This window comes from Ovis aries, chromosome X (assembly GCF_016772045.2).
Source record: "Ovis aries strain OAR_USU_Benz2616 breed Rambouillet chromosome X, ARS-UI_Ramb_v3.0, whole genome shotgun sequence".
Lineage (NCBI taxonomy): Eukaryota > Metazoa > Chordata > Mammalia > Artiodactyla > Bovidae > Ovis > Ovis aries.
In genome coordinates, this window is record NC_056080.1 from 81,760,199 (window position 1) to 81,832,287 (window position 72,089).

At 40.2% G+C, this 72,089-nt stretch overlaps 4 protein-coding genes and 1 pseudogene across 5 annotated transcripts; all 5 read right to left on the reverse strand.

Annotated features, from left to right (window-relative positions):
• Positions 1-8,561: 8,561 nt before the first annotated feature.
• On the reverse strand, positions 8,562-10,267 carry LOC105613872 (40-kDa huntingtin-associated protein-like). Its single transcript, XM_015104957.3, has one exon. It carries the CDS (start codon positions 10,235-10,237, stop codon positions 9,128-9,130), a length of 1,110 nt encoding a protein of 369 aa, XP_014960443.2. The 5' UTR covers positions 10,238-10,267; the 3' UTR covers positions 8,562-9,127.
• Positions 10,268-11,295: 1,028 nt separating this feature from the next.
• Positions 11,296-11,625, reverse strand: LOC114111770 (histone H2A-Bbd type 2/3-like). The gene has a single exon (XM_027963659.1). It carries the CDS (start codon positions 11,623-11,625, stop codon positions 11,296-11,298), a length of 330 nt encoding a protein of 109 aa, XP_027819460.1.
• Positions 11,626-17,645: 6,020 nt separating this feature from the next.
• On the reverse strand, positions 17,646-18,291 carry LOC114111781 (2-iminobutanoate/2-iminopropanoate deaminase). The gene has a single exon (XM_027963689.3). It carries the CDS (start codon positions 18,214-18,216, stop codon positions 17,803-17,805), a length of 414 nt encoding a protein of 137 aa, XP_027819490.1. The 5' UTR covers positions 18,217-18,291; the 3' UTR covers positions 17,646-17,802.
• A 10,315-nt stretch (positions 18,292-28,606) lies between these two features.
• On the reverse strand, positions 28,607-29,976 carry LOC101105802 (large ribosomal subunit protein uL4-like; annotated as a pseudogene).
• A 10,027-nt stretch (positions 29,977-40,003) lies between these two features.
• CLIC2 (chloride intracellular channel 2) lies at positions 40,004-64,885 on the reverse strand. 2 transcript variants are annotated; one of them, XM_004022247.5, is made up of 6 exons: positions 64,607-64,885; positions 51,101-51,210; positions 50,850-50,975; positions 42,026-42,132; positions 41,159-41,340; positions 40,004-40,556 (listed from the first exon to the last, which is right to left on the reverse strand). In XM_004022247.5, the coding sequence occupies exons 1-6, from the start codon at positions 64,661-64,663 to the stop codon at positions 40,395-40,397; spliced, it is 744 nt and encodes a 247-aa protein (XP_004022296.1). In that variant the 5' UTR covers positions 64,664-64,885; the 3' UTR covers positions 40,004-40,394. The 2 variants fall into 2 exon arrangements, with proteins under 2 accessions (XP_004022296.1, XP_011962436.1); XM_012107046.4 differs by lacking the exon at positions 50,850-50,975.
• Between the last annotated feature and the right edge of the window lie 7,204 nt (positions 64,886-72,089).

Genomic DNA, 72,089 nt, shown 5'->3' on the forward strand with positions numbered 1-72,089 from the left:
CTTACACTGTTCCTGGAGACCCCAATCCTCAGGAAAGGTTGAAAAAGCTAATGACATTATCAAAAGACATCTGTGCAAATTAACTCAAGAGACACAGGACAATTAAAGTCCTACCCATAGCTTTAATGAGGGCTCGAACTGCCCCCCAACAGGAGGGACTGTCCCCCTTTGAATGTATTTATGGAAGGTCTTTCTTATGCACAGACATTGTTATAGACCCAGAAGCCTTGGAATTAACTAGTTATGTAACTTAGCTCTCAGCTTTTCAACATGTATTAAGTGAACTCTGGGAGACAACTCTTGACCCAGCCTCTGAGTCAAGCAAGCCTCTATTTGAGCCAGAAACTGAGGTCCTCATAAAAACACTGGGGTCTGGGGACCCATCCCTTGAACCCCTCTGGGAAGGCCCTTACCAGGTTATTCTTTCTTCTCCCACAGCTGTCAAAGTGCCAGAAATTGATTCGTGGGTACATCACACTCGAGTTAAGAGGTGGCACCCTGACCAGAACTAAGTGACTTGATTTTATGTCTTTACTTTCTATGCTCTGACTTTGTACTTTTCAGATGGGCCTGATAATCTATGTGAGCCTACTTCTGCTGACCCCAGAAGTCCTGAGTCTGCCGTTTGATCCTCAAGACAATGCCTTCTTGTCCTGGGCTCATTCCTATGCTGAATTCCACATTCAAGCTAATTGCTGTGTCTGTGGAGTGCTCCCTTCTTCATCAGTGAAAGGCTTCCCATAGTGGACATCTCCACAAGGAAAAGACTTTCTCAGAATCTGCAAATACCTTCAACAACAATCGCATGTGATGCCTCTTAAACTGATGACATTTAACCACCTTAAGATAGACTGATGTAACTATGGACATAATATGACTTTTAATTTTAACTTGTTTTAATGACTATTTTGCCTTGCATTTGTAACTGTGTAATTGGATTTGTTTCTAGTTGCATGAAGGCTTTTAAGGTACAAATGGTTGTCCAAGCTCCTACGAGTGCCACAGCCCCTTCCAAATATTACTTGGGGCCCCTGGATCAGAGACCCTCAATATGAGGGTTAGGAGAATATGTTGCCTCACCAGTTTAGGGACAATGCCCCTTATCAGCTCAGAAGCAGTTATGGAATGAAAACAATGCCCCTTTCCCCTGGCAACATAATTCTCCTAAAAGAAAAGGGGGGAATGAGAGTCATTTCCTAAGCAGGTTGATAATAAGTCTAGGGGTCCCCAAGGAGAGAGGGGTCTGGAATTCTCAAGGAGGAAGAAAGGACAAACTTTTTTTGTCCCTCTACATTCCTTAGGATTATATAACAATAATGTATCCTGCTTGAAGACAGTCTCTGGAAAAAACCTTCTGGCTAGTCCTGTTATCTTAAGCTGTAAATTATGGGAGTAGGTCTAGTGAGGTCTTTACAACCTCCAGACATTCTTTTGATTCACTGTAATAACTAATTAGAGAGTATATAACTCCATGGCTAACACTAGCAAGGGGGTACTCTTTCGGCCCCCTTCTGATGCCTATGTCAGAAGCTTTCTCTATCTCCTTTATACTTTAATAAAACTTAATTACACAAAAGCTCTGAGTGATCAAGCCTCGTCTCTGGCCCCAGATTGAATTCTTCTCCTCCGGAGGCCAAGAATCCCGGCGTCTTTGCGTGGTTCAGCAACAACCTTTCATCATGGTATCAAGTTACATCACTTCATGGCAAATAGATGGGGAAAAAGTGGAAACAGTGGTATATTTTATTTTTGTGGGCTCCAAAATCACTGCAGATGGCGACTGCAGCCACAAAATTAAGAGACACTTGCTCCTTGGAAGAAAAGCTATGACAAACCTAGACAGCTTATTAAAAAACAGAGACATCACTTTGCAAACAAAGGTCCCTAAGTAATCATGCATGGATGTGAAAGTTGGACAATAAAGAAGGTGGAGTGCTGAAAAATGGATGCTTTTGAACTGTGGTATTGGAGAAGACTCTTGAGAGTCCCTTGGACAGCAAGATCAAACCAATCAATCCTAAAGGAAATAAACCCTGGATATTCATTGGAAGGACTGATGCTGAAGCTGAAGCTCCAGTATTTTGGCCACCTTCTGTGAAGAGCTGACTCATTGGAAAAGACACTGATGCTGGGATAGATTGAGGGCAGGAAGAGAAGGGGATGACAGAGGATGAAATGGTTGGATGGCATCACTGACTCAGTAGACATGAGTTTGAGCAAGCTCCAGGAGTTGGTGATGGACAGGGAAACCTGGAGTGCTGCAGTCCATGGGATCACAAAGAGTCAGACTCGACTGAGCGAGTGAACAACAACATGTCTCCTATTTTCTTGTTCATTTCCTGTATAGTTGTCCTATCTATTAATGAAAGTTTAGTATCAGTTCAGTTGCTAAGTCTTGTCCAACTGTTTGTGACCCTGTGGACTGCAGTGCACTTGGCCTCCCTGTCCATCACCAACTCCCGGAGTTTACCCAAACTCATGTCCATTGAGTCAGTGATGTAATCCAACAATCTCATCCTCTGTAATCCCCTTCTCCTCCTGCCCCCAATCCCTCCCAGCATCAGGGTCTTTTCAAATGAGTCAGTTCTTCACATCAGGTGGCCAAAGTATTGGAGTTTCAGCTTCAACATCAGTCCTTCCAATAGTCTTCAAATATTATTGTACAACTATTTCTCACATCGATTCTATCAGTTTTTGCCTCATATATTTTGTATTTTTGTTTTCTGTTGCATATAGATTTATAATAAGAATGACTGACTTTTTTGTCATTATGAAATGTTTCTCTTTATCTCTAGGAACTTTTGCTTTGAAGTCTGTTGTATCTGATATTAGTATAGCCACTTCAGCTTTCTTGTGGTTGCTGTTATCATGATATATCTATTTTCATATTTTTACTTTCAATCAATTTGTATTGTGGAACATTAAGTACATCTCCTGTAGATAGCATATAGCTGTATCATGTTATTTAGCCAATCTCACAATCTTTGCTTTTTTTTTTTTACTAGATTGCTATTATTCTAACCACTGCTATAGTTGATTTATATTTGCTCTTTTCTTCTTTTTTATATATCTTATGGGATTTTTTGCTCCTTTATTACCTTTTTGGCATTAAGTGAATATTTTATAATGTAGCATTATAAGTTTGAAAAATGATTTTTTAAAATAAATAAATAAATATATTTTAGTGGTTGCTCTAGGGTTTGCCAAATACATCTTGGTTTACCAGAATCACCTTCAGATCTATACTACCTTATTCCACATATATACATATATATTCTATGTAATATATAGAAACATTATTCCTATATAGCTCTATCCCATTTCTCCTCTTTAATGATACTGTTATTATACCTATTATGTCTATTAATATTACAAATCCAACAATACATTGTAATAATTATTGCCTTGCCAACTGTAGTCATTTCTGTAACTCAGTATAGCTTGACTCCTACCCACTTCTTTTACATTGCTTTTGGAAAATATATTACCTTTTATGTTACAAACCCAACAGTACACCATATACATGCTACTGTATGTATTCTACATATTATTATATGTATTATTTTATACATTTAAAAAATCAGTTCACAGAAAAGAACAAAAGTTTACAATTATGCTGTCTTTTATAATTATATAAACACCTTTCCTGGTGCTGTTTTGTGTGTGTATGTGTGTTTGAATTGTCATCTGCAGGCACTTGCTTTCAGCTTGAAGAACTTCCATCAGTATTTCTTGTAAGGCAGGTCTGCTAGCATCAAATTCACTCAGTGCTTGTTTGTTTACTTTGTAAATGTCTTTATTTGCTTTCCTTTTTTGAAAGATAGATTTGCTGAATATGGGGTTGCTGGTTTACATTTTTTACTTTATCACATTGAATATGTTATCCCAATGCATTGTTTCCTCCAGAAGCTGACTGTTAATCTTATTGGAGTTCCCTTTTAAGAGAGAAATCATTTTTTTTTCTTGTTACATTCAAGATTTTCTCTATGACTTTAATTATTTCTTTGACTTTCAGAACTTTTACTATGATGCATCTGTTTGGGAGTCTCATTATCTTTATCCTACTAGAAGTTCATTGAGTTTCTTGAATGTGTAGGTTATTGGTTTTCAATAAATTTAGGGAGTGTTCTGATATTTCTTTTGATATTTTTTCTACTATTTTCTCTCTCTCTTCTCATTACTCCTATGTTGGTACACTTTATGGTGTCCTACATTTCTCAGAGACTGTTCAACTGTCTTCATTCTTTATCTGTCCTATTTTTCACTTGCATAATCTCTATCAACCTGTCTTCAAGTCTGCTAGTTCTTTCTTCTTCTAGTTGAAATTTGCTGAGCCCTTCTAGTGAATTACTTATTTCAGTTATTGTACTTTTCAACTCCAGAATTTCCTTTTGGTTCTTCTTCCTATCTTGTATGGATATTCTATATTTGATATAACATTGCCACCATATCTTTTATTTTTTAAACAATGCTTTCCTTTAGTTTTGTGAACATATTTGTAAGGATGACTTTGAAGTCTTTTTCTATTAAATCTGACATCTACTTGCTATTTCAGGCAGTTTGCATTGCCTACTTTTTCCTTCCAGTGTATGAACCATATTTTCTTCTTTGTATGTCTCATATTTTTTTTTGTTGGAGGCTAGCCATTTTAGATAATATATTGTAGTAACTCTTGAGTATTGGTCCATTACCCACCCCAGGGTTGGTTATTGTTTTAATGACTAGGTGGATTATACCAGTAAAGTCTATACCTATGCTCCCCCACCCTTGCCCCACACATTGTTAAGACTCTGACCTATTACCCTGGAATGACAGTGATATTAACAGGATTCTCTTTGCTTGACCACATCCAGCTGTTAAAAGTCCATGAATTGCCAGCTGATTACTTGTTGTTTTCATCAAAGCCTTGGGAGCATAAATTGTTCTTCAAAGGAATTCAACCAAATTGTGGCTTCTTTGAAGAAGAGTTTCTGAGTTCATGCTTGATATTTGTTCTGATCCCAGGAAGGCTCATAACTGGCTAAGTCTGCAGTTTCATTAAATCCACAAGTTTCACTGTCTTTTCACTGCGACCTCCATTGTTCTTGAGACTGTCCTTAGGTTTGAATTTCTCCATGGTCTGTTGTAATAAAATCAGTTCCTCTGGGAAGAGATTAGGAGCTATCTTTTTTTTTTTTTTGGTCTGTGCCTCCTTTTGGGTAAAATCTGTGAGCCATGGCTCTGGAACTGGGATTGGGGACAATGGAAAACTTCTGAGTGACACTCGTGCTCTAGGACTTGAACATCTGGAAGGGAGCATCTGCCTGAAGTGGAACCACTGACTCATGAGCCAGAGAAAGAACAAGATGATCAGGACCGCAGTGTTCTCAAACCATCACACCCAAGGTGCACCCTCTGTCTGGTAAGTGGGAACCGAGTGGAAGAAGGGAACTTTAACTTCTCCACCACACTTGCCTGGGACTCAGCCTCATCGGCACACAGCTGGGGGTCAGGATGAGACATAATGACATACTGCTCCTCCCAGGAAGAAAGCCCTCTGACAACAAGTCAAAGGAAGAGAAAGTGATTGCAATCTGAATCAGAGCACTGAGTCTGGGTAGGGGGCAGGTGGGAAGGGAGGGAGTGTCCTTGGTTCAAATATGACAGATTTTTGCTTTTTAAATAAAATTTTTATAGATTTTGATATATGTTTCTCCATTTGCTGTTTGCAGGAGACATTCATTTCACATATTCTAAAAGCTTAAAATCTCACTAAGAAACTGTAACATATTACTCTTTTGAAAAATATACTGTGACTTGTTTACAGACTTTCACTTCTTTCCATTGGCAACTACTGGGACCAGTCTCAAGTATGCTCATCAGTAGAGTCTTTTTTCTTCAGAGTTAAAAAACACCCCACAAAACGCAAGTCTGCTAAGAATAGTTCAAGATATTATTGATATATTCTGAATTCTTTCTAGGTTGAGAATATTTAGCCAAAGAACTGCATTAAAAAATATTGGCATTGTCTTTTCTTTTTCCTTGAATACATTTGTTGATTATTTGAAGTATAGTAGAACTCAACTGTTCATTTTCATTTAGTTTTAGAATTATTGTTCTATCATTGTTGGTTTTATTTTATATTTTAATATGAAACCATTAACATGATTACAAAAGTCAATATTATTAAAAATAAACAAAAACTTTGCCCTTTCACCCCTTGTAGCCAACCAATTTTGTTTCTGGCTTACCTTTCTGTTTCTTCAATAGAAACAAGCATATATATATATATATATATATATATATATATATATATATATATATAAATATAATTGAGGGACAAAGGATCAAAATCCCAATAAAAAATGTGTAAAATAATAAAGTGAATCTATTTTAGAAATATTAGCTATTATTCTGCATTATATGTAGTAAATATTTTCTCCCAGTTTGCTGTCTTTTTACTTTGTTTATAGTGTTTTTTTAACCATGTAAAAGTTTTTTATTTTAAAAAGTTTAATTAAGTCAAATTTACCAATTTTTAATTACATCTGGTTTTAAATTGTAGTTAGAAAGTATTTCTCTTCACTAAAGCAACAGAAGAATTTACTAATGTTTTCTCCTGATGCTTGTATGGTTTTATTTTTTAATATTTAGACCCCTATACATTTGGAGTTTTATTTTTGTGTATGGAGTGAGATATGAATCTACTTAATTTTTTAATAAATAGCTTTTCAGCTGTCTTAGAACCATTTATTAAAATGTCCATCATTTCTGTAGAGATTTGAGATGCTATCTTTGTCTTAAACTAAACTTTATGTATATCTGGGTCTACTTTTTGACATGCTATTCACTTCACAGGTGTGTTTGTCTATTGCTACACCACTACCCCACTGTTTTACCTAAAGATGCCTTATTGTATATTTTATTTTTTATAATTGAAGTTGGATTTGTGAAGCACTAAGAAAAAATTAGTCTTGGGTCTTAGTTGCAGCATGTTGAATCTTTCATTGTGGCAGGAGGGCTTAGTTTCCCCTTGGCATGTGAGATCTTAGTTTCCCAAGCAGGGTTTTTACCCACGTCCCCTGCATTTTGGGGCAGATTCTAAACCAATGGGCTACCAGGGAAGTCCTGATTGTATATTTTAATATCTTATCAGACTACTTTTCCCTTATAGTTTTTCCTCTTTAGTGATTTCCTGGCTATTCTTTTAGAAAATACTTATGTTTATTTGCTTGGCTATACCAAGTGTTAGTTGTAGCACATGGGATCTTAGATCTTCACTGAGGCATGGTGTGGTATGTGGGACTAATTCTCTGACCAAGGATCACATCTGGGTCCCCTAAACTGGGAGCTCAGAGTCTTAGCCACTGGACCACCAGGGAAGTCCCTGGGTATGCTTTCTTGTTTTTTAACAGATTGATTCTGTTGTCTTCCTTTCTCTGGAGAAGTCGAACACCGCTTGTATATCCAATACCAGCATCTTTGGGAATCCCTTCCGCCACCTACTCTAAGCAAGCCTCTAAGGAGGTTTTCCCTTCTGCCCAAACTCAAATGCTCTCATCAGGCACACTCCATAATCCATTCGTAAGCATTCTTGTCCCAAGGATGGTAAGGGAGGCAGCCAGGGCTGAGTGTCGCCAAAAAAGCAAACGCACAAGGGAGCATGCACCCTCACTACCTTGGCAATAAGTGGGACTGGGCTTTTAGGGCTTGGAAGGACCCTGCCTGGCAGTCACGTGAGAGCACAGGAGGGGTGCCTGCATCTGTCTCCAAGGGTTCCCCTATACTTGCCTAGCCACTGCTTCCACACTGCTGAAATAGAGGTACAAAAAATACCCTAAAAAGTCTGACCCATTTGGGGGCACTTATCTCATACATTCCACATATTCCCCCTCCCCACCAAATCTGCAAAAGCAAGATCGATTCCCAAACTGAGTGCTTAAATCTCACCCCAAAAGATTACTGCTGTCTACAACCTCAGCCTCAAGGATGCATTTTCCCAAACTGAATGGCTGAGAATGAGAATATATTCTAAAGAGTTCTTGTCATCACACTTAACACTCAAGAAAATTTGAGAAAACAGCTAAGTCAGTTTGCATGTATCATTTGGACCAGAAATATAGTGTTTAAAAATGGAACACCATCCTGCTTTTGGGGACCAAGGGCACAGTCTGGCACATATGTGGTCACGCTAGACCAAAGAAGCATGTTGATTTTATATATTTGAGTTAAAGGAAGATTTGTAGAAGGATCCATACTACAAGTAAAACCTGCCAGTGTCGATTACCCAGATCTCTTGGAACAACTGCAACTGAAAACTCCAATGAACATCTGACACCTTTGCGCTGGAGCTCACCCCACCCTCACCCCTACTCCCAAGCCCACCCCTTTGGCACCGAGAACACACACACTGCCCCTAAGGACCACATCGCAAATGATCTCTGTAGATTCATAGGCACAGTGTCCATTTTGAGTAAACGAATCCACCTTGGATCTAAAAGGGAACTATCTGTTTGTGCTCCTATCTTCTGACAGCTAGATAAAATTCCCATTTTACAGAGGAGCTCAATCTAAACCACAAGTCAGGAATGTCAGAAAGGCTTTATCATAGATTGAGGGCTGTAGTGACAACCGCGGAGGACTGAATACAACGATTCCAACAAATACTACGTATGAGGCATATGAAATAAAGGAGGAAATGGGCGATCACACAAGCAGACATCGGAATATGCTAAGAAATCAGTGTCACCATGAAAAGATCATGCAGCTAGAGTTCTGAGCCAGAGCTATTCAAATAAATCCTGTGTGAAACAAGGATGTGGGGAAAGGGAAGCCTTGGCGGGGTGGGGGGGAGAGTTGGGTGAAAGGGACCCAAGGGATTCTCAAGTTTATATTGAAATTTCTGGTGAGGTGAGCTGTGTCCTCCGATTTGATTATATGTTGTTGGTTTTTTTTTTTTTTTTCCTGTCACTGTCATGGAAACAAGGTGACTTTAGTCAACTACATTCCTCCGGTGGCAAGACAAGTAAGATGCACTGCAGAGGCAGAAGCGCCAGGATCAAGATCTTTCATGCTCCCGCAAACGCGCAGGCCGGTGCGTGAGTTTCAGGAACAGGCACAGCGTGGCTGGGTTCCTCTCAGGGATTCATCAGATCCCCTGGCCCGATGGGGAGACAGTTTCCTGAAGAACGAGGTGCAGGAGGTGGTTTTGCTCGGCGCTCAGCAGGGGCCACATCTCTACCTGCAGCAACTTGACGGCCTCCGTGTCCTTCTCGTGTGTGGCCATGACCAAGGACTGAAGCAGCAGGAAAAGCTCCTCGGGCAGCGGGCCGCTGCTGTCCTGCCCGTGGCCGTCGAAAGCCTCCCAGGCGTACTTCTCCAGGGTGTGCGCATGCTCCGGCAGGAGCTTGGCGGGCGGCGGCTGCAGGAGCAGAAGCAGCAGCACGCGGGACACCTCGCAGCGGACCAGCACGTCGGCGAAGGCACCCAGCGTGGCCGGGGCGGCGGTGGCTGGCGGCCCAGCGCCGGACGGGAGCGGCGGGGCGAGGGCCGCGGGGGCGGCGGACTGCGGCCCGGGCGGTGGGGGCGGCGGCGGCAGGGGCTGTGGCGGGGGGCCGCCAAACTCCCGCGCCAGGCGCTGCATGTGCGTGAAGAGTGCCAGCGCGCTGCTGTAATCCCGCGCCAGCAGCTGGCAGGACGCGGCGTGGCCGAGCGCCTGCAAGGCGGCCAGGGGCAGCTGGGGCAGCTGCAGCTGCGCGGCGCGCTGGAAGTGGCCGGCGGCGGCGGCCGGCTGGCCCAGGTCGCGCAGGGCAGCCGCCAGCTCGAGGCAGAGCGCGGCGGCCGCGGCCGGCTGCCCGAGCTCCAGGTGCAGGCGCACGGCAGCGCCCAGCGCGGCTGCGGCGGCCTGTAGGGCCTCCCCGGCGGTGGCGGGGCAGGCCAGGCGCTGGCGCGCGTCGCGCTCCTGCCGCAGAAAGAGGCGCGCGGCCTCGGTCAGCGCCAGCGCCTCGCCGGGCCCGTGGAAGAGCGCCTGTTGGCAGCGCGCCACCGCCAGCTGGCACCAGGCCGCGTACGGCAGGCATTCCTGGGCGCGCAACTCACGGCCGAGTTGTGCGAACTGCTCGCCGGCCTCCGCCACGTTCGGCTTCCGCAGGAACCGCTTCTTGAGCTTGTTGGACACCTGGCGGTAGCGCGCCAGGAAATCTCCCGGTTCGGGGCCTGGGCCCGCGCCACCGCCCAGGCCGGCCGCGGAAGCCGCCATCTTCGCCTCCCCGGCCCTTCCAGGCGTGCTGACGCAACCGGGCGGCGACAAGGCGACGTGCCCTGCGTCCGGCTCGGGCCCACAGCGCGACCGCCCCGGCGCGGCCGCCCAGACGCTCCCGTCGCCGGGGTGATACGCAAAAGAGCGGGCGCGGAGGCAGAGCCATGATTGGCTGCCGGCGCCATATGCAAATCGGGGGTCCTGCGCCGGCCCTAGCTGGGAGCCCGCTGTTGCTAGGTGACAGCTTGCTTCCGCAGGTTGCCAAGCAGGGCATCTCCTGGCATCTCTAAAGGCACACGACCAAAAAGTCAACTGGTGACCCCGCGTGACCCTGATTCCGATTTTGCATAATTGCGGGTTGTGTCCCGCCCACCCCAGTCCCCATTCCGCCGCAGTCTTGCGGTGTAGGCCCCTGCCCCCATGGGTATCTAGGCCCCTGCCCCCATACCCCTGTCAAGCACGCTGTCCACCATCCCTGCATTGCACGCTGTCCACCATCCCTGCATCGCGCGCCGTGAGGCGGTTGGTCACTTTGGCACCTTCAGTCTGCCACGATACCATCCTCTCGGTCTTGAACGTCACCACCAGGACCCCGGTCCCTCTGGGGACTTGGCCTGGCTCCTACTTGCTCAGAGCCAACGGGGGAGCCTTCTTTTCCCCGGCCTCCCCCCCCCCCAGACCCCTCTCCATCGCACCCTCGCCACAGCCAGCCTCTCACCGGGGTCACCACATGCGCTGTCACCATGGGCCACCGCTCCTCTCTGCCTGCCATCCCCGACTCCACCCCTACCCACAACACTCCCCCTCCACTCTAGCCAGACGCCCGACCCCTACTTCTCCAAGGAGGGGTGTTCCACCACCACCTCCCAGGCCAAGTGACTGAAGCACACACAGGGATGTCTTGAGACACTTTGATTGATTCGACAAGACTGGGCCTGAGGCACCGGGCTGTGGTCGGTCAGTGAGCAGACCTGCCGCCTGACAGCTGGGGGGAGGCCGGTCTGGGGGCTGGGCACATAGGACCTGGGACCCAGGACCCACGACCCAGGGTTGAGCAGCTAGTGCCGGGCTGGGGCCACCAAAGAGATGGGTGTCATCCCAAAAGAGCCGTTGAGCAGAGCTTTGTGGTGGACTGCCAAGCCCACCAGCTCTGGGGTGATGTGCCTCTGACCGCTGTTCTGGGCCTCGTTGCCTGCCAGCTCCAGGACCTTGGCAGTCAGATGCTGCATAATGGCTGCTAGGAAGATGGGTGCGGACGAGCTCAGGCGCTGGGTGTAGTGGCCTTCCCGCAGGAGGCGCTCCATGTGGCTCATGGAGAAGGACAGCTCGGCACGGGCGGTCCGGGAGCGGCGACCAGACGACCTTCGATGGCCCCTTTCCCTGGGCATGCTGACCGTTGAGCCCGCTTTCTCCGAGGCCTTGCTTTGCGGTACAATGGGATGAGGTGTGATGGGATGAGATGCAGTGAGATGAGATGCGTTGAGATGAGATGCAGTGGGATGAGTCAGATGGTCCCAACCTCTCAAGACAACTGGTACTCTCAGACCTCTACTCCGTATCCTAGCAACCACGAGCCGGCCCCTCATTGGTCGGGGCACATGCTCTGTGACGGGCAGACCCCCCTGAGATCACTGCTTTCCCATGCCTCCCCACCCCACCCCCACCTCCGCAGGCCTGAACCTGGAAAGAAATGGCGCTGGCAGGATCCTGCTCACCCTGCCTATTGGACCCTCTCTTTGTCAGAACTCTCCCTTTCCACGGGAGGAGACCTTTATACAGAGAAGGCAGCAGACCACCCAGTGGCACCAAGTATACACTGGCGGTGCTGGGCCACCATCACCATTGTGTCTAGTTCCAAAACATTGGCGCCACCACAAAGAGAAACCCCTGTACCAACCAGGCAGTCAATCCCCACTGCCCCCTCCTGCAGTTTTCCCCACCCCACCCTACCCTGCATAGTCCTCAGGCAACCAACCACTCATCAGCTTCCTATCAACAGCCCTTTGTCTGTTCTGGAGACTTCCTAGAGATGGAGGCATACAATAAATAGGTGGCCTTCTGTGTCTGGCTGCTGTCACTGAGCATAGGGCCCATGCACGTGGTAGCACGAATCAGCACTTCTTTCCTTTTCCTGGCTGAATAGTATTCCACTGTATGGCTAGATCACACATGTTTTCTATCTGCTCAGCAGTAGATGGACATTTGAGTGACTTCGCCCTTGTGCATACTGTGGTGGACATTCCTCCATGGGGTTCTGTGTGAATACCTGTTTTCAACCCTTTGGGATGTATGTCCATGAATAGATTTATGGTTTTTTTTTTTTCCAGACTCTTAATTCTATTCCATTGATCTATGTGTCCATCCTTATGCTAGTACCACACAGTTTTGATAGCTGCAGCTTTGGGGTAAGTTTTGAAATCTGGAAGTAGGTGTCCATCATGCCTCGGTGCACTGTCCCAAAATATATATTGTTAGTCTGTTTACTGGCCTTCCTGAAGGGGACCTAGAGGTTTTTAGTCAATGTGATTTTGAATTAGGATAATACCTTTTGGGGCCTCTTGGACACTGGTTCTGATCTCATACTAATCCCAAGATACCCTAAGTGTCACTATGGTCCATCAGTCATAGTAGGAGCTTATGGAGGTCAAGGGATCAATGAAATTTTAACTTAGGACCACCTCCATTGGGTTCAGTGTGAACCCAAACCAATCCTGTGCTTGTCTACACAGTTCTGGAATGCAAAATTAGGATAGATATATTCAGCAGCTGGCAGAGTCCACAACTCATCCTTTCCCTGACCTGCAGAGTGAGGGCTATTTTGGCATGGATGGCGAAATGGAAGCAATTAGAATTGCCTCTATCTAGAAATATAGTAAACCAAATCATTGCACATATCTGAATGGATTTCAGCGATTTGCAGTACCATCAAGGGCTACAAACATGCAGGAGTGTTTGTATCCCCATTAAAGTAGCCTATTTGGCCCGTGTAGAAAACAGATGGAGAAGGCAATGGCAACCCACTAGTACTCTTGCCTGGGAAATCCCATGGATGGAGGAGCCTGGTAGGCTGCAGTCCATGGGGTCGCGAACAGTTGGACAGGACTGAGCAACTTCACTTTCACTTTTCACTTTCATGCACTGGAGAAGGAAATGGCAACCCACTCCAGTATGCTTGCCTGGAGAATCCCAGGGGCAGGAGCCTGGTGGGCCGCCATCTATAGGGTCGCACAGAGTCGGACATGACTGACGTGACTTAGCAGCAGAAAACAGATGGTCTTGGAGAATGAGAGTGGGTTTTCATTAGATTGACCAGGTGGTGATTTCAATTTCAGGTACTATACCAATGTAGTTTCATTGCTTGAGTAAATTGACATCTCCAGTGCCATGCTACCTGCCCCCTTCATGGATCACACTCAATGAAGCTATGAGCCGTGCCATGCAGGCCCACTGAAGACAGATAAGTCATATTGGAGAGTTCTGACATATTGTGGTCCACTGGAAGAGGAAATGACAACCCGCTCCAGTATTCTTTCCTCGAGAACTCCATGGACTATAGGAAAAGGTAAAAAGATATGACACTAGAAGATGAGCTCCCAAGGTTGGAAGGTGTCCAATATGCTACTGATGAAGAGTGGAGGGCAATTACTAATAGTTCCAGAAAGAATGAAGTGGCTGGGCCAAAGCGGAAACAACACTCAGTTGTGGATATGTCTGGTGCTGAAAGTTAAGTCTGGTGCTGTAAAGAACAATATGACTAGGAACAATATTGCATAGGAAGGTTAGGTCCATGAATCAAATTACATTGCATGTGATCAAGCAGGAGATGGCAAGAGAAAACATTGACATCTTAGGAATCAGTGAACAAAATGAACAATGGGAATGGGTGAATTTAATTCAGATGACCATTATATTTACTACTGTGGGCAAGAATCCCTTAGAAGAAATGGAGTAGCCCTCATAGTCAACAAAAGAGTCAAATGCAGTACTTGGATGCAACCTTAAAAATGACAGAATGACCTCAGTTCGTTTCCAAGTAAACCATTCAACATCACAGTAATCCAAGTCTATACCCCAACCACTGATGCCAAATAAGTTGAAGTTGACTAGTTCTATGAAGACCTACAACACCTTCTAGAACTAACACCAAAAAAAAAAAAATGTTCTTTTCATCACAGGGGATTGGAAAGCAAAAGTAGAAATTCAAAAGAAACCTGGAATAACAGGCAAATTTGGCCTTAGTGTACAAGATGAAGCAGGGCAAAAGCAAAGAGAGTTTTGTCAAAGGAACACACTGGTCATAGCAAACACCCTCTTCCAACAACACATGAGATGACTCTACACATTGACATCATCAGATGGTCAATACTGAAATTAAATTGATTATACTTTTTGCAGCTAACAATGCAGAAACTCTGTATAGTCAGCAAAAACAAGACATGGAGGTGACTGTGGTTCAGATCATGAGCTCCTTATTGCAAAGTTAGGCATGAATTGAACAATGTAGGGAAAACCAATAGGCCATTCAGATATGAAAAAAGTGAAAGTGAAGTCGCTAAGTCGTGTTCGACTCTTTGCGACTCTGTGGATTGTAGCCCAAGGAATTTTCCAGGCAAGAGTACTGCGGTGGGTTGCCATTTCCTTCTCCAGGGGATCTTCCTGACCTAGGGATCAAACCTGGATCTCCTGCATTGCAGGCAGAGGCTTTACCTCTGAACCACCAGGGAAGCCCCTAACCTAAATCAAATCCCTTATGATTGTACAGTGGAGGTGATGAATAAATTCAAGGGATTAGATTTGGTAGACAGAGTGCCTGAAGGACTATGGATGGAGGATCATAACATTGTACAGTAGGCAGTGACCAAAACTATCCCCCCAAAAGAGGAATGCAAAAAAGGTGAAGCAGTTGTCTGAGGAGGTTTTACAAACATCTGAGAAAAGAAGACAAACAAAAGGCAAAGGAAAAAGGGAAAGATATACCCAACTGAATGCACAGTTCCAGAGAATAGCAAGAAGAAATAAGGAAGACTTATTAAATGAACAGTGCAAATAGAGGAAAACCACAGACTGTGTGGATCACAGCAAACTGTGGAAAATTCTTAAAGTGATGGGAACACCAGACCACCTTACCTGTCTCCTGAGAAACCTGTATATAGGTCAAGAAGCAAGAGTTAGAACCAGACATGGAACAACAGACTGACTCAGAATTGGGAAAGGAGTGTGACAAGGATATGTATTGTCATTCTGCTTATTTAACTTATATGCAGAGTACATCATGTGAAATGCCGGGCTTGATGAATCACAAGCTGGTATCAAGATTGCTGAGAGACATGTCAACAACCTCAAATATGCAACTGATACCACTCTAATGGCAGAAAGCAAAGAGGAACTAAAGAGCCTCTTGATGACGGTGAAAGAAGAGAGTGAAAAAGCTGGCTTAAAAACTGAGTTCGTAGCATCTGCTCCTATAATTTCATGGCAAATAGAAGGTGAAAAATGTGTATGTAGTGACAGTTTCTCCTCTTGGGCTCCAAAATCATGTGGATGGTGAGTGCAGCCATGAAATTAAGAGATGCTTGCTCCTTGAAAGAAGAGCCATGGTAAACTTAGTTCAGTTCAGTTTAGTTCAGTCGTTTAGTCATGTCCGACTCTTTGTAACCCCATGAACCTCAGCACTCCAGGCCTCCCTATCTATCACCAACTGACGAAGTCTACCCAAACCCATGTCCATTGAGTCAGTGATGCCATCCAACCATCTCATCCTCTGTCATCCTCTTCTCCTCCTGCCCTCAATCTTTCCCAGCATCAGGATCTTTTCCAATGAGTCAGCTCTTCACATCAGGTGGCCAAAGTATTGGTGTTTCAGCGTCAACATCAGTCCTTCCAATGGACACCCAGGACTGATTTCTTTTAGGATGGACTGGTTGGATCTCCTTGCAGTTCAAGGGACTCTCAAGAGTCTTCTCCAATACCACACTTCAAAAGCATCAATTCTTCAGTGCTCAGCTTTCTTTATAGTCCAACTCTCACATCCATACACGACTACTGGAAATACCATAGGCTTTGACTAGACCGACCTTTGTTATGTAATGTCTCTGCTTTTTAATATGCTGTCTAGGTTGATCATAACTTTCCTTCCAAGGAGTAAGCATCTTTTAATTTCATGGCTGCAATCACCATCTGCAGTGATTTTGGAGCCCAGAAAAATAAAGCTTCCACTGTTCCCCATCTATTTGCCGTGAAGTGATGGGGCTGCTTGCTGAACGTTGAGCTTTACACCAACTTTTTCACTCTCCTCTTTCACTTTAATCAAGAGGCTCTTTAATTCTTCTTCACTTTCTTCCATAACAGTGGTGTCATCTGCATATCTGAGGTTATTGATATTTCTCCAAGAAATCTTGATTCCACCGTGTTCTTCCTCCACCCAGTGTTTCTCATGATGTACTCTTCATGTAAGTTAAATAAGCAGGGTGATGATATACAGCCTCGCCATACTCCTTTTCCTATATGGAACCAGTCTGTTGTTCCATGTCCAGTTCTAACTGTTGCTTCTTGTCCTGCATACAGGTTTCTCAAGAGGCAGGTCAGGTGTCTGGTATTCCCATCTCCTTCAGAATTTTCCACAGTTTATTGTGATCCACACAGTCAAAGGCTTTGGCACAGTCAATAAAGCAGAAATAGATGTTTTTCTAAAACTCTCTTGCTTTTTTGATGATCCAGAGGATGTTGGCAATTTGATCTTTGGTTCCTCTGCCTTTTCTAAAACCAGTTTGAACATCTGAAAGTTCATGGTTCACGTATTGCTGAGACAGTGTGTTAAAAAGCAGAGACATCGCTTTGCTGACTCAGGTGGGTATAGTCAAAGCTATGGTTTTTCCAGTGGTCATGTACAGATGTGAGAGTTGGACCCTAAAGAAGGCTGAGTGCTGAAGAATTGATGCTTTCAAAATTTTGTTGATGGAGAAGACTCTTTTTTTTTTTTTTCAGTTTCCTCACTTTTATTTAGGTAATGTAATTTAATGCATACATTAAACTGTTAAAAAAAAATCAGTGAATGGAATCACACCAAGGAAAATCTGCATGCTATTTTATTTCCACTAGAGAAATATTATCTATATAAAATTTGGTCCAGTTTCTTCTCCTTTATCTCTGCCATTCAAATTTAAATGCTTGAGTTTTATTCAAGCAAAAATCACATATCTGACATAATGAAATACTTCCCATCATTAAATTAATAGGATTTAGTTGAATTAGGTGTTCTTTTTCTTACTTTTCAGGCACAGAAGCTCATCTTTCCTACATGTTATTTCCTTCAACTTTTATTCTTCTGCGTTAACTCAGTAAGGCATGTCTGTTTTCCCACATCCAGCAATACAAGTGTTACAGAAGTATAATCTGTAATATTAGTAACTAGATTCATCATTAATCTTCAATTCATATCATTTCCCTTATTATATGGTATTTCCATAATATTTTCAGATATTTCAACCTTAATACTTTCCAACAAGGATTAAGCCATTAGTTTAAAAATACTATTAAATTTCCAGACTAAATAACACTTGGCCCACTTAGAGTGATGCTGTCGTGAGAGGTCCTCGCACAGCTATTGCTTCGATCTCAACACGGCCTCCTTTGGGCAAAGCAGCAACCTGGTAAGCAGCTCTCGCCGGAAAACTACTCTGGAAATATTGTTTGTAGACATCATTGACAGCACTGAAGTCATTTATGTCAGCCAGCAAAACCGTTGCTTTTACCACATTCGTGAAGTCACAGCCTGCTGCTTTCAGAATTTCACCTATGTTTGTCAGAGCCTGTTTAGCCTCTTCTACCACCCCTCCTGGCACAAGCTGTCCACTTGCAGGGTCCATGCCTAGCTGTCCCGAAATGTAAATGGTCCTGTCGACTAACACAGCCTGACTGTAAGGACCAATGGCCGCAGGGGCTTTCGCGGTGCTGATTATCCTTCTGACCAAAGACGACATGGCTAACCCTTTTCCTTTGCTGCCCTTCGGAAACAACTACGCAGCACACGGTTCTCGCTCGCGTTTCGCCTGACCAGCTGAGGCCAGCATCTCTGATGGAGAAGACTCTTGAGAATGTTTTGGACTGCACGGAGATCAAACAATTGAATTCTACAGGAAATAAACCATGAATATTTATTAGACTGCAGCCATGAAATTAAAAAAAAAAAAAAAACAACAACAAACGCTTGCTCCTTGGAAGAAAGGCTACGACCAACCTGGACAGCATATTAAAAAGCAGAGACATTACTTTGCCAACAAAAGTCCTTCTAGGCAAAGCTATGATTTTTCCAGTAGTCATATATGGACATGAGAGTTGGACTATAAAGAAAGCTGAGCTCCAAAGAATTGGTGCTTTTGAACTGTGGTGTTGGAGAAGACTCTTGAGAGTCCCTTGGACTGCAAGGAGATCCAACCAGTCCATCCTAAAAGAGATCAGTCCTGGGTGTTCATTGGAAGGACTGATGTTGAAGCTGAATTGATGTTGAAGCCCAATACTTTAGCCACCTGATGTGAAGAACTGACTCATTGGAAAAGACCCTGATGCTGGGAAAGATTGAAGGCAGGAGGAGAAGGGGTCAACAGAGGATGAGATGGTTGGATGGCATCACTGACTCAATGGATATGAGCTTGCATAAACTCTGGTAGTTGGTGATGGACAGGGAGGCTTGGTGTACTGCAGTCCATGGGGGTCACAAAAGTCAGACATGATTGAGTGACTGAACTGAACTGAACTGAACTGATTCATTAGAACGACTGATGCTGAAGCTGAAACTCCAATGTTTTGGCCACCTGATGGGAAGAGCAAACTCACTAGAAATGACCCTGGTGCTGGGAAAGGCTGAGGGCAGGAGAAGAAGGTGGCAGAGGATGAGATGGTTAGGTAGTATCACTGACTCAATGCCCATGAGTTTGAACAAACTCCTGGAGATAGTGGAGGACAGGGAAGTTTGGCATGCTGCAGCCCATGGGGTCACAAACAGTCAGACTCAACTTAGTGACTAAACAACAGCAACAACTACAGTGCTACCTGTATGGAGCTACTTAGCTAACAAATGCCTTTTTCTCCATATCTGTCCCTAAGTCCCACCACATGCAGTTTGTCTCCAGCTTGCAAGAGCTGCAGTATACCTTCCTTAGGGATATATTATCTCTCCATCCCTACATCATCATTTAGTTAACAACAATGTTGATCACCTTGTCCTTCCATGGGATATCACACTGGTCCGTTATAATACACTGATGACATTATGCTAATTGGACCTAGTGAGCAAGAAGTAGCATCTTCTCTGAAAGTGAAAGTGTTAGTCACTCAGTTGTGCCTAACTCTTTTCAACCCCATGGACTGCAGCCCACCAGCCTCCTCTGTCCATGGGATTTTCCAGGCAAGGAAACTGGAGTGGGTTGCCATTTCCTTCTCCAACTTTTCTTGACTTATTGATATGGGAATAAATCCAACTAAAATTCAGGGCTCTTCTATCTTGGTGGTATAGCTAGGTGTCTAGTGTGGGCCATGTGGAGATATCCCTTTTAAGATGAGGGATAAGTTGTTGCTTCTGGCCACTACTACAACCACAAGAGAGGCACGACACCTAGCGGGCCACTTTGGAGTTTGGAGGTAATGTTCCTCATTTGGTTGGTTATTCTAGACATTTCTGAGTGACTCAGAAACTGCTAATTTTGAGTAGCAGTCAGAACCAGAGAAGGCTTGACAAGAGGTCCTTGCACATATGATTCAGCAGACCTAGTACTCCTTGAAAGTGTCAGTGGCACATGGGGCTGGTGTTTGGAGCCTTTGATAGGACAATACTGGGTTTTGGAATAAGGCCTTGCCATTTATTCTAGATGACTACTCTTCTTTTGAGAAACAGCTTTTGGCCAGATACCAGACCTTAGTAGAGGCTTAATGCTTAGCAATGGGCCACCAAGTTACCATGTAACTTGAGCTGCCCATCATAAAATGGGTGACGTCTGACCCACCACACCAAGCCAAAAATTTGCAGGTACACAGCAGCACTCCATCATCCAAAGGAAGTGGTCCAAATTCTCATGGTCCCTACTTTTGTTACACTACCTTCTCTACCCCCGGCTTGCACCTGTGGCCTTGTGCAGTGTTCTCTATGATCAGTTGTCAGAGCAAGAAAAGACTTGGGCCTGGTTTATATATGGTTCTGCATGATATACAGGTACCACCTACATGTGGACAGCTACAGCACAAGAGCCTCTCTCTGGAGCATCTCTGAAGGAGATGGTGAAAGAAAATCCTCCCAGAACTTAAATGAATGTGCCTGGCTGTTTGCTTGGGAGGAGAACTGGCTAGATGTGTGGTTAAATACCAGTCCATGGGCCCTGGCCAATGGTTTAGCTGGACGATCAGTGACTTGGGAGGAATATGATTGGAAAATTGGCAACAAAGTAATTTGGGGAAGAGGTATGTGGATAGACCTCTCTGAATGGGCAAAAAATGTGCAGGTTTTTGTGTTCCATGTGACCATTCACCAAAGAGTAACTTCAGAGGAGGAGGACATTAATAATCAAGTAGATAGGATGACCTGTTCTGTGGATTCCAGTTGGCCTCTTTCCCCAGGCACAAAGTGTCTTGTTTGCTGCAGGAAGTGTTCATGGTAGCAGGTTTGGAGGTGATATGTGCTTGGGTGCCCACTCATCAAGTCCAGCCCAGCTATGGTCACTGCTGAGTGCCCAGTCTGCCAGCAACAGAGACCAGTACTGACTCCCAACATGATACCAATCCCCTGACTGATCAGCCAGCTCCCTGGTGGCAGGTTGGTGTTAGGACCCCTTCCCTTGTGGAAAAAGCAGTGAAGAGTTTTGTCCTTACTGCAATGGACACTCAGTGTGACCACAGATTTTCCTCCTCTGCACACAAGGCTTCTGCCCAAACTGCCCTCTGTAGCCTCACAGAGCACCTCGTCTGGTTTCACGGCCTTCCAGGCAGCACTGTTCTGATGAAGGAAGTCGCTTCACAGCACAGGAAGTGCAGCAGTGGGTCCCTGCCCATGGAATTGACTGGTGTTACCCTCTAGTGTGAAGGAGATGGCTTGGTGGGTAGAAGGGTGGCAGGCCCTCTTTCAGGCTCAGTTGTTGTGTCAGCTGGGTGGTGGCACCTCTGAGGTAAGGCCAGGGTCTCTAGAAGGCTATGTACACAAGGCTGTGCACACAAGGCTATATACGCTCTGACTCAGCGTTCAGTGTACAGAGCTGTTTCTCTAGCAGCCATGATTCTCGGGTGTGGGCATCACGGGCTGGAAATGGGGGCGGGCACCAGTCTCCATTACTGCCAGTGGTCCACGAGAAAAAGCTCTGCTTCCTGTCTCTGCAGCATTCTGCTCCACTGGCCTCGAGGTCTTAGTTCCGAGGGGAGGGTGCTTCCATGAGGAAACACCACAATAATTCCATTGAACTGGAAGTAAAAATTGTCACTCAACCTCTTTGGGCTTCTTATGCCTCTGAACCAACAGGCAAGGAACAGAATTCCTGCACTGGCTGGGGTGATAGCTCCTGACCACCAATGGGAAATTGAACTGCTGCTCCACACTGAAGGTAAGGAAGATGATGTCTGGATTATGGGACATCCCCTAGGGTGTCTCTCAGTATCAGTTACCATGCCCTATGATTAAAGTCAAAGGAAAGCTATAATAACCCAATTCAGGGAGGACTACCAATGGCCCATATCCTAGAGGAATGAAGTCATCCTACTAGCTAAAGAACCACAATCAGTTGAGGTGCTTGATGAGGGCAAATGGAATATGGAAGAGATAATGAAAGAAAGTAAACATGAAAACCAGCAATGAACATATGACCAGTTACAGAAACAAGGATTATAATTGTCACAAGTATTTCCTCCTCATTTTGTTATGAATATGTTTGTGTATGTATATATGCATATATTCAGAAAATATCTTTATTTTTATTACTCTTCTATTGCTTTATTATGTAACCTGTATCATATAGAGGTTATTGAGTTTATATCGTAGTATTTTAGTATCATTAACTTTCCATCATATTATTCAAGTTAAGGATACCAGGGGAAGAGTTAACATTACTTGAAGGCTTTACATCCTCTTCTAGGGAAAAGTGTGTTTTAGTTTGCATTGCAGAATACTTATATCATGTTATTAATAGATGGAATTAAGATCTGTTGTTGTCTTTACTTGGAGATTAAGTATGATCTAAGGTAATTGTGTATAAGTGGGAGGGGGGTTCAGGATGGGGAACACGTGTACACCCGTGGCGGATTCATGTTGATGTATGGCAAAACCAATACAATATTGTAAAGTAATTAACCTCCAATTAAAATAAATAAATTTATATTAAAAAAAAGAAAATGTTTTGGTTATATTTGAATGGCAAACTGAGTAAAGATTCGCCCTCACCAACATGGTGGGTGCCCAAATAGAATAAAAAGTCAAAAGAAGGGCCAATTTCCTTTCTTCTTGAGCAGGGACACCTATATTTGCCTGTGTTTGTATGTTGGAGGTCATGGTTCTAGGGCCTTCAGCCTCTGATGGTTTTACCAGTCAGGACCTCCTACTTCAGTGAAGTGAAGTGAAAGTCACTCAGTTATGTCCAACTCTTTGAGACCCAATGGACTGTACAGTCCATGGAATTCCCCAGGCCAGACCACTGGAGTGGGTAGCCTTTCCCGTCTCCAGGGGATCTTCCCAACCCAGGGATCGAACCCAGGTCTCTCACATTGCAGGAGGATTCTTTACCAGCTGAGCCACAGGAGAATTGTACCACCAGCTTTGCTGGTTCTGCAGCTTGCAGATGGTAGTTTGTGGAATTTCTCAGCCTCAATAAACTGTGTGAGCGTATATCTGTATTTATCTAATTGTGTCTGTTTTTTCTGGAGAACCCTGAAAAATACACTTGTTTTGAGGTACTGTTTGTTAAGCTTCTCCACTGTAAAGTTACTACCCACCCAACCCGCAATTTCATACTCTTTGAAAGCAAGTCACTCTAGGCCTGGGGAGTTAAGCTCCACTTCTTTGAGAGGGGACTAGCTCATAAATTATTTGGAATTCTTCTGTATGGGAGATCTGCTTCTTCTCTATGTATTTATTTGTATCCATATGGAATCATGTATATTTATTTTATACTTTGGGTTATAATCCAATACAATAGTGTTTGTTTGTGTTGCTCAGATTGTTCCAACTTTGGGAGTTCTTTCACATTGACTCCTCTGTCCATTTGCCATGCACTCATATATATATATATATATATATATATATATATATATATATATATATTTAGCACTTCCTCGCTTTCTGATTTGTCCCTGCCCCAACACTTCTCCAATGAATCCTGGTTCTTTTCTTTGGAGAATAATTTGAAACCAGTATCTTGCTACTGGGTGTATTTGTTACTGCTGGGGTACCATTGTTCCTGGACAGAGCTAGGAAAGTTACTCGTGTATATACACCTATCTAATTTTTGTATTTATTCATCTCTCTCTATATTAATCTAAATATAAGTACATACTGATTTCTCTGAATCTAATCCAGTGTCACAAAACTTTTCTCAGACAATGAGAAACTTGGCTTCTTTCATCCAGCATCCATTTCCTTATTTTTCAGTCCTAGTATACATATATCAGAGAAGGCAATGGCAACCCACTCCAGTATTCTTGCCTGGAGAATCCCATGGACAGAGGAGCCTGGTGGGCTGCAGTCCATGGGGTCGCAAAGAGTCGGACACGACTGAGAGACTTCACTTTCAATTTTTACTTTCATGCATTGGAGAAGGAAGTGGCAACCCACTCCAGTGTTCTTGCCTAGAGAATCCCAGGGACAGGGAAACCTGGTGGTTTGCCTCTTATGGGGTCACACAGAGTCAGACACGACTGACGCAACTTAGCAGCAGCAGCAGCAGCATACATATATGGCTGTTTCAATATTGTTTAACCATAATCCTTTGAGAAACAAATTTGCCAACTAGATACTGTGTTTACATACAGTTTCTTTTGTCTTTAGCTTTATATTTTCCAGTGAAAGCAGATTTTCCAGAGTTACTGTTGCCAATTCCTTTCTTCCTTCACCTTGTTTGGCCAACAAATGAGCCACTGGCTAGTTTATTTTGATTTTGGATTTTTCAATTTTTGTGATGAAATTATGTTGTTATATTTCAATTTAAATCTAAGTTTTCTGACTGTTGCTTTCCCACGAGTTAGGAATATTGTGACAAGTGCTTAGTCTGATGATGTCAGTGTATTTTGGATTCTTTTAGCACAGCTATAGTCTCAGGAGATAATAAAAACACTACTTTGCCATCTATTTTGATAACAAATTAATCCACACTATACTGTGTTTTAAGAGTGTAACATTTGAACTCAACTTTTCTTTTTTCATTTTGTTTTGATTTTGACATGATGGATATGCACTAGTGTTAATAAATCAAATTAAATGGTCTGCTATAGAGTGTGCCACACTCATGGCATGTGTGGCACTGGAAATGCTATAGAATTATAACTGTGCCACTGTGCTTTGTAGTGTGCTGTGCTGCAGTGCAAAGTAATAAGAGCATCAAATCTGGTCTCTGCTACATCTATTCAACTCTGCTATTGTAGCATGAAAGCACCTATAGGCAAAATGTAAACATATCAGTGTGGTTATGTTCCAATAAAACTTTATTTATGGGTATTGAAATGTTAATTTTGTATAGTTTTCACACTTCACAAAATATTTTTTTTTTTATTTTTTCCAACTATTAAAAGATGCAAAAGTAGGCAGTGGGTGAATTTGGCTTGTGGGTCCAGTCTTCTGACCCCTGCTCTACAATTTTAAAGGTATACTCTCATATCATATGTAAACAGAGGTCATTTTACTTCTTTTCTAGTTCTTATGCCTCTTATTTCTCTTGAATAATTTCTACCATGAAGTTTAATAGTAGTAGTAGTAGTTAGAGAATATTGATGCCTGTTGCTCATCTTAGTGAAAAGATTTATAGTCATTCCCTGTTAAATAAGATGCTTGCTTTAGGACTGAAGTACAGTTGATCCTTGAACAACACAGGTTTCCACTGCATGGGTCCACTTTTTTGGAGATATGCAACAACTTGTAAAATTTTATAGACAAATCACATAGCCTAGAAATATTAGAAAAATTAAGAAAAAGTTAGGTATATCCTGAATTCATAAAATATATGTGGAAACTAGTCTATTTTGTCATTTACTACCATGTAATCTACATGGAAAAGAAAGTGTTAGTCATTCAGTCATGTCCGACTCTTTGTGACAACATGGACTGTAGCCCACCAGGCTCCTCTGTCCATGAGATACTCCAGGCAAGAATACTGGAGTGGGTTGCCATTCCCTTCTCCAGGAGATCTTCCTGACCTAAGGACTGAACCCGTGTCTCCTGAATTGCAGGTGGGTTCTTTACCACTGAGCCACCAGGGAATCCATAAATTGTATTCATAAAATATATGTAGATACTAGTCTATTTTGTCATTTACCAGCATATAACATACATGAATCTACTACAAAATGTTAAAATTCATCAAAACTTGTACATACAGAAACTAAGAGAACATATGTGATACCATTCACAGTCCTGAGAATTGTAAACAAGTGTATATATGCAATATTAAGTTCATAAATGCATAAATTAACTGTATCACATATGGTGATGCTCTAATAATTTCATAGCAACTGTTGCTGTTGCAGTGAGCTCTAGTGTTGTGAGTATCCACTTAAAACACTGTGCAATACTGATCATCTCCATGTTAACAGTTCATCTCTGCGGTAACTTTTGTATCACAGTAAAAAGTGATAGCTCTGGTTTTCAGGTTTCTTCCATGTTTAGTGCAACATGATAAACCCTGAATAACACCACGAGGCTTGTACATACAGAGTGCCACTGGTGATTCTGGAAGTGCTCCCAAGAAGCAGAGAGAAGTCATACTGTTACAAGGAAAAGTTGAATTGCTTGATATGTACTGTAGATTGAGGTCTGCAGCTGTAGTAGTCTTCCATTTCAAGATAAATGAATTCAGCATAAGGACTGTTGTAAAAAAAAAAAAAAAGAAAAGGAAATTCGTGAAGCTATCACTGCAGCTATGCCAGCAGGCATGAAAACCTTTCATTTTTTGCAAAATACCCTGTCATATTTTTTTGAAAATGCAGCTTTTTAAGTGGATGTAGGATTACTATAAGAAAAGCATACCTATAGACTCTAATATGATTCAAGAAAAAGCAAAGTCATTATATGACAACTTAAAGCAAATGAAAGGTGCAGGCTTTAATGCCAGCAAAGAATGGTTTGATAATTTTAGAAAGATTTATTAATAAAAAGGTCATGGTAACAGGAGAAGCAACGTCTACTGAGATAGAATAACTCTACTGTTTGGAGCAAGTGCAGTTGGCTTTATGACCAGGAATGCCCTTATACATAAAGCTGGTAACTGCTGAGCCTAAAAAAAAGATAAGCATCAGCTGCCAGTCTTTTGGTTGTACAGCAAGAAGGCCTGGACAATAACACTTTTTCTGGAAAAATTCCAATGATGCTTTGTCCCTGAAGTCAGGAAGTACTTTACCAGTAGAGGACTGCCTTTTAAAGTTCTCTTGCTATTTGACAATGTCTCTGACCACCCAGAACCCCATGAGTTCAATACTGAAGGTGTCAAAGTGGTCTGCTTGGCCCCAGACACAATGTTTGTAATTCAGCCTTTAGATGAGGGAATTATAAGAACTCTTAAGGCCCGTTATACATAGTACTTTATGGACAGAATTGTTAATACTATGGAAAAGAACTCTGACAGAGAGACCATCATGAAAGTCTGGAAGGATTACACCATTGTAGATGCCACTGTCACTATAGAAAAAGCTGTGAAAGCCATCAAGCCTGGAACAGCAAATTCCTGTGGGAGAAAACTGTGGCCAGATATTGTGCATGACATCACAGGATTTACAACAGAGTCAGTCAAGGAAATCATGATAGAGTTTGTTCAGTTCAGTTCAGTTCAGTCACTCAGTCATGTCTGACTCTTTGCGACCCCATGAATTGCAGCACGCCAGGCCTCCCTGTCCATCACCAACTCCCAGAGTTCACTCAGACTCATGTCCATCGAGTCCATGATGCCATCCAGCCATCTCATCCTCTGTCGTCCCCTTCTCCTCCTACCCCCAATCTCTCCCAGCATCAGAGTCTTTTCCAATGAGTCAATTCTTCGCATGAGGTGTCCAAAGTACTGGAGCTTCAGCTTTAGCATCATTCCTTCCAAAGAAATCCCAGGGTTTATCTCCTTCAGAATGGACTGGTTGGATCTCCTTGCAGTCCAAGGGACCCTCAAGAGTCTTCTCCAACACCACAGTTCAAATGCATCAATTTTTCGGCGCTCAGCCTTCTTCACAGTCCAACTCTCACATCCATGCATGACCACAGGAAAAACCATAGCCTTGACTAGACGGACCTTAGTCGGTAAAGTAATGTCTCTGCTTTTGAATACACTATCTAGGTTGGTCATAACTTTTCTTCCAAGGAGTAAGCGTCTTTTAATTTCATGGCTGCAGTCATGTGGATGTTGCAAAACAAAACAAAACAGAAGAATAGATAACCCTGGGGAGTGAAGGGTTTTAAGATACAGATCTTGTAAAGATTAGAAAGCTAATTGATACCACCCCAGAGGAATTCACAAGAGGAATTCACAAGAGGAATTCATGGAGATGCATACCTCTGAACCAGTGACAGACAGTGAAGAAGAAGACGAAATAAAATTGGTGACAGAAAACAAATTGACATCAGACAGTCTTGCAGAAGGGTTCCAATTATGCAGCATTGCTTTTGACTGTTTTTACAGTATGAATACTTCTATGATACGGGCCCTGAAACTAAAGTAATCAGTGAAATGATGATGGTATACAAACATTATTCGAGAGATGAGAAGACAAGAATATCAGGATCTATAATGTATTTCTATAAAGTTACACCAAGTATGCCTGCCTCTCACCAGTAATTCCTCTGGTGTGGTGTCAATTAGCTTTTGAATCTCTCCAAGATCCTTCCTTTCCACCTTCTGTGCCACCCAAGATGGCAAGAGCAAGGGCCTCCTCCTCCGCCCCAGTGTGGAGGTGTGATAATGAAGATCAACTTGCACTTAATGAATAATAATCATTATGCCATACACTTAATAAGCTTATCTGCTGGGGGCACGTGTCTTTATATGAAAATCTAATTACTGTATGACAAGAACTGTGTAGACTTTTTTCTATTATCATTACCCAGTGGTTCATTATGTAAAACATCACATGCAAGACTTGTACTCAAGTGGGCAGTGCATCCTGACATAAGTGTGAAGTGACTGATATTTAATATATATATATATATTTTTCATGTTTCTCATTGCCTCTTTGTTCAGGTCTTTATTCAAAATTAGCTGTCCAAAATGATTTGGCATTTATGGAATAAACAAATTTCAGTTTATGCAGCAGCCTTCTTTTCCTCCAGGTGGGTTTCTTTTCTGTGGGTTTCTTTTCAGCTGCTGGTTTCTTGGGCCCTGCAGCCTTTTTTCCCACCACAGGCTTCTTCAGCTTCTTATCACCAACAGCCTTCTTTTCTTTGTCTCCCACCACAGGCTTCTTGCCCTGAAACCCCTTCTGATCTGATTTGGCTTCTAGTGCTGCTGCTGCCTATCCATGCGGATTTTGTGGTTCTTGGCCTGTCGAAGAATGGTGTTCTGGCTCATGGTCTTTGCATATGGGTTAAGCTTCAACATGATTCTCAGGTGTTTCAGTGGATTCTTCTTCAGGACTCTGCGATGAATCTTCTTGTGTGATGCTCGGAGTGCTCTTTGGATTTCTGGGCTTTTCAGGATTCTGCTAAGGTCTGTATTGAGCATCTTGTGCATGGGGAGGTTGTAGTTACTCTTGAGGGAGGCTGCTTTATGCCTCATCTAACTTTCAGAAAGCACTTTCAGTCCAAATGCAGAAAAGTCCCACATGACTACCAGGAGTAAGTTTCAAAATGTTCAGCTTGCTTACATTAAGCAGAGTAATCCCAGGGATGTTTCTGAAGGCCTTGATGATACCATTGTCTTCATTATAGATGATACAGGGTCCCCTGTGCTGGATATGGTGATGGTTTCTCATTTTGCCTTTGCCAGGTCTCATTCGCTGAGAGGCATAGACCTTTTTGATATCATTCCAGGCCTTAAGTTTCTTCAGAAGCAAAGCAGCCTCCTTAGTCCTCTTGTAGCCTTCAACTTTATCTTCCACCACCAAAGGAAGTTCAGGAGCTTCCTCTATACGATGACCTTTAGACATAACCAGCACTGGTAAGGCTGAGGCAGCCAGTGCAGAGCATATGGCATATCGCTTCTGTGTTGTATTCACTCTGCAGTGCCAAAGTCGCCAGGTCTTGGTTGGTGCAAACATGCAGCCCCCACAACACATATTTCCAAAAGCACCCTGACCAGAATGGTGAGTCCCGCCACCTCGAATCCTGGGAGTTCGAGCCACAGCTCTGCTGGTACCCCAAGACTCAGCACTGGTTTGATGAGCTGCTAACTCACTGACAGCATAGGGCTGTCTGTTGTTTTTTGCACAAGTTGATGTGAACAAAGTTAACCATATCGGGTGGAATGGGAGCCTGGAGCACAGCAGACAAAGTGATATTTTTGCCAGAGGACTCCCCCTTTTCAGAGTACACTGATATCAGTGGATGAGCACACGCCATGGTAGGGAGAGGAGAAGGCCACGCTCCTCTCAACCCGGTGGCTCCCACAGGAAAAGCTTAATATAAAATTAATGTGCTAGTTGGCTTACTGTTTTATAACTTTACTTTCAAAGAATTACATTACTGTATAGTATAGCTTTCTTGCAATTGGAGAAAGTTGTGTATAAGCCTATGATCAAAGGGAAGTGATCTTTATTTATTTTTTTATTGAATGATTAAAAACAAATTTTTTTAAAATATAAATTTATTTATTTTAATTGGAGGCTAATTACTTTATAATATTGTATTGGTTTTGCCATACATCAACATGAAGCTGCCATGGGTGTACACGTGTTCCCCATTCTGAACCCCCCTCCTACCTCCCTCCCCATACCATCCCTCTGGGTCATCCCAGTGCACCAGCCCCGAGCATCCTGTATCCTGCATCGAGCCTGGTCTGGCGATTTGTTTCACGTATGATATTATACATGTTCCAATGCCATTCTCCCAAATCATCTCACCCTTGCCCTCTCCCACAGAGTCAAAAAGACTGTTCCATACATCTGTGTCTCTTTTGCTGTCTTGCATACAGGGTTATTATTACCATCTCTCTAAATTCCATATATATGTATTAGTATACTGTATTGGTGTTTTTCTTTCTGGCTTAATTCACTCTGTATAATAGGCTCCAGTTTCATCCACCTCATTAAAACGGATTCAAATGCATTCTTTTTAATGGCTGAGTAATATTCCATTGTGTATATGTGCCACAGCTTTCTTATCCATTCATCTGCTGATGGACATCTAGGTTGCTTCCATGTCCTGGCTATTATAAACTGCTGTGATGAACATGATGAACATTGGGGTACATGTGTCTCTTTCAGTTCTGGATTCCTCCGTGTGTATGCCCAGCAGTGGGATTGCTGGGTCACAGGGCAGTTCTATTTGCAGTTTTTTAAGGAATCTCCACACTGTTCTCCATAGTGGCTGTACTAGTTTGCATTCCCACCAACAGTGTAAGAGGGTTCCCTTTTCTCCAACCCTCTCCAGCATTTGTTGCTTGCAGACTTTTGGATAGCAGCCATTTTGACTGGCGTGAAATGGTACTGCATTGTGGTTTTGATTTGCATTTCTCTGATAATGAGTGATGTTGAGCATCTTTTCATGTGCTTGTCAGCCATCTGTATGTCTTCTTTGGAGAAATGTCTGTTTAGTTCTTTGGCCCATTTTTTGCTTGGGTCGTTTATTTTTCTGAAATTGAGCTGCAGGAGTTGCTTGTATATTTTTGAGACTAATTCTTTGTCAGTTGCTTCATTTACTATTATTTTCTCCCATTCTGAAGGCTCTCTTTTCACCTTGCTTATAGTTTCCTTTGTTGTGCAGAAACTTTTAATTTTAATTAGGTCCTACTTGTTTATTTTTGCTTTTATTTCCAATATTCTGGGAGGTGGGTCATAGAGGATCCTGCTGTGATTTATGTTGGAGAGTGTTTTGCCGATGTGCTCCTCTAGGAGTTGTATATTTTCTGGTCTTATGTTTAGATCTTTAATCCATTTTGAGTTTATTTTTGTGAATGATGTTAGAAAGTGTTCCAGTTTCATTCTTTCACAAGTGGTTGACCAGTTTTCCCAGCACCACTTGTTAAAGAGATTGTCTTTTCTCCATTGTATATTCTTGCCTCCTCTGTCAAAGATAAGGTGTCCATAGGTGAGTGGGTTTATCTCTGGGCTTTCTATTTTGTTCCACTGATCTATATTTCTGTCTTTGTGCCAGTACCATACTGTCTTGATGACTGTGGCTTTGTAGTAGAGCCTGAAGTCAGGCAGGTTGATTCCTCCAGTTCCATTCTTCTTTCTCAAGATTGCTTTGGCTATTCGAGGGTTTTTGTATTTCCATACAAATTGTGAAATTATTTGTTCTAGCTCTGTGAAAAATATTGTTGGTAGCTTCATAGGGATTGCATTGAATCTATAGATTGCTTTGGGTAGTATACTCATTTTCACTATATTGATTCTTCCAATCCATGAACATGGTATATTTCTCCATCTATTAGTGTCCTCTTTGATTTCTTTCCCCCCGCTTCCCTGGTGGCTCAGAGGTTAAAGCGTCTACCTCCAATGTGGGAGACCCAGGTTTGATTCCTGGGTCGGGAAGATCTCCTGGAGAAGGAAATGGCAATCCACTCCAGTATTCTTGCCTGGAGAATCCCATGGACGGACAAGCCTAGTAGGTTACAGTCCACAGGGTTGCAAAGAGTTGGACATGACTGAGCGACTTCACCTCACCTCACCTCACCTTGATTTCTTTCACCAGTGTTTTATAGTTTTCTATATATAGGTCTTTAGTTTCTTTAGGTAGATAAATTCCCAAGTATTTTATTCTTTTCCTTGCAATGGTGAATGGAATTGTTTCCTTAGTTTCTCCATTTTCTCATTATTAGTGTATAGGAATGCAAGGGATTTCTGTGTGTTGATTTTTTATCCTGCAACTTTACTATATTCACTGATTAGTTCTAGTAATTTTCTGCTGGAGTCTTTAGGGTTTTCTATGTAGAGGATCATGTCATCTGCAAACAGTGTGAGTTTTACTTCTTCTTTTCCAGTTTGGATTCCTTTTATTTCTTTTTTCTGCTCTGATTGCTGTGGCCAAAACTTCCAAAATTATGTTGAATAGTAGTGCTGAGAGTGGACATCCTTGTCTTGTTCCTGACTTTAGGGGAAATGCTTTCAATTTTTCACCATAGATGATAATGTTTGCTGTGGGTTTGTCATATATAGCTTTTATTATGTTGAGCTATGTTCCTTCTATTCCTGCTTTCTGGAGAGTTTGTATCATAAATGGATGTTGAATTTTGTCAAAGGCTTTCTCTGCATCTATTGAGATAATCATATGGCTTTTATTTTTCAGTTTGTTAATGTGGTGTATTACATTGATTGATTTGTGGATATTGAAGAATCCTTGCATCCCTGGGATAAAGCCCACTTGGTCATGATGTATGATCTTTTTAATGTGTTGTTGGATTCTGATTGTTAGAATTTTGTTTAGGATATTTGCATCTATGTTCATCAGTGATATTGACCTGTAGTTTGCTTTTTTTTTTTTGGAATCTTTGTCAGGTTTTGGTATTAGGGTGATGGTGACCTCATAGAATGAGTTTGGAAGTTTACCTTCCTCTGCAATTTTCTGGAAGAGTTTGAGTAGGATAGGTGTTAGCTCTTCTCTAAAGTTTTGGTAGAATTCAGCTGTGAAGCCATCTGGTTCTGGGCTTTTGTTTGCTGGAAGATTTCTGATTACAGTTTCAATTTCTGTGCTTGTGATGAATCTGTTAAGATTTTCCATTTCTTCCTGGTTAGTTTTGGAAAGTTGTACTTTTCTAAGAATTTGTCCATTTCTTCCAAGTTGTCCACTTTATTGGCATATAGTTGCTGATAGTAGTCTCTTAGGATCCTTTGTATTTCAGTATTTTCTGCTGTGATCTTTTAATTTTCATTTCTAATTTTATCGATGTGATTTTTCTCCCTTTGTTTCTTGATGGGTCTGGCTAATGGTTTGTCAATTTTATTTATCTTCTCAAAGAACCAGCTTTTGGCTTTGTTGATTTTTGCTATGTCTCTTTTGTTTCTTTTGCATTAATTTTTGCCCTAATTTTTAAGATTTCTTTCCTTCTACTAACCCTGGGGTTCTTCATTTCTTCCTTTTCTAGTTTCTTTAGGTGTAGAGTTAGGTTATTTATTTGACTTTTCTCTTATTTCTTGAGGCATGCCTGTATTGCTATGAACCTTCCCTTTAGCATTGTTTTACAGTGTCGCACAGGTTTTGGGTTGTTGTGTTTCCATTTTCATTTGTTTTTATGCATATTTTGATTTCTTTTTTGATTTCTTCTGTGATTTGTTGGTTATTGAGCAGCATGTTGTTCAGCCTCTATGTGTTGGAATTTTTAATAGTTTTTGTCCTGTAATTGACATCTAATCTTACTGCATTGTGGTCAGAAAAGATGCTTGGAATGATTTCAATTTTTTTTAAATTTACCAAGGCTAGATTGATGGCCCAGGATGTGATCTATCCTGGAGAAGGTTCTGTGTGCCCTTGAGAAAAAGATGAAATTCATTGTTTTGGGGTGAAAGGTCCTATAGGTATCACTTAGGTCTAACTGGTCTATTGTATCATTTAAAGTTTGTGTTTCCTTGTTAATTTTCTGTTTAGTTGATCTATCCATAGGTGTGAGTGGGGTATTAAAATCTCCCACTAATATTGTGTTATTATTAATTCCCCTTTTCATACTTCTTAGCATTTGTCTTACATATTGTGGTGCTCTTATGTTGGGTGCATATATATTTATAATTGTTATATCTTCTTCCTGGATTGATTCTTTGATCATTATGTAGTGTCCTTCTTTGTCTCTTTTCACAGCCTTTGTTTTAAAGTCTATTTTATCTGATAGGAGTATTGCTACTCCTGCTTTCTTTTGGTCTCTATTTGCGTGGAATATCTTTTTCCAGCCCTTCACTTTCAGTCTGTATGTGTCCCTTGTTTTGAGGTGGCTCTCTTGTAGACAACATATATAGGGGTCTTGTTTTGTATCCATTCATCCAGTCTTTGTCTTTTGGTTGGGGCATTCAACCCATTTACATTTAAGGTAATTATTGATAAGTATGATCCCATTGCCATTTACGTTATTGTTTTGGGTTCGAGTTTATACACCCTTTTTGTGTTTCATGTCTAGAGAAGATCCTTTAGCATTTGTTGGAGAGCTGATTTGATGGTGCTGAATTCTCTCAGCTTCTGCTTGTCTGTAAAGCTTTTGATTTCTCCTTCATATTTGAATGAGATACTTGCTGGATACAGTAATCTGTGCTGTAGATTTTTTTTTTCATCACTTTAAGTATGTCCTGTCATTCCATCCTGGCCTGAAGAGTTTCTATTGAAAGATCAGCTGTTATCCTTATGGGAATCCCCTTGTGTATTATTTGTTGTTTTTCCCTTGCTGCTTTTAATATTTGTTCTTTGTGTTTGATCTTTGTTAATTTGATTAATATGTGTCTTGGGGTGTTTTGCCTTGGGTTTATCCTGTTTGGGACTCTCTGGGTTTCTTGGACTTGGGTGATTATTTCCTTCCACATTTTACGGAAGTTTTCAACTATTATCTCCTCAAGTATTTTCTCATGGTCTGTCTTTTTGTCCTCTTCTTCTAGGACTTCTATGACTCAAATGTTGGGGCATTTAACATTGTCCCAGAGGTCTCTGAGATTGTCCTCATTTCTTTTAATTCCTTTTTTCTTTTCTCCTCTCTGCTTCATTTATTTCTACCATTCTGTCTTCTGTCTCACTTATCCTATCTTCTGTCTCCATTATTCTACTGTTGTTTCCCTCCGTAGTGTTTTTGATATCATTTATTGCATTATTCATTATATATTGTCTCTTTTTTATTTCTTCTAGGTCCTTGTTAAACCTTTCTTGCATCTTCTCAATCCTTGTCTCCAGGCTATTTATCTGTGATTCCATGTTGTTTTCAAGATTTTGGATAATTTTCACTATCATTATTCAGAATTGTTTATCAGGTAGATGCCCTTTCTCTTCATCTTTTGTTGGGTTTGATGGGCATTTATCCTGTCCCTTTACCTGCTGGGTATTCCTCTGTCTCTTCATCTTGTTTATATTGCAGAGTTTGGGGTGGCCTTTCTGCATTCTGGCAGTTTGTGGAGTTCTTTTATTGTAGAGTTTCCTTGCTGTGGGTGGGGTTGTATGGGTGGCTTGTCAAGGTTTCCTGGTTAGGGAAGCTTGTGTTGGTGTTCTGGTGGGTGGAGCTGGATTTCTTCTCTCTGGAGTGCAATGAAGTGTCCAGTAATGAATTATGAGATGTCAGTGGGTTTGGAGTGACTTTGGGCAGCCTGTATATTGAAGCTCAGGACTATGTTGCTGTCTTGCTGGATAATTTGCATGGTATGCCTTGCTCTGGAATTTGTTGGCCCTTGGGTGTTGCTTGGTTTCAGATGAGCTCCTGTCGATTAATGTTCCCTGGAGTCAGGAGTTCTCTGGTGTTTTCAGGATTTGGACTTAAGCCTCCTGCTTCTGGTTTTCAGTGTTAGTTTTACAGTAGCCTCAAGACTTCTCCGTCTCCTTTCGAAGACAGTGGGCTGTCTTTTCTGGGTGCCTGATGTCCTCTGCTGGCATTCAGAAGTTGTTTTGTGGAATTTACTCAGCGTTCAAATATTCTTTTGATGAATTTGTGGGGGAGAAAGTCGTCTCCCCGTCCTATTCCTCCACCATCTTAGGACCACTGGAAGCGATCTTTAAAAAAATGTATTAGTGTTTCTAATACTGTATTATGAATATGGCTGTAATCTTTTACACCATATAATTTTTATAATGATTCATTCCTTAGTGTATAGATAGGCTAAGTTACCATAAAGCAATCATATTACTGCTTCTACATTATCAAAGCCTGAATTGTTATAGCTGTAAATAAATGTGTATTTCTCTTTAACATTGTCTTTCTTTTAAATTACTTTTTATTGGAGTATAGTTGCTTTATGAGGTTGTGCTAGTTTTTTGCTGTACAGCAAAGTGAATCAGTGATGCTGCTTCTGCTGCTTAATCACTTCAGTCATGTCTGACTCTGTGCGACCCTGTGGACTACAGCCCACCAGACTCTTCTGTCCATGGGATTCTCCAGGCAAGAATACTGAACTGGGTTGCCATGCTCTCCCCCAGGGGATCTTCCTGACCGAGGGATCGAACCAGGATCTCCTGCATTGCAGGCAGATTCTACACTGCTGAGACATCAGGGAAGCCTGAATCAGTGATATATATATATATATATATATATATATATATATATCCACTCATTTTTGGATTTCCTTCCCATTTAGATCACCACAGAGGATTCAGTAGAGTTCCCTGTGCTCTACAGTAGATTCTCATTAGTCATCCTATTTTATATATAGTATCAATAGTGTATATATGTCAATCCCAGCCTCCCAATTCATCCCACCTCTCCTTTTGTCTCCTTGGTAACTGTAAGCTTGTTTTCTACAGTCTGTTTCTATTTCTGCTTTGCAAATAAGTTAATCTCTACCAATACATCTTTCATTTTTGATGTCTAGTGTTAGTAATACAAATAACATTTGTAGTGTTATATCAGATAATGCAATATTGATGTAGGTACTGACATACAGATGATTCATCTTGTAAACAGATTATGTACACTGATGGTATTGATAAATGCAGTACAGTACTGTAAATGTATTTCCCCTTCATTATGGCTTTCTTAACAACATTTATTTTCTCTAGCTCACTTTATTCTAAGAGCACTTTATGTATAAGTATGTAATACATATAACATACAAAATATGTGTTGATCAGCTGTTTATGTTACTGGTAAGGATTCCAGGCAAAAGTATTGCTATTTGGGGGAGTCAAAAGTTATACATGGATTATGAATTCCATGGGAGGTTAGATGCCATAACCCCCATAATGCTATATGTTAATATATATTATATATATATTATGTTAATATATATTATATTATTATATAATTATTATACAATTATGTTTATATATATATGTATATATAACATTAGAAAACAAATCAAAGAGCCTCTTGATAAAAGTGAAAGAGGAGAGTGAAAAAGTTGGGTTAAAACTCAACATTCAGAAAACTAAGATTATGGCATCTGGTTCCATCACTTCATGGTAAATAGATGGGGAAACAATGGAAACAGAGACTTTATTTTCTTGGGCTCCAAAATCACTGCAGATGATGACCACAGCAGTGAAATTTAAAGACACTTTCTCCTTGGAAGAAAAGCTATGACAAACCTAGACAGCATATTAAAAAGCAGAGACATTACTTTGCCAACAAAGGTCCATCTAGTCAAGGTTATGGTTTTTCCAGTAGTCATGTACAGATGTAAGAGTTGGACTATAAAGAAAGCTGAGGGCTGAAGAATTGATGCTTTTGAACTGTGGTGTTGGAGAAGACTCTTGAGAGTCCCTTGGACTGCAAGGAGACCCAACCAGTCCATCCTAAAGGAGATCAGTCCTGAATATTCATTGGAAAGACTGATGCAGAAGCTGAAGCTCCAATACTTTGGCCACCTGATCCGAAGAACTGACTCATTGGAAAAACCCTGATGCTGGGAAAGATTGAAGGCAGGAGGAGAAGGGGATGACAGAGGATGAGATGGTTGGATGGCATCACTGACTCAATGGATATGAGTTTGGATAAACTCCAGGAGTTGGTGTTGGACAGGGAAGCTTGGCATGCTGCAGTCCATGGGGCAGCAAAGAGTCGGGCACGATTCAGCAACTGAACTGATATATAATTTATTATGTTAAAAATATAACCATTGAGTTCTTCTTCCTTAACTGTTTGTATCAGGTATTGTATGTGTCTAAGGCTTTTTCAGGATTTGTGATGATAATCATATATGTGTTAATATTATACACCATATTAATAAGTAATATATGCATATGTTTACTATTATTACTATTACTATTATTATCTGTTATATATTGCTATCACTAATATTAAAACAACCTTTTATTCTTGGAATAAATTCTACTTGTGATTGGATGCTGATAATATTTTATTTAGTACTTTTATATCAACACTCAAAGGTAATATTGGTCTCTATTTCTTCTGTGAGATGGTCTTTAAATTTTTTAAATCTCAAATGGAGTTATTTTTGGTAATCTTTGCTTTCCTAGGAAATTATCCTTATCATCTAGGTTTTGAAATTTATTTGCATGAGGTCTTCAAAGTAGTCTGTTTTTTAATAATTAATTTGTATTGGAGTATTTTTAATATACAATGATTTGTTAGTTTCAGGTGTACAGCAAAGTGAATCAGTTATACATATATTCACTCTTTTTTTGCATTCTTTCTCCATATAGGTCTTTACTGAGTATTAAGTTGAGTTTCTTTTACAGTAGGCCCTTATAGTTATTTTATATATAGTAGTGTGCATGTGTCAATGCCATCCCATGTGGCACTACTGGTAAAGAACCCACCTGCCAATGCAAGAAACATAAAAGAGTCATGTTCGATTCCTGGGTTGGGAAGACCCCCTGGAGGAGGGCATGACAACCCACTCCAGTATTCTTGCCTGGAGAATCCCATGGAGAGAGAAGCCTGGTAGGCTACAGTCCATAGGGTCTCAAAGGGTCAGACATGACTATAGCAACTTAGCATACCATGTGCGCACGCGCGCGTGCGCACACACACACACACACACACACATACACACATCATATCTTCTTTATCCATTCATCTGTTGATGGACATTTAGGTTGTTTCAGTGTCTTGGCTATTGTAAATAATGCTGCTATGAACATATGGGTGCATGTATCTTTTCAAATTATAGTTCTATATATATGCCCAGGAATTGGATTGCAGGGTCATATGGCAGCTCCATTTTTAGTTTTTTGAGGAACCTCCATACTGTTCTCTGTAGTGGCTACACAAGTTTGTATTCCCACCAGCAGTGTAGGAGGGTTCCCTTTTCTCCACACTTTATCCAGCATTTGTTATTTGTAGACTTTTTAATGATGGTCATTCTGAACAGTGTGGGCTGGTACCTCATTGCAGTTTTGATTTGTATTTCTCTAATAATTGGCGATAGCATCTTTTCATGTGCCTATTTCATGCACCTGTTAACTCTTTACTCATTGCCTTACTTTTTTTAAACCTATTATAACACTGCTTCATTGAGATTTTTTCTAGCGCTTCCACTGCAAGGGGCATGGTTTCCATCCCTGGTCGGGGAACTGAACTGAGATCCCACATGCCCTGGGGTTGGCCAAAAATAAATAAATTTTATTCAACTCCCACCAAGACGTATAATAGCACCTGTATTCCTTTTTGAGGCTGAACTTTGTTTCTTCTCTGAAGGACCATGAGTAAAGTTCAGTTTTTGTTTTCAGATTTGAGTAATTTGATTGCATTTTAAGGTGGACATCTGAGTACATTTAATAATGGAACAGTTTAAAATTCTGTAGAAAGATATATGATTATTCTCTAAGAATGGTCTACTTTACCCTTTAACAAATAGCAAGAAGACCTTTTGGTCAGTCAGATGTCTTAGTAAAATTGTTTTAATGATTTAGGTGGAAATGTCTCTAAGGGACAGTTTGAAACCATGACTATATGTCATTTGTAACTTTAGCCATCGGTTGAGCTTGCACACATGATACCTTCTAGAATTTCAATCAAATGGTAAAAGATATTGACACTTTTCATATAATTTAAAATTGCAGTGGTCGTGCCATGGCAATTAAAAAATGAAATATGAAGACCTGTAAAATACACAGTAAGCAGATAGTTTGGATTAACTAGGTACAGAAAATACAGTATTCTTCTTCATAAGAAAGTTGAATGGAGGAAACAGCATTTTCCATATTCTTATTTCTAAAAGACTTTCTAATATGATAGCAAGTGAAAAGAGAGATTTTTCTACTGAAAGGGCTGTCCTAACTCTTCTGTTTAGCCACACTTGCATAGGTATTTTCAATTTCTTTGTCTTCTGGACATGTGTGGGTAAATTCTTCACGGGCATAGGCATTGTGGAGATAGCGCCAGACTCCTGAGAATTCTACTGGAATGTCAAAGTCACGGTATTTCTTTGCAGCAACCTAGGGTTTTGGAAAAAAAAAAAAAAGAGGAAAAGCAGTTGGTAGTGAGGGGCATCAATAACATGCCGACTGTGTAAAAATATATCTCAAAGGTCCAGATCATTGTGGACATGTTTTCTACACAAAAAGTACAAAATAAACTTAAAGAATCTTGGATTTACTATTTTAATGTTTTTTTCTATGTATGTAAACAAAACTTCATGCTTGTAATTATTTTTATATTTATGCTATATTTAATTATAAATATATTTAGAAGAAGGAAGCACAGATAAAGAGCTTGTATCTCTTCACTGGACTAAGAGTTTGTTTAGGGTTTCAACAGTGTCTTACTTCTCAACAATTCTGTGCAATGGGTACCCTTGATATTATAGACAAGACAGTAGAAAACACCTGATTTAGGAAGAAAGAAGCAAGAAGTGTTTATGCTTCCCAGTGGAGATCATTATGGACTTTTCCTCTGAGGAGAAAAGGAGACATACACTATGCATAACAATGATGACAAATCAATAATATAAAAACCTCACACTGAATGGTCACTGTACTTCCTGCTGGTGACTCCCCAGACCCTTCTCAATCATTCAGCCCACCCTGTAAAGACTTACTTTAATAATGTGCAGTTTGGGTAACAAACTACAGTCAGCCAGGGTCAGTTGATCGCCATCCAAGAACAATCTTCTGGAGACTGTGCGTTCCTCAGCACTGTCTGGATCAATTTCATCCAGAAGTGGAGTGTTCAAGTAGTCATCCAGACGCTTAAATTCTTTAAGCAGAGATTTTTCAAAGGCTGAGGCAATGAAATCATAGGGTTACGTATACATTTGTTGTCTTCATGACTGACTACATTCTCAATATGCTTTTCACACATTTAGATATCTCTGTCTTTTCATATTGCTTACACTGACTCTTCAAAATCTATATATTTAACCAAAGTGCTCAACTACACACTGATAAGACAGAGGCAGATGTTTAATCAAATGGCAAATGGAAATATTTTTGGACTTTTCTTGAGGAAGTACATTGGGAGGAGAGTCAAAGAAAGAAAGGTGATGCATATTATCACTAAAGGAGAGTCAGAAAGTGGGAAAAGAGACTCATAGCTCTCCTGATTCAGAGAATGGTAAATCTGTTCTAGAGTGTTTGTGGGAAATGGTAGCTGCTATGGTTTAAGAAACCTTAAAGGTACACACAACTGGGAGAGTTGGAGGGTTAAGAAATACAATCCTGCAGTTAGTTCACATCTGGCATGCCAATGTTCTGGTTGAGCTAAGTTGGTGATTACTATATTGAATATTATGTTCTAAATCCAATAAAACTTCATTCAAGGGAATTTCAGAAGAGAGAAAAGAGAATGAGATGAAGGGTATTTCCCAATATATATTATATATTCAGGAAAATCCTATTTTAGTTGAGTCAGAATGTGATTGTGAGCATGTGAGAAAAACAAAAAGATTTAAATAAAGGTGTCTTACTCTTATTTGCCTCCTTTTGTGTATTCTTAATGTATGCAGAAAACTTGGCAAAGAGATTGCAGCCCACATCAAAGGACTCCTTGTTCCTGGGACTCAAGTGAGGATACCTTAAAAAGAAATATCACTACACATAACATTCACATATAACAAGGCATACACCAGGTCTCCTAGCTTGCACTCTACTGAGAATAGAAGTTTTGGAAAATTGTGCTGGAAACTGAAGGTCCTGAGAAACCTTTCATTGAAAATGTGTCTTTTTCCCAGTCTAAGAATACTTTAGTGGTTAAACTTCACTGGGAAACCAGCGATCGGAATTTAAATTTCCTGTATCTGTGAAAACAATGGTTCAAATGACTGTTGGGTCCCCATGGTGGTGGTTTAGTCACTAAGTCATGTCCAACTCTTGTGACCCCATGGACTGTAGCCCACCAGGCTCCTCTGTCCATGGGATTTTTTCCAGGCAGGAATACTGGAGTGGATTTCCATTTCCTTCTCCAAGGGATCTTCCTGACCCAGGAATTGAACCCAGGTCTCCTGCATTTCAGGGAAATTCTTTATCACCTGAGCTATGAGGGAAACCTCCCATCAGTTCAGTTCAGTTCAGTTCAGTTCAGTCGCTCAGTTGTGGTCCAACTCTTTGCGACCCCATGAATCGCAGCACTCCAGGCCTCCCTGTCCATCACTCAGACTCACGTCCATCGAGTCAGTGATGCCATCCAGCCATCTCATCCTCTGTTGTCCCCTTCTCCTCCTGCCCCCAATCCCTCACAGCATCAGACTCTTTTCCAATGAGTCAACTCTTCGCATGAGGTGGCCAAAGTACTGGAGTTTCAGCTTTAGCATCATTCCTTCCAAAGAAATCCCAGGGCTGATCTCCTTTGGAACGGAGTGGTTGCATCTCCTTGCAGTCCAAAGGACTCTCAAGAGTCTTCTCCAACGCCACACTTCAAAAGCATCAATTCTTCGGCACTCTGCCTTCTTCACAGTCCAACTCTCACATCCATACACGACCACAGGAAAAACCATAGCCTTGACTAGATGGACCTTAGTCGGCAAAGTAATGTCTCTGCTTTTGAATATGCTATCTAGGTTGGTCATAACTTTCCTTCCAAGGAGTAAGCGTCTTTTAATTTCATGGCTGCAGTCATCATCTGCAGTGATTTTGGAGCCCCAAAAATTAAAGTCTGAGACACTGTTTCCACTGTTTCCCCATCTATTTCCCATGAAGTGATGGGACTGGATGCCATGATCTTCCTTTTCTGAATGTTGAGCTTTAAGCCAACTTTTTCACTCTCCTCTTTCACTTTCATCAAGAGGCTTTTGAGTTCCTCTTCCCTTTCTGCCATAAGGGTGGTGTCATCTGCATATCTGAGGTTACTGATATTTCTCCCAGCAATCTTGATTCCAGCTTGTGCTTCTTCCAGTCCAGCGTTTTTCATGATGTACTCTGCATATAAGTTAAACAAGCAGGGTGACAATATACAGCCTTGACGTATTCCTTTTCCTATTTGGAACCAGTCTGTTGTTCCATGTCCAGTTCTAACTGTTGCTTCCCGACCTGCATACAGATTTCTCAAGAGGCAGGTCAGGCGGTCTGGTATTCCCATCTCTTTCAGAATTTTCCACAGTTTATTGTGATCCACACAGTCAAAGGCTTTGGCATAGTTAATAAAGCCAAACCCCTCATACTTGATCCTAAAAACCTGTTTGGCAGAAGATAAGTAGTACAAAAAAACATGGCTTCAAGTAACAAAACACATAAAAGTGTAGAGGAGAGGGTGGGGAAAAGAAGCGAAGATGTCTTCCTCTTAGTAATACAAAGTTAACTTAGCATAATACAATAAAATAATGTAATTCACCACATTAACAAATGAACAAAAGCTGTATGATCATTAACAGATGCCTGGAAAGTGTCCAATCAATAAATCAATTCCTATTCAGAAAACCCTGCACTAGCGACTAGAAATGGTTGGGTCTAACGTTTAACCATCTTCCTTGATTCCTCTTTCTCTCCATCCCTGCATTTTATCCATTAGCAAGTCCAGCCAGCCTACCTTTCAAAACGTATCTATAATCTGTCCACAACTTGCCACATCCACTGCTTCTTGCCTGGTCCCAAGCCTATATTACTGCAACCATTTTTGATTACAGTAATTCCCCAACATACGAACCTTCAAGTTTCCAAACTTTCAAAGATATGAGCTAGATCTGCAGGAGGATGACTTCGTTGAACCCCTTGCTGTGCAACACAAGCTCACTAATGAAGACCTGATGGAATTGGAGGGCCAGAGAAAGGACAGAGAGGCCAGAGGAATAAGTAAGTGAAGAATGGGTGAGGTTTACAACACAGCAAATGGCAAGGGGATTTTCTTAATTTGAGGAGCAACTGTTAGCTTTTGAAACCCAGGACCTGAACCTAGAATGGTAAATGAATGTTTCAGCAGGTGTTCAGAATGCAATCCACTGCTACTGTGTCATCTATGGTGAGAAATAGAGTAACTACCCTGACATCACTGGACTGTTTCTTCAAGAGGGTGGATGGAATTGAGTCCAGCAAGGAGCCAGACACTGCCATCAATGCAGGCATGAGTGACATTGCAGCACGCCCTCTGTCTCTTATTGCTCTTGAGACTTTTCAGCTCTACTATCTCCCACCTTGTCTCCCTCCTCTAGTCAGTAACCCTTCTTGCCTGTTCACTGGATGCCAGCTCCTGGATGCCAGCTGTTGTAATGCACTACAGCACTTTTCAAGGTGCTGTGCTGTAGATTAAAAATGTTTCCTTTGTTGTTTTTTTGTGTGCTTGTTTATGTTTTATATATTATTTATGTGATAAGTATTAAAAACCTATTACAATACAGTACTATGTAGCTGATTGTGTCATTGTGGGGGTGGTGCGTGCTCAGTGGTGTCCGACTTTGTGACCTGTGGACTGTAGCCCGCCAGGCTCCTCTGACCATGGGGTTTTCTAGGTTATTGGGTACATAGCTCAGTTGGTAAAGAATCTGCCTGCAATGCAGGAGCCCTGGGTTGGATTCCTGGGTGGGGAAGATCCTCTGGAGAAGGAAATGGCAACCCACTGCAGTATTCTCACCTGGAGAATCCCATAGACAGAGGAGCCTGGTAGGCTACAGTCCATGGGATCGCAAGAGTTGGACACGACTTAATGACTAAATCACCACCACCAGGAAAACTTCACTGGACTTACAAACAAATTGGACTTATGAACATGCTCTCAGAACAGAACTCATTTGTATGTAGGGAACTTCCTGTATCCTCCCTGTCCCATGCTTGTCCCTCACACTCTCAGAATATTCTGCACCTGCTACTAGAGCCCAAGTCTTCACAGTGGTGTGATCTAATCCCACCTTACCTCTCTGCTCTCGTCTCTTCCCACTCTCTGCCTTATTCCCATTGACCGCCTTGCTTTTCTTCAATTAGGCCTGACAAGGTCCCACTGCAGGTCATGTTCACTTGATCTCCTTTTACATAAAGAGTTTTCCCTCGTATATGCACATGGCCTGCTTCCCTTTTCTTTCAGGTCTTTTAATCTGATATCTCCTCCTAAGTGAGGCCTTTCACTGGCCACCTTATCTGATGTTACAACCTCTTCCTTTTCTCAAATACCCACTACTTCCTTCCCTTGCTTTATTTTTTCTTCATATTTATCATCATCTAAAATAGTTTATAGTTTGCTTTTTCTCTTGCTTATTTGCTGTCTTCCTTAACTAAAATGTAAGTTTTACTAGGGCAGAGAGATTTTGCCCATTTTACTCACTGATGTGTCCCAAGTGCCTAGAATAGTACCTGATACATAATAAGTATTCAGTAAATATTTGTTAAATGATTACATGAATCAATTAATTTCTTTAACTTGGTCAAATGTATCCATCAACAACTTTCAGCAAGTATCATTTTAAATGGTGAAATGTTACAACTATTCCCTTTAAAATCAGTAAAGGATGAAGTTAATCATGATAACTATGGTTCTTCAATATTGTGCTGAATGTACTAACCTGTGAGACAAGGAAAAACACCATTCTGAGGGTGACTACATTTTGTACATAAAGTTTAGGCAACAGGACAGAAATGCCTATGATTGCTATTATAGTTGACATTTTCTGAGGTTTTAGCAAGTGGAGAAAAATAACAACATAAAGCAATCAGTATAATTATTGGAAGAGAAGTAACAATATAACTATATACCTATAAAAGGCAAGACAAGATTGCCTTTTCCAGCCAAAATAATTGCTAGAATTAATGAGATATTTTGATAAGGTGGCTAAATACAAATCCAACATTAAAGAAATAGCCATAACAAAATGGATATTAGTAACATATTCCACTTACAAAAGTGACAAATATATAAAATATTTAGAAATAATTTAATATGGAAGGTATAGAACCAAAATAAAAACAGAACTCTACAAAATTTCATCAAATAACACAAGACACTTAAGATAACCTGAGTATCCATCAGTGGATGAATGAAGAAATGTGGTTCTATTCACATACACACACACACACACACACACACACACACACACACACACACACACAATGAATATTAGCCATGAAAAAGGAGGAAATCCTGCCATTTGTGCCCACATGAATGGATCTTGTGAACATTATGGTAAGTCGGACAGAGAAAGACAAATACTATATGATATCACTTACATATGGAACCTTAAAAAGCCAAACTCATAAAAATAGAGAGTAGAATGGTGGTCACAAGAGAGAGGATGGGGAATGGAAAAATCGGGAAGATGTTATTTAAAAGTAAAAACTTGCAAGTAGTATATAAATAAGTTCAGGAAATCGAATCCACCGCCTACTGATTATAGTCAATAATACTGTATTATAAGCTTCAAAGTTGCTAATACAGTAGATCTTAACCATTATTACCACTAAAAATAAATGATAATTATGTGATGGAGTAGAGGTATTAGCTAATACTAGGTGGGTAAACATACTGTAATATGTAAATGTATCAAATCAACATGTTGTGTACCTTAAACTTACACAATGTTATATGACAACTATACTTCAATATTTTTCAGACACATTTTTCAATGACTGCATGGTATTCTATTGTATGGAGGCATGAAAATTCATTGCTAATTCTGAAGTTTTGAAGTTTAACAAAAGATACAGAGAATAGCATACAAAAAAGAAATGCCCATGTACCCACCATCCATATTCACTAAAAGCCAACATTTTGCCTTTAAAAAAGACTTGGAGGAGCCTTCCACTGGGCATGTGGGCAGTGGCTCCTGAAGGATCTCTCAGAGAGAGCTTAGATCTTCTGGAAAGACATCAGTGGGGACCCAAGCTATTATACATTGGGAACCAGAAGTTTACTCGAGATCACAAGTTAGCGGAAATGCAAACTGAAGTATCAGTGAGCTATCACTAAACCCATCTGGGTGCCACAGATGTTAAAAGAATGATAATGCATAGTATTAAAGATATGTAGAAAAAGTGTATCCTTATGGATAAAGCAGTAAAAATTTTTAAAAGATACATACCATTTGAATTTTGTTCCTGTGAATCTATTCCACAGGAATAAAAACACAAGTACGTAAGGACACATGAGCAAGGATGTTATTTATAGCAGTTTGTAGTGATAAAAAAAACTGGAAGGAAAGGGAAAGTCCATCTGTAGAGGAATCGTTTGGCAACTTGCAGCACAATTATAGTAAGCATAAATCTACACTAGTGGAGTTGATGTATATTAAAAATGTTTTCTGAAGTCAGATAAGCAAGATGCATAAATTATGCTTACTATTATTGTGTTTATATGAGCATAAGAAGGGTATAGAAACATACATCATAGATTATTTTTCATTAGTTACCTTTGGGGTAAAGAAAAGGTTGGGGAGCAGGTGGTTTGAGGGGATTCAGTAGTAGAGGAAGATGGATGAGGAGAAAATAACAAAATAAGACTCAATACTTATAGGACAAACTTGGAACAAGTGCTAAAATACAGGAAGCCATCACTAAGGGATGAAAGAGACATAGTATAGGAACACAGAAAAGAATCTGAAATAGTATCCCTAGTTTCTTAGGTATGAAGAATTTTGTACTGATAGACCCTTTTATTTATAATGTATACATAAACATTGAGACTTTATTTTTTAGAGCAGTTTTAAGCTTACAGCCAGACTTTTGACTGATGAAAACTATGAGATAATAAATGAGTGATATTTTAAGACACTGAGTTTGTTGAACAACAATAAAAAATGAATACAGCAGTCTTATTACAGACACTATACAGACACTATCCTGGGTGGGCAGAGATGTAGAGCTGTCATTCAAGTGTAGACAGTGCAGTTATGGCCTCTGGCTAATTGAGAGATACCTGTTTCCTGGTTTTCTTGTGTTAGATATGCTCTCCCTTCATGCCATCAGTGATATAATGAGCTAGTCTTCATCAGTCCTCATGGACTTTACAGTGTTATTATCCCATACCCTCACTCCCAACCCTCCAATGGTTTCTTCTCTATTTCTAGACTACAGAGAATTTACTTTTTTAATTTAAGTAAGTTATACATTTTAAAAATAATTTGAAATATTATATTGACGGTCTTTGTGTCTTTGAAGTCAGAAGGGGAAGTTTATGCATGCTGCTGCTAAATCACTTCAGTTGTATCTGACTCTGTGTGACCCCATAGATGGCAGCCCACCAGGCTCCACCGTCCCTGGGATTCTCCAGGCAAGAACACTGGAGTGGGTTGCCATTGCCTTCTCCAATGCATGAAAGTGAAATGTGAAAGTGAAATCACTCAGTTGTGTCCAACTCTTAGCGACCCCATGGACTGCAGCCCACCAGGCCCCTCCGTCCATGGGATTTTCCAGGCAGGAGTACTGGGGTGGGGTGCCATTTCTCCCCTGCAGAACTAAGAGATCAGACTGAATTAAAGGCTATTTCAAAATTGTAGATCTTCTGAGGGCTATACAATAAAATAAGTCTGATTTCTACCAGTATAAGTGTCCCCAAACCTCATTATGGATAAGACAATGTGGCTAAAATTAAATTTAATTTCTAACACTCTACTTGCATCTCATAAGGTTTTAATATATGTAAAAGTTTTATAATCATATATGGAGTGATCAGGGTGAATCTTTGCAAACTTTTCTAGAAAGAACAAAATAGAGGTCTGAAATAGGCCATTCAGGTATGACCTAAGTCAAATCCCTTATGATTATACAGTGGAGGTTATGAATAGATTCAAGGAATTAGATCTGATAGAGTGCCTATAGAACTATGGATGGAAGTTCATAACTTTGTACAGGAGGTGGTGACCAAAACCACTGCAAAGAAAAAGAAATGCAAGAAGGTAAAGTGGTTGGGTGAGGAACACTTACAAATAGCTGCGAAAAGAAGAGAGGCAAAAAGTAAGGGAGAAAGGGAAACATATACCCAACTGAATGCAGAGTTCCAGACAATGGCAAGGAGAGATAACAAGGCCTTGTTAAATGAACACTGCAAATAGAGGAAAACAACAGAAAGGGAAAGACTAGAGATCTCTTCAAGAAAGTTAGAGATACCAAGGGAACATTTCATGCAAAGATGGGCATGATAAAGGACAGAAACTGTATGGATCTAACAGAAGCAGAAGAGATTAAGAAAAGGTGGGAATAATACACAGAGTAACTATACAAAAAAGGTCTTAATGACCCAGATAACCACGATGGTGTGGTCACTCATCTAGAGCCAGACATCTTGGAATGTGAAGTCAAGTGGGCCTTAGGAAGCATTACTACAAACAAAGCTAGTAGGGGTGGTGGAATTCCAGTTGAGCTATTTCAAATCATAAAAGATGATGCTGTGAAAGTGCTGCACTCAATATGCCAGCAAATTTGGAAAACTCAGCAGTGGCCACAGGACTGGTAAAGGTCAGTTTTCATTCCAATCCCAAAGAAGGGCAATGACAAAGAATGCTCAAACTACCTCATAATTGCACTCATCTCACAAGCTAGCAAAGCAAAGCTCAAAATTCTCCAAGCCAGGCTTCAACAGTACGTGAACCATGAACTTCCAGATGTTCAAGCTGGTTTTAGAAAAGGCAGAGAACCAAAGATCAAATTGCCAGCATCCCATATAGCACTGGAAAACCAGGAGAATTCCAGAAAAACATCTACTTCTGCTTCATTGACTACACTAAAGCCTTTGACTGTGTGAGTCACAACAAACTGTGGAAAATTCTTCAATAGGTGGGAATACCAGACCACCTTACCTGCCTCCTGAGGAACCTGTATGTGAGTCAAGAAGCAACAGTTAGAACTGAACATGGAACAACTGACTGGTTTAAAACTGGGCAAAATGTTTGACAAGTCTGTATATTTTCACCCTGCTTATTTAAATTATAGGCAGAATACATCATGTGATTCTGGGCTGGGTGAATCATAAGCTGGAATCAAAATTGCCAGGAAAAATATAAACAACTCACTGGAAAAGACCCCGATTCTGGGAAAAACTTAAGGCAAAATTGGAGAAAAGGGTGGCAAAGGATGGGTTAAATAACATCACTGACTCGATGGACATAAATCTGAGCAAACTCTGGGAGACAGTGAAGGACAGGGGAGCCTGGTGTGCTGCAGTCCATCAGGTTGCAAAGTGTCAGACACGACTTAGCAACTGAATAACAACAACAAAACAAAAGTTTTCTAATCATATATGGAGTGATTGGGAGAATCTTTGCAAACTTTTCTAGAAAGAGCAAAACTGAAAAAGAAATGTCTAGAAAAATCCTCAATCTGCAATAAATAAGCCAATAAAATAGATCATCTTAAGAACAATAATATCCTGTAAAAATGCTGTACCTTGGAGGAGCCAGTGTCTGCTCTAGAAACTCCTCAATTTTAATGAAGTCTGTTTTCAACTCCTTGTTATATACCAGGAAGGGAGGATTGGTGCCTGGGGCTAAGTCCTTCAGCTCTTCGGGCTTTCTATGATTATTGAAAATAAGCAGAGTTAGGCTTCTAGATAAAGTACATATTATGCAAACACCAAGATTGTATCGGTGTCTACTGATTTTAACCCCCAGAATAAAACATGTCCTGATTTCTCTTACCTGGTCATGTCAACAGTAGTCACATTGAATTTAACTCCTTTAAGCCAGAGGATCATAAAAAGGCGTTGACTAAAGGGACAATTTCCAATACTCTCTCCATCACTTCCAGCCTATTAAGATAAAGAAAGGCTTCTTTCATTCATTTGCTCAACAAATATTTATCAAATGCTTACTGTGAAATGAGCAAGTTGTTAGAGACAGAGTTGGAAGTTCTTAATCTCAAGGATTCTACAATCCGTGGGTAGAGAGTGCTAATGAAGCAAATAATTTTATTGTATGTAAAAATTACAAGTGTGATGAGTATATAATAGTGATAAATTTTATATGTTACTAAAATTTATATAACCATTTCAGATATTCCAACATTTTGTTACTCTAAATACTTCAGTAACAAATGTCTCCAAGCATACAACTTGTTCCATTTCTAAGATTATATATTTAGAATTCATCTTTAAAATCAGAATGCTGACTAAACATTATTTGCATTTTCCATTTTGATAATCCTGCCAAATTTCTTTCTTTTTATCCCCAAATTTCTTTCTTGAAAGATGTGTTCCATATTTTCATTGGATGTTTGATTTCCTTATTCTGTTAACTGTTTGTTCATGACAATTTTATATTTTTTATTAAGATTATGACTTTTTCCTTATTAGTTTGGAAAAATTATTTGTCTACTAAAGACACTAACTCTTTTGATACACGTTACACATAATTTTTTGAAGTCTCATGTAAAATTAAAATTTTAAATAAAATCTTATACTGTTTTCCTTTGTAAAATCTGTTTTTTTCTGATATGCTTATGCAGCTGTTATAGACATCAAAATTGCAAAGAAAAAATATTTTCTTATTTTGTTTTACTATAAAGATGTCCTCTCATGTTTTTTCTAGTACCTTTATGGTTTCCTTTTAACATTTGTTTCATCTATTAATATTTAGAATTTATTTTCACATAAGGAGTGTATTGGGACTCCAGCTTTATTATTTTTTATTATTTTACAAATAGATACATGCACCTGTATGTTCATTGCAGCTCTATTTACGATTGCCAAGATATGGAGTCAACTTAAATGTACATTGACAGATGAATGGATTAAGAAGATATGATGTGTATATACAATGGAATACTACTCAACCATAAAAAAGAAGAAAACAACACCATTTGCAGCAAAAGAATGGACCTAGAGATTATCATCCTAAGTGAGGTAAGCCAGACAAAGACAAATATAGATTTCACTCATATGTGGAAACTAAAATATGACACAAATGAACTTATCTGTAAAACAGAAACAGGCTTACAGAAGTAGAGAACAGACTGTGGTTGCCAAGGGGGGTGGCGAGGGAGGGATGGAGTGGGAGTTTGGGATTAGCAGATGCAAATTATTATTATATGAAGTTATTAAATTCGAACCCTTATGATGGGATTAATGGCCATATAAGAAGGGATCAGAGAGCTCCTTCACCTGTATTGCTCTTTCTTCACTTTCCCCTACAACCATGCATACAAGTTTGAAGCAAAGAAGCCATTTATCTATCATAAACCAGGAAAAGCATTCTCACCAGAAACTGACCATTCTGCCACCTTGATCTTGGACATAATTCTTATATTTTGATAAGTTTTCTTTTTCTTGGCAGTGACTGCAACAGAGGAAATAGTGTTCATTGTTGCTCTTTGTGGCGTCTGAGAGTGAAGAGATATGGGAAGAGATAACTAGTCTTGGCAGTCTGAAATTCTTTTGTAACAGAAGTTAGACTAAAGATCCAATCATAACTGAGGTTAGTGAATGGAATCTTGATTATGGGTGGGAGGCAGGAAGAACAATAAAGTCTGATAATAGTTACAGCAGGAAGGGCGGGTTGCTTTTGGTAAAAGGAAAAGCAGAACACTGAGGTGTGGGGGAAATGCAGTACGATTTTACAGGAAAACTGAAACTTTTTCTGTTGTTTATAATAATGCTGATTTAAAGTGCCATTACACAAAATGTATGAATATACAATAGAGAAGAAGACAGTCTGTTTTCAATAAGTGGTGCTGTGAAAACTGGACAGCTATGTGTAAAATAATGAAATTAAAATATTCTCTAAAACCATAAACAAAAAAACTAAAAATGGATTAAAGACCTAAATGTAAGACCAGATACTATAAATCTCTCAGAGGAAAATTTAAGCAAAACACTTTATGACATAAATAGGAGCAAGATCTTTTTGGATCCACCTCCTAGAGTAATGAAAATAAAAGCAAAAATAAACAAATAGGACATAATTACATATAAAAACTTTTGCACAATAGAAGAAACCATAAACCAGAGAAAAACACAACCCATAGAATGGGAGGAAATACTTGCAAATGAAGCAACTGACAAGGGATTAATCTCTAAAATATATAAATAGCCCCAACAGCTCAGTATGAAAAAATCAAACAGCCCAATCAAAAAGTGGGCATACAGAAAGAAAAACACCAATACAGTATACTAACACATATATATGGAATTTAGGAAGATGGCAATGACGACCCTGTATGCAAGACAGGGAAAGAGACACAGATGTGTATAACGGACTTTTGGACTCAGAGGGAGAGGGAGAGGGTGGGATGATTTGGGAGAATGACATTCTGACATGTATACTATCATGTGAATTGAATCGCCAGTCTATGTCTGACGCAGGATGCAGCATGCTTGGGGCTGGTGCATGGGGATGACCCAGAAAGATGTTATGGGGAGGGAGGTGGGAGGGGGGTTCATGTTTGAGAATGCATGTAAGAATTAAAGATTTTAAAATTTAAAAAAGAAAAAAAAAAGAAAAAAAAAGTGGGCATAATATCTAAATAGACATTTGTCCAAAGAAAACATACAGGTGGCTTATAATCACATGAAAAGATGTTCAACATCTCTCATTATTAGAGAAATGCAAATCAAAACTACAACAAGGTATTACCTCACACTGGCCAGAAAGGCCATCACCAAACAATCTACAAACAATAAATGCTGGAGAGGATATGAAGAAAAGGGAACCCTCCTATATTGTTGGTGGGAATGTAAGTTGGTGCATTCACTATGGAGAACAGTATGGAAGTTTCTGAAAAAACTAAAAATAGAACTACCATATGACCCAGCAATCCCAGACCTTAGCATATATTCAGAAAAGACTATAACCTGAAAAGGTACATGCACTTCAATGTTCATTGCAGCACTGTTTACAATAGCCAGTACATGGAACCAACATAAATGTGCATTGACAGATGAATGGATAAAGAAGATGTGGTATGTATACACAACAGAATATTACAAAGCCATAAAAAGGAATGAAATAATGCCATTTGCAGCAACACGTATGGACCTAGAGATTGTCATACTGAGTGAAGTAAGCCAAAAATCATATGATATTACTTATATGTGGAATCTAAATATGATGGAAATGAACTTACCAAACAGAAACAGACTCAGACTTAGAAAATAAACTTATGGTTACTAAGGGGGAAGGTGGGAGGAGGGATAAATTGGGAAATTGGGATGGACATTGACACACTGCTATATTTCAAATGGATAACCCAAACTTTAAATGATACAATCAAACAGTTAGACCTAATTGATATCTATAGGACATTTCACCCCAAACAATGAATTTCACCTTTTCTCAAGTGCACATGGAACATTCTCCAGTATAGATCACATCCTGGGCCATAAATCTAGCCTTGGTAAATTCAAAAAAATTGAAATAATTTCAAGAATCTTTTCTGATTGCAATGGTAAGATTAGATGTCAACTACAGGGAAAAAACTATTCAAAATACAAACATATGGAGGCTAAACAACACACTTCTGAATAACCAACAAATGACAGAAGAAATCAAAAAGGAAATCAAAATATGCATAGAGACAAATGAAAATGAAAACATGAGAACCCCAAACCTATGGGATTCAGTAAAAGGAGTGCTAAGGGGATGGTCAAACTTACCTCAAGAAAGAAGAGAAAAATCAAATAAATAACCTAACTTTACACCTAAAGCAACTAGAAAAAGAAGATATGAGAAGCCCAAGGTCAGTAGAAGGAAAGAAATCATAAAAATTAGGGGAAAAATAAGTAAAAAAGAAACAAAGAGACTATAACAAAAATCAACAAAACTAAAAGCTGGTTCTTCAAGAAGATAAATAACATAGACAAATCATTAGGCAGACTCATCTAGAAAAAAAGGCAGGAGAATCAAATCAATAAAATTAAAAATGAAAATACAGAAATCACAACAGACAACACAGAAATACAAAGGATCATAAGAGACTACTATCAGCAACTATATGACAATAAGATGGACAACGTGGAAGAAATGGACAAATTCTTAGAAAAGTATAATCTTCCAAAACTGAACCAGGAAGAAATAGAAAATCTTAATAGACCCATCATAAGCACAGAAACTGAAACTGTAATCAAAAATCTTCCAGCAAACAAAAGCCCAGGACCAGATGGCTTCACAGGTGAATTCTACCAAAAATTTAGAGAAGAGCTAACACCTATCCTACTCAAACTCTTCCAGAAAATTCCAGAGGAAGATAAACTTTCAGACTCATTCTATGTAGCCACCTTCACCCTAATACCAAAACCAGACAAAGATGCCACAAAAAAGCAAACTACAAGCCAATATCACTGATGAACATAGATGCAAAAGTCCTCAACAAAATTCTAGCAAACAGAATCCAACAACATATTAAAAAGATTATACAACATGACCAAGTGGGCTTTAACCCAGGGATGCAAGGATTCTTCAATATTCACAAATCAATTAATGTAATACACCACATTAACAAATTGAAAAATAAAAGCCATATGATTATCTCAATAGATGCAGAGAAAGCCTTTGACAAGATTCAACACCCATTTATGATAAAACCCCCTAGAAAACAGGCATAGAAGGAACATATCTCAACATAATAAAAACCATATATGACAAACCCACAGCAAACATTATCCTCAATGGTGAAAAATTGAAAGCATTTCCCCTAAAGTCAGGAACAAGACAATGGTGACCACTCTCACCACTACTATTCAACATAGTTTTGGAAGTTTTAGCAACAGCAATCAAAGAAGAAAAAAGAAATAAAAGGAATCCAGATTGGAAAAGAAGAAGTAAAACTCTCACTGTTTGCAAATGACATGATCCTCTACATAGGATGCTTGGGGCTGGTGCACTGGGATGACCCAGAGGGATGGTATGAGGAAGGAGGTGGGAGGGGGGTTCAGGATTGGGAACACGTATACACCCGTGGCAGATTCATGTTAAAGTATGGCAAAACCAATACAATATTGTAAAGTAAAAAATAAATAAATAAATAAATAAATAAATAAATAAATAAATAAAAATTCCACTTCAGGTCAAGGTCCAGAATAGGCATACTGTCACTACTCTCTGCAAGCAATTGGACAATGCAAGTCATATGCCTAAGGTCAAAATCAAGGCATAGGAAAGAACACTATGCTCCAGATTAAGTCATGACAAGAAAGTGGATGTGGAAAAGGATAAAAAATGGGATAAAAAATTTTAATCTAGTGTAATCTACACGCTGGCCAAATTTAATTCATTTACAAACTACCCCCCTTCCCCCACCACCAATGCCAAAATAAAACAATAAAAACAAACAAAGAAAACCCTAAAGATACCACCAGAACATTATTAGAGCTAATCAATGAATATAGTAAAGTTGAAGGATATAAAATTAATACACAGAAATCCCTTGCATTCCTATACACTAACAATGAGAAAACAGAAATTAAAGAAATAATCCCACTTACCATTTTGACAAAAAGAATAAAATATTTAGGAATAAATCTACCTAAAGAAACAAAAGACCCATATATAGAACACTATAAAACGCTGATGAAAGAAATCAAAGAGAACACAAATTTAGAAAGATGGCAATGATGACCCTATATGCTAGACAGCAAAAGAGACACAGATGTATAGAACAGACTTTTGGACTCTGAGGGAGATGGCGAGGGCTTCCCTTATAGGTCAGTTGGTAAAGAATCCACCTATAATGCAGGAGACCCAGGTTTGATTCCTGGGTTGGAAAGATCCCCTGGAGAAGGAAATGGCTACCCACTCCAGTATTCCTGCCTGGAGAATCCCATGGACTGTAACCTGCCAGGCTCCTCTGTCCATGGGGTCACAAGAGTTGGACACAACTTAGTGACTAAATCACCACCAGGAGAAGGCCAGGGTGGGATGATTTGAGAGAATAGCATTGAATCATGTATATACCATATGTAAAATAGATGACCAGTCCAAGTTCGATGAAACAGGGCACTCAAAACCAATGCACTGGGACAACCCTAAGGGATACAATGGGGAGGGAGGTGGGAGGGGAGTTTGGGAGGGGGGGACACATGTACACCTGTGGCTGATTCATGTCAATGTATGTCAAAAACCACCATAATATTGTTAAGTAATTAGCTTCCAATTATAATAAAAAATTAAAATGGATAACCAGTAAGGACCTACTGTATAGCACAGGAAACTCTGGTCAAAATTATATAAACAACCTAAATGGGAAAATAATCTGAAAAAATGAATATATGTGTATGTATAACTGATTCACTTTACTGTATACCTGAAACTAAATCAACTATATTCCAATATAAAATAAAAATTAAATAAAAAATAAAGTGCCATTACACAAAATGTTGGGCTTTCCAGGTGGCACTAATGGTAAAGAACCCACTTGTCAATTCAAGAGACACAAGAGACCCAGGTTTTATCCTTGCATCCAGAAGATTCACTGGAGGAGGGTATGGCAACTCACTCGAGTATTCTTGCCTGGAGAATCCTATAGACAGAGGAACCTGGTGGGCTGCATTCCATGGGGTCACAAAGAGTTGGGCATAACTAAGTGAGTGAGAACATACACACACAAATTGCGAAGCCTGATTGATAAATTACCTACTTCCAGCTGGCAAAGACAGGATGTGGTCATTCACCAGAAGAATATTTTATCTTTGCATTTGTTATCTAAGTTTCTAAGTGTAAAAAATAACAACTGCAACATCTGACATTTATTGAGTGTTTACTATGTTAAAAACTACTGCATCTTACAATTTATTTGATTTAATCCTTACAGTGAAGATGGTTCTGTGAGGGAGCTTCTATCATTACTCTTGTTTTACAGATATGGAAAGAGGCTCAGAGAAGCTGACTTGCTCAAGTACTCTCACCTAGACAAGAGTTGAACACATATACTCTTCTCATGTAGCAAATCCATTACTATCTACTGCAGAACTCACACTTCTTAAATCCTGCTTTCTCCTAATTAATAGTTTTATTGGATTTGTTGTTAATCAGAAAAGGCAGAGGAACCAGAGATCAGCCAATATCCTTTGAATCATAGAAAAAGCAAGAAAATCCCCGAAAAAACATCTACTTCTGCTTCATTGACTATGCTAAAGCCTTTGACTGTGTGGATGACAAGAGACTGTGGAAAATTCTTAAAGAGATGGAAATACCAGACCATCTTACCTGCCTCCTAAGAAACCTGTATGCAGGTCAAGAAGAACTGGACATGGAACAATAGACTGGTTCAAAATTCGGAAAGGAGTATGCCAAGGTTGTATATTGTCACCCTGCTTATTTAACTTCTACACAGAGTTCAGTTTAGTTCAGTCACTCAGTCGTGTCCGACTCTTTGCGACCCCATGAATTGCAGCACGCCAGGCCTCCCTGTCCATCACCAACTCCCGGAGTTCACTCAGACTCACATCCATCAAGTCAGTGATGCCATCCAGCCATCTCATCCTCTGTCGTCCCCTTCTCCTCCTGCCCCCAATCCCTCCCAGCATCAGAGTCTTTTCCAATCAGTCAACTCTTCGCATGAGGTGGCCATAGTACTGGAGTTTCAGTTTTAACATCATTCCTTCCAAAGAAATCCCAAGGCTGATCTCCTTCAAAATGGACTGGTTGGATCTCCTTGCAGTCCAAGGGACTCTCAAGAGTCTTCTCCAACACCACACTTCAAAAGCATCAATTCTTCGGCACTCTGCCTTCTTCACAGTCCAATTCTCACATCCATACATGACCACAGGAAAAACCATAGCCCACTAGATGGACCTTAGTTGGTGAAGTAATATCTCTGCTTTTGATTATGCTATCTAGGTTGGTCATAACTTTTCTTCCAAGGAGTGAGCGTCTTTTAATTTCATGGCTGCAGTCACCATCTGCAGTGATTTTGGAGCCCCCCCAAAATAAAGTCTGACACTGTTTCCACTGTTTCCCCATCTATTTCCCATGAAGTGATGGGACTGGATGCCATGATCTTCATTTTCTGAATGTTGAGCTTTAAGCCAACTTTTTCACTTTTTCTACACAGAATACATCATGTGAAATGCCAGGCTGGATGAATCACAAGCTGGAATCAATGTTTCTGGGAGAATTATCAATAACCTCAGATAAGAAATGACACTACTCTTGGCAGAAAGCGAAGAGGAAGCAAAGAGCATCTTGATGAAGGTGAAAGAAGAGAGGGGAAAAGCTTGCTTAAAGAGACACATGTACCCCAATGTTCATCGCAGCACTGTTTATAATAGCCAGGACATGGAAACAATCTAGATGTCCATCAGCAGATGAATGGATAAGAAAGCTGTGGTACATATACACAATGGAGTATTACTCGGCCGTTAAAAAGAATTCATTTGAATCAGTTCTGATGAGATGGATGAAACTGGAGCCGATTATACAGAGTGAAGTAAGCCAGAAAGAAAAACACCAATACAGTATACTAACACATATATATGGAATTTAGGAAGATGGCAATGACGACCCTGTATGCAAGACAGGGAAAGAGACACAGATGTGTATAACGGACTTTTGGACTCAGAGGGAGAGGGAGAGGGTGGGATGATTTGGGAGAATGACATTCTAACATGTATACTATCATGTGAATTGAATCGCCAGTCTATGTCTGACGCAGGATGCAGCATGCTTGGGGCTGGTGCATGGGGATGACCCAGAAAGATGTTATGGGGAGGGAGGTGGGAGGGGGGTTCATGTTTGGGAATGCATGTAAGAATTAAAGATTTTAAAATTTTAAAAAATAAAAAACTAAAACTCAGCAGTCCAAAAACTAAGATCACGGCATACAGTCCCATCATTTCATGGCAAATAGATGGGGAAACAATGGAAACAGTGAAAGATTTTATTTTCTTGGGCTCCAAAATCACTGCAGATAGTGACTGAAGCCATGAAATTAAAATGCTTGCTCCTTGAAGAAAAGCTATGACAAACCTAGGCAACATATTAAAAGACAGAGACATTACTTTGCTGACAAATGTTTGTAGAGTCAAATCTGTGGTTTTTCCTGTAGTAATGTATGGATGTGAGAGTTGGACCCTAAAGAAGGCTGAGTACCAAAGAATTGATGCTTTCAAACTATGGTGTTGGAGAAGGCTCTTGAGAGTCACTTGGATAGTAAGGAGATTGAACCAGTCAAACCTAAATGAAATCAACCCTGAATTTTCATTGGAAGGACTAATGCTGAAACTGAAGCTCCAAAACTTTGGCCACCTGATGCCAAGAGCTGACTCATTAGAAAAGACTCTGGTGCTGGTAAAGGTTGAAGCATGAGGTAAAAGGGATGACAGAGGATGAGATGGTTGAATGGCATCACCGACTCAATGGACATGAGTTTGAGCAAACTCCAGGAGATGGTGAAGGACAGGGAAGCTTGGTGTGCTGCAGTCTATGGGGTTGCAAAGAGTCAGACATGACTGAGCAACTGAACAACAACAACAAAGTCTTTATGATCGTTTTTATGATAGTTCTAATTTGAAAACAGTCTGGTTAGAGAATAGTATCGTTTTCAATCTCACATTTATCAATAAAGACAAAAATATTTTATTCAGGATTTTGGCCCAAATGTTAAGGTCTATAATGTTATGGGCTTTCCTTGTGGCTCAGATGGTAAAGAATCTGCCTGCAATGCAGGAGACCTCGGTTCAGTCCCTGGGTTGGAAAGATCCCTGGAGAAGGGCTAGGCTACCCACCCCAGTAGTCTTGGGCTTTGCTTGTAGTTCAGATTGTAAGGAATCTGTCTGTAATGCGGGAGACCTGGGTTTGATCTCTGGCTTGGAAAGATCTCCTAGAGGAGGGCATGGTAACCCACTCCAGTATTCTTGCCTGGAGAATCCCTATAAACAGAAGAGCCTGGAGGGCTACAGTCCATGTGGTTGCAAAGAGTCAGAAATGACTGAATGACTAAGCACAGCACACATAATGTTATCTACAAATCTGTGAAAACTTAATTTTAGACTGGTAGATGCTGCTGCTGCTGCTACTAAGTCACTTCAGTCGTGTCCAACTCTGTGACCCCATGGACAGCAGCCCACCAGGCTCCTCTATTCACGGAATTCTCTAGGCAAGAATACTGTAATGGGTTGCCATTTCCTTCTCCATTAGACCAGTAGAGTAGAGAATACAAAAACTCCATTTATCAGTGAACAGCAAACAAATAAGACAACCTCTGCATCTAGAGAAAATAAAATGTGTTCTTTTAGAAAATCTTTTCTTAGTTCCCAGATATAAATCTTGCCCAAGTCATTCAGAGCTGAAAGGCAATGTTTTCACTAGCTACATGGAACATAGGGGTGCGTGTGATATGAATTCTTAATTGTGATAGGAAAAAACTTACTTTCTTTTAGGGATCCCATCAGTGCTATTGGGAAATTGTGATAGGTTCCCTAGAGGTAGCTGGGAAAATTTCAGAGTTATTTAATCTTTGGAAAGACACCACAGTATAAATGAGATACAGTTGCTTTTTAAGCTTTGTCATTAACATTTTCACTTCTCTCAATCCCTATTCTCCCTCATAGTGTCTTCTGCAGAACTTCTAGAGATCTTTGGAATCAATCTTGCCTGTGTGCATGCTAAGTCACTCAGTCATGTCCAACTCTGCAACCCTGTGGACTGTAGCCTGCTGGGCTCCTCTGTCCACGGGATTCTCCAGGCCAGAATACTGGAGTGGGTTGCCATTCCCTTCTCCAGGTGATCTTCCCAACCCAGGGACTGAACCCACCTCTCTAATGTCTCCTGCATTACAGGCAGATTCTTTACCACTGGTGCCACTCATAAAGCAAAGCAAAACAAAAACCCAGAGAAGATGATAGTCAAGGTTCTTTCAGAAAATCTGTGACTTGTGTCAACATCATTAGATAAGCTTACATCTAGAGGATTTCATCTAATGAAATTCTGAGAAATTTTACTAAAAAGTGTGCCCAAGTGAAAATAATTACGATTATGCACAGCTATTTTAATTTCCCAGGTAGTGCAGTGGTAAAGAATCTGCCTGCAATTGCATGAGATGCAAGAGACATGTGTTTGATCTCTGGGTCTGGAAGATCCCCTACAGAAGGAAATGGCAACCCACTCCAGTAGGCTATAGTCCATGGGGTTGCAAAGAGTTGGACATGACTTAGCCACTGAATATGCACACACAAAATAGCTATTTAAAAGGACTGGAATTTTAACCCAGCCATTTATTAGCTATGTAACCTTAGGCAAAACCACCTAGCTATTCTTTTCTTTAGTTTCTGTACCCATAAAATAGGGTTAATAATAAACCACTTAGCACAGGCCCTGCCATATAGTAAGTACTCAGTAAATTATTAGTTTTTAACCTGAAAGTTATTGTTTAATTTAACATTTGCTCCTCCAACATGTGATTTCCTAACTTCTACTGTCTAGATAACCACACAAATCATAGGAAGTCTATGAAGATAAACACACAGATCATTGCCAGCAACGGGTTAGAGGAATTTGGTTGGATTGAATAAACAAGTTTAGACAAAAGAAACTAGTTACCCTATGAAGAGACTTATTACCTCTGGTTTAAAATTGGTAGGTATAAAAAGCCAGTTAGGAAGTTAAGGCTTACTTAGATTTGCTGGAATCTCGAGGTAGGAGATGGAGAAGGAAACGGCAATCCATTCCAGTACTCTAGCCTCTAGTCTGGGAAATCCCATGGACAGAGGAGACTGGCGGGCTACATTCCATGGGGTTGAAAAGAGTTGGACACAACTGAGTGACTAAACAACAATAACAAGAGGTAGGAGACGTGGCTCTTATGCCCCACAGTCCAGAAAACACTTACTTGGATTCTTTTTCTGTGTAGGAATTCAAGAGTCTCTCTCTCCCCCATAATTTTGAAAAGGCAGATTAACTACGTACTTGGTGAATATATGTTAAAAAAAAGTGAAAGTAGATGTGTTAGTCCCTCAGTCATGTCTGACTTTGCGACCCCATGGACCTTAGCCCACCAGGCTCCTCTGTCCGTGGAATTCTCCAGGCAAGAAGACTGGAGTGGGTTGCCATTCCCTCCTCCAAGGTATCTTCCTGACCCAGGGATCTAATGTGAGTCTCTTATGTCTCCTGCATTGCAGACAGATTCTTTACTGTCTGAGTCACCAGGGTATAAAAGTATTACTTTGGCTAACAGGTGTTTAATATTTGGTAAGCACACCTTATTTATGTCTTTGTAGGCCATCAAGAGGAGATGTAGTTTTAGAGGCAAATTACTTAACCTTTATTTCCTTAGCTTACTTATCTAGAAATCATGAGATCAATATTACTACCAATACTACATATAATACTACTTTACTTTTATTAAACTATCCTTCTAAACTAAAGGATATAATATATGTAAAGTGTTTAGAAAAGGGTCAAGCATAATATGAATTTGTTATTATTATTATCACCATCCTGAATACTTCCAATAGTAAATGAAAATATACAGAAAATAGTTAATATAGGCAAGTATTTAGGAAACTATGTAGTTTCTACTTGGAATAACCCATACAAATTGTTTCTTTTTCTTGATGAGCTAATTTAGAAACACATGTTCCTTTCTTCTGCTTTAGGGGTTTTCCAAAGGGCTTTTCTTAAAAGTTAAGATGTTTAAAAAAAACCAAGGCAAAATGCCTGCTGCTCACATAACAGGCTCACAAACACTCCTGGCTTTCCCCTCCTATGGTGTTCATGTGACACTGCTGTGATGTTCATCCATTGTAGGAGAATTTTAGAAAGCTCTATTTGGATCATGGGTGGGAATGAGGCTATCGGGCCATTTTTGGCCCTCTCCTCACATTCAGGCCTTCCAAAATCTATCCAATAAAACATAGACTGTGAGACCTGGAAAGAATTAAGGATCATTTTGTCAGGCTCCTTCATTGTATAGATAGAGAAGCAAAGAGGTCCATGGTTACAAAGGAAGTCGCTGAGAATACAATTTAGTTGTTCTGACTACTAACCAGTCTAGTTGTCTTTTCACCATATCTTCTTGCTTTCTTCAGATGGGATGCTTTTCTATTGTTATCTAAGAGCAGCCAAACACCCAAGCATTCTTCAAGGACTTAGAGTAGGTACATAATTGCAAATTTATTTCCTATCTCTAGCTGAAATGTTGACTTTTTAAAAAGGAGCTGAGGTCCAGTGTCAAGAAAAAATACATTCTATATGCTGTCATTAGAGCTAGAAACTTACCTTCACAAAAAGCTCAATTTCAGGGTCTGCTTCACTGCTGGGCCTTGGGCCTGCCATCTGTCTGTTTTTAGTGGCAGTTGTCAGCCCTCTGCCTTCTGCACAGTCCACAGTACTCACAGATTGGTTTCTTCCAATTTTATCCAAAGGCTTAAATGCAGGTTGTGCTTTAAGAGGGAAATCCAGCTTCTAATAGTCAGAACTGGGCTAGTCTCTCTTCAAGAGGAGGGGTGCAGAAAATTCTAGATGCTTGAGAGCGGCTCTTGAATTTGTTTTCCTTCTTCCTCTTGACCTAACATTTGAATCAAGGAGGAGCCAACTGGGTGTGTATAAACTGGCTGGCTAGAAGGGTGGGGGTGTTTCCAGAGACGCTTCAATGCTATGAGTCAGCATAGAGAAACACATACACACAAATACACAAGCATTTTCAATATATCAAGCAGGCCAGATGTTCTCTAGAGCTTCCCTTTGAATCCTGGGCTTCATGCCCAGAAAATGGCCCCTTATGCTGTTCTGTAACCTGACAGCAGCAAAAAGCTCTTCCAGGAAAAGGTCCAGAAATCATTCAGGTTTTAACATTGAAAAGGATGTTTATCTAATGACACTGCCTTTGGTTTGAAAAGAAGTATACTTCATCAAAAGTCTCCAACCTCAATTCTACTGCTGACACAGCCAGATTTCCCCTCTGGGTTGCAAATTTCACTTCTCTTCTATAATCGGGGAATGTTCAACGGAAAGGTTGAGTCTGGGGGCGTCTTTTGCATGTTTCTCTGTTTCTGGGAATAGTGGACTCATTCTCTGTTTCTGGGAATGGTGGACTAGAAGGGATCACTTCCTGGTTTTATGAGGAACCACAAGCAGCTCTATATCTCTGCTTGTCAACCCTGGAAACAGCAGTAAAATATCCTAACTGATCACTCATTCTCTGCAGTGTTTCTGGCAGCTGTGTTTTCTGCCTGCCAGGATGAGGTGGGGTGGGGTGGACGCAGGCCCTGGGTGAATACATCCCTTCTGATGGGAAGAGTCTCTTTCTGCTTGGAGCTAAAGTGAACACAGATCCACAAGCTGGGCACCATTTTGACCCTCTCTCTACAACACCACATGTCCCCTGTGCTCATATGGGCTGTACATGCACCTGCCGTTGCCCACATGTAAATAATTTGCTGGACAATTTACGGCTTTGGGCAAAATCTAGTCTATGCCCACAGGGTTTAAACAAGGAGTGGCTGCTGGGTATGAATGTGAGTGTCCTTTAAGATGGGGGATGATGATTTCCTAAGTGATCAACAGGGTGAGAGGGAACTTCTGCTAGACATCTGCTGAGCCGACCTTGTGGGTGAGTGTAGGACTGGCTGTTTGGCAGGACCCCGTGGAGGCTTTGGCCATATTTTTCCTCTGTTCATTCACACTGTCACTCCGAAGACAATCAATGAATACCTCCTCTGGGCCAGGACGCTGATCCACTCTGAGATGAGCAGCACAGAAGGACAGTAAGTTTGAGAGGACGATAGGAATTCAACTTGAAGCATGCTAAGTCCAAGGCATCCTCACTCTTCCTCGTTCCTAATATCTGATCAGTGCAAAATCTTGCCATTTCTGCGTCCTGAATATTTTTTGTAAACCCACTCACTTCTCTTTCCTCCCCTGTTACTTAGAATTTCAACCCAGCAACACTCTTTTTCTGTTAATTACAAAACTGTATTAAAGGACCCAAGTCTTTGCTTGACCCTCAGTCCTCAGGGGAAAAAATCTCCACTCCTACCATAACCACAGCAATAGCAGCAACATCAACAACATACAGCAGCTCAATGAGGCGTGTATGACCCCTAATGAATAATCAAACACACGAACTTTCTGTTTTTCTCTCCTTCCCAAAGTGTTTTTAAAATTTTGTATTGAGATATAATTTACACACCATAAATTTGACTCCTTCTACTTGTACCTTCAAGGATTTTTAGTAAATTTATCAAGTGGTGCATCCAACGTTAGCTATTTCTATCACCTCAATAGCATCTCTCTCTTGCCCATGTGCACTTAGTCCCCATTACCACCCCAACCCTCTTAGCAATCACTAGTCTACTTCTTGTCTCTATGGATTTACCTACCTTGGACATTTCATATAAATGGAATCACACGTATGTGGTCTTTTCTGACTTGCTTCTTTTACTTAGCATGACATTTTTAAGGTTCATCCATATTGTAGTATGACCATACTTCATTACTTCTGATGGCCAAATAATGGTAGATAACATGTATATATCACCTTATGTTTATGAACATTTGGGTTATCTCCACCTTTTTGCTATTGTGAATAAGGCAGGTATGGACATTTATGCAAATGATTTTGGGTGCACATATGTTTTCAATTCTCTTCGGTAGATACCTAGCAGTAGAATTGCTGGTCATGTGGTAACTATACGTTGAATTCTTTGAGTAACTGCAAAACTTTTTCACAGTGGCTGCACCATTTTACATTCCTGCCAGCAGCATATGACAATTTTAATTTTTCCAAAATACTTATTTTCTGTTTTTATTTTTATTTTTTAAATTTTTATTGGAGTACAATTGATTTACAATGTGTTAGTTTCAAATGTACAGCAAAGGGAAATGTTTATACATGTACATATATCCACTCTTTTTTAGATTATTTTACCATATTAGCCATTACAGAGTATTGAGTAGAGATCCATGTGCTATGCAGTAGGTGCTTATTTGTTGTCTATTTTATACATAGTAGTGTGTATATGTCAATCCCAATCTCCCAACTTATCCCTCTCCCTCCCTTATCCCCCAGTAACTATTATCTTGTTTTCTATATCTGTGACTCTATTTCTGTTCTGCAAATAAGTTCATCTGTACCCATTATTTTTAGATTCCACAAGTAAGTGATACCATATGATATTTGTCTTTCTCTGTCTGACTTACTTAGTATGATAATTTCTAGGTTCATCCATGTTGCTGCAAATGGCATTATTTTGTTTTTTTATTGCTTCATAGTATTCCATTGTGTATATGTACCACATCTTTTTTATCCATTCCACTGTCAATGGATGTTTAGGCTGCTTCCATGTCAAGGCTATTGTAAATTGTGCTGTAGTGAGCATTGAAGTGCATGTCCCTTTTCAAATTATGGACTTCTCCAGATAGATATATAACCAGGGCTGAGATTGCTGGATCAAATGGCAGTTCTATTTTTAGTTTTTTAAAAACTTCCATACTGTTCGTAGTGAGTGCACCAATTTACATTCACATCAACAGTGTAGCAGGGTTTCCTTTTCTCCACACTCTCTCTGGCCTTTATTGTTTGTAGATCTTTTGATGATGGCCATTCTGACTCATGTGAGGTGATATGACATTCTAGTTTTGACTTGCATTTCTATAATAATGAGCAAGGTTGAGCATCTTTTCAGGTGTTTATTAGGAATCTGTATGTCTTATTTGGAGAAATGTCTATTTAGGTCTTCTGCCCAGTTCTTGATTGGGTTGTTTATTCTTCTGGTATTGAGCCATGTGAGCTGCTTGTATATTTTGGAGATTAATCCTTTGTCAGCTGCTTCATTTGCAATTATTTTCTTCCATTCGGAGGGTAGTCTTTTCATCTTGTTTATAATTTTCTTTACTGTGAAAAAGCTTTTTATTAGGTCTCATTTGTTTATTTTGTTTTTTATTTCCATTATGCTAGAAGGTGGATCAAAAAGGGTCTTGCTGCAATTTGTATCAGAAAGTGTTCTGCTTATATTTCTTTTAAGAGTTTTATAGTTTCTGGACTTACATTTAGGTCTTTAATCCATTTTCAATTTATTTCTGTGTATGGTGTTAGGGAGTGTTCTAATTTATTTCTTTTGCATGTAGCATGTCCAGCTTTCCCAGCACCACTTACTGAAGAGGCTGTCTTTTGCTTCTTGTCTCCTTTGTCATAAATTAGGTGACCATAGGGGTGTGGGTTTATCGCTGGGCTTTCTAACCTGTTCCAGATTGAAGGCAGGAGGAGAAGGGGATGACAGAGGATGAGATGGTTGGATGGCATCACTGACTTGATGGACACGAGTTTGAGCAAGCTTCTGGAGTTGGTGATGGACAGGGAAGCCTGACGTGCTGCAGTCCATGGGGTCGCAAAGAGCTGGACACGACTGAGCAATTGAACTGAGCTGATCCTGTTCTGATTATATTTTTGTTTTCGTGCCAGTACCATACTCTCTAGATTACTGTAGCTTTGTCATATAGTTTAGGGAGCCTGCTTCTTCTAGCTCTGTTTTTCTTTCCCAAGATTGCTTTGGCTATTTGGAGTATTTTGTGTTTCCATACAAACTGTAAAGTTTTCATACTAATTCTGTGAAAAATGTACTTTGATAGGGATTGCATTGAATCTGTAGATTGCTTTGGATAGTACAGTCATTTTCACAATATTGATTCTTCCAATCCAAGAAGATGGTATATTTCTCCATCTGTTTGTGTTGTCTTTGATTTCTTTCATTAGCATCTTATTGTTTTTGAGTACAGGTCTTTTGTGTCCTTAGGTAGGTTTATTTCTAGGTATCTTATTATTTTTGTTGTGATGGTAAATGGGGTTGTTTATTGAGTTTCTCTTTCTGACATTTCATTGTTAGGATTCATTGTATAGGATTTCTGTGTATTAATTTTGCAACTTTACTAGATTCACTGATTAGCTTTAGTAGTTTTCTGGTAGCATCTTTAGTATTATCTATGTATGGTATCATATCATCTGCAACCACTGACAATTTTACTTCTTCTTTTGTAATTTGCATTCCTTTTATTTCTTTTTCTTCTCTGATTGCCCTGGCTAGAACTTCTAAAACTATGCTGAATAATAGTGGTGAGAATGGACATCCTTGTCTTGTTCCTAATCTTAAGGGGAATCATTTGTTTTCCACCACTGAGAATGATATTTGCTATGGATTTTTCATATATGGCCTTTGTTATGTTGAGGTAGGTTTCCTCTATGCCCACTTTCTGGAGAGTTTTTTTTTTTTTTTAATCATAAATGGGTTTTTAATTTTGTCAAAAACTTTCTCTGCATCTATTGAGGTGATCATATGGTTTTTATTCTTCTTTAATATGGTAAATCATATTGATTGATTTGCATATATTGAAGGATCCTTGCATCCCTGGGATAAATTCCACTTGATCAGAGTGTATGATCCTTTTAATGTGTTGTTGGATTCTGTTTGCTAGTATTTTGTTGAGGAATTTTGTGTGCATGTTCATCAGTGATATTGGCCTGTAATTTCCTTTTTTTGTGATATCTTTGTCTGGTTTTGGTATCAGGTGATGGTGGCCTCATAGAGTGAGCTTAGGACTGTTTCTTATGCTGCAGTTTTTTGGAAGAGCTTGAGAAGGATAGGTGTTAGCTGTTCTCTAAATTTTTGACAGAATTTGCCTGTGAAGCCACCTGGTTCTGGACTTTTGTTTGTTGGAAGAGTTTTAATCACTGTTTCATTACTTGTGATTGGTCTGTTGCTATTTTCTATTTCATCCTGTTTCATTCTTAGAAGCTTGTACCTTTTAAAGAATCTATCCATTTCTTCCAGGTTGTCCATTTCATTGGCATATAGTTGCTTGAAGTGTTAGTTTGAAAAGGTCTTGTAGGTCTTAATAGAAGTGTTCAACTTCAGCTTCTTCAGCGTTACTGGTTGGGGCATAGGCTTAGATTACTGTGATATTGAATGGTTTGCCTTGGAAACAGAGATCATTCTGTCGTTTTTGAGACTGCATCCAAGTACTGCATTTTGGACTCTTTTGTTGACCATGATGGTTACTCCATTTCTTCTGAGGGATTCCTGCCCGCAGTAGTAGATATAATGGTCATCTGAGTTAAATTCACCCATTCCAGTCCATTTTAGTTTGCTGATTCCTAGAACGTCAATGTTCACTCTTGCCATCTCTTCTTTGACCACTTCCAATTTGCCTTGATTCATGGACCTGACATTCCAGGTTCCTATGCAATATTGCTCTTTGCAGCATCAGACCTTGCTTCTATCACCAGTCACATATACAACTGGGTATTGTTTTTGCTTTGGGTCCATTCCTTTATTCTTTCTGGAGTTATTTCTCCACTGATCTCCAGTAGCATATTGGGCACCTACTGACCTGGGGAGTTCCTCTTTCAGTATCTTATCATTTTGCCTTTTCATACTGTTCATGGGGTTCTCAAGGCAAGAGCCCCATGACATGGAACAACAGACTGGTTCCAAATAAGAAAAGGATGTACTCTGCATATAAGTTAAATATGCAGGGTGACAATATACAGCCTTGATGTACTCCTTTTCCTATTTGGAACCAGTCTGTTGTTCCATGTTGTTTCATTATAGGGGACTGGAATGCAAAAGTAGGAAGTCAAGAAACACCTGGAGTAACAGGCAAATTTGGCTTGTGTTTTCTTATTGATTTTCTGTCTGGATGATCTACTGGTGTAAGTGGGGTGTTAAACTCTCCTACTACTATTGTGTTAAGATTGCTTTTCCCCTTTATGGCTGATAGAAATTGCCTTATCATGGAGGTGCTCCTATGTTGGGTGCATAAATAATTACAATTGTTATGTCTTCTTACTGGATTGAACTCTTATTGGGAACACATGTACACCCATGGCAGGTTCATGTTGATGTATGGCAAAACCAATACTGTAATTAGCCTCCAATTAAAATAAATAAATTTAAATTAAAAAATTATAGTCATTACAGTGGATGTGGCAGTGGTGTTATCTCATCGTGATTTTGACTTCCATTTTCCTAATTACTAATTAATTAATGACTAATATTAATTAATTGAGATTGGGTGCAATCTAACAAATGACAGAATGATCTCTATTTGTTTCCAAGGCAAACTATTCAATATCACAGTAATCCAAATCTATGCCCCAACCACTAATGCCAAAGAAGCTGAAGTTGAGCTGTTCAGTGACGACCTGGACTAACCTTTTAGAACTAACACCAAAAAAGATGTCCTTTTCATCATAGGGAACTGGAATGCAAAAGTGAGAAGTCAAGAGATACCTGGAGTAACAGGCAAGTTTGGCCTTGGAGTACAAAATGAAGCAGAGCAAAGGCTAACAGAGTTTTACCAAGAGAATGCATTGGTCATAGCAAACACCCTCTTCCAACAACACAAGAGAAGACTCTACACATGGACATCACCAGATGGTCAATACCAAAATCAGATTGATTATAGTCTTTGCAGCCAAAGATGTAGAAGCTCTATACAGTTAGCAAAAGCAAGACCGGGAGCTGACTGTGTCTCAGATCATGAACTCCTTATTGCCAAAACCAGACTTAAATTGAAGAAAGTAGGGGAAACTAGTAAACCATTCAGATATGACCTAAATCAAATCCCTCACGACTATACAGTGGAAGTGAGAAATAGATTCAAGGGACTAGATGTGATAGACAGAGTGCCTGATGAACTATGGATGGAGGTTCATGACATTGTACAGTAGACAGGGATCAAGAACCTCCCCAAGAAAAAGAAATGC

Excerpts from the sequence above, each read along its gene's own strand:
- LOC114111781 (XM_027963689.3), bottom strand. The coding sequence starts at position 18,216 with ATGTCGTCTTTGGTCAGAAGGATAATCAGCACCGCGAAAGCCCCTGCG.
- LOC105613872 (XM_015104957.3), bottom strand. The coding sequence starts at position 10,237 with ATGGCGGCTTCCGCGGCCGGCCTGGGCGGTGGCGCGGGCCCAGGCCCC.
- CLIC2 (XM_004022247.5), bottom strand. The coding sequence starts at position 64,663 with ATGGCAGGCCCAAGGCCCAGCAGTGAAGCAGACCCTGAAATTGAGCTT. Across the intron at positions 50,976-51,100 it reads ACTACTGTTGACATGACCAG|AAAGCCCGAAGAGCTGAAGG; the intron begins GTAAGAGAAATC and ends CAATAATCATAG. Across the intron at positions 41,341-42,025 it reads ACAAAAGGAGGCAAATAAGA|CCTTTGAAAAATCTCTGCTT; the intron begins GTAAGACACCTT and ends TCATTGCCTCAG.
- LOC114111770 (XM_027963659.1), bottom strand. The coding sequence starts at position 11,625 with ATGCCCAGGGAAAGGGGCCATCGAAGGTCGTCTGGTCGCCGCTCCCGG.